Source organism: Drosophila persimilis, unplaced genomic scaffold, assembly GCF_003286085.1.
Source record: "Drosophila persimilis strain 14011-0111.01,24,50 unplaced genomic scaffold, DperRS2 tig00000880-arrow-arrow-pilon, whole genome shotgun sequence".
Taxonomy (NCBI): domain Eukaryota; kingdom Metazoa; phylum Arthropoda; class Insecta; order Diptera; family Drosophilidae; genus Drosophila; species Drosophila persimilis.
In genome coordinates this window covers 5,117-77,205 of record NW_020825366.1, presented here as the reverse complement: position 1 = coordinate 77,205, position 72,089 = coordinate 5,117, and the positions used below count along the sequence as shown (strand labels likewise).

The 72,089-nt window shown below is 44.8% G+C and overlaps 2 protein-coding genes and 1 long non-coding RNA gene across 4 annotated transcripts; 1 reads left to right on the top strand and 2 right to left on the bottom strand.

Moving 5' to 3' along the window:
- Positions 1 to 36,258: 36,258 nt before the first annotated feature.
- On the top strand, positions 36,259 to 39,742 carry LOC113566741. Its single transcript, XR_003409214.1, has 9 exons — positions 36,259 to 36,413; positions 36,540 to 36,811; positions 36,887 to 37,088; positions 38,007 to 38,193; positions 38,401 to 38,901; positions 38,969 to 39,163; positions 39,246 to 39,372; positions 39,454 to 39,636; positions 39,703 to 39,742. It is a non-coding gene; the product is annotated as an uncharacterized LOC113566741 (long non-coding RNA).
- Positions 39,743 to 42,331: 2,589 nt separating this feature from the next.
- LOC113566743 lies at positions 42,332 to 43,356 on the bottom strand. Of its 2 annotated transcripts, XM_026993723.1 has the most exons (5): positions 43,173 to 43,356; positions 42,911 to 43,105; positions 42,702 to 42,828; positions 42,438 to 42,620; positions 42,332 to 42,371 (listed from the first exon to the last, which is right to left on the bottom strand). In XM_026993723.1, coding segments are annotated over exons 2-5 (396 nt in total). In that variant the 5' UTR covers positions 42,996 to 43,105; positions 43,173 to 43,356; the 3' UTR covers positions 42,332 to 42,370. The 2 variants fall into 2 exon arrangements, with proteins under 2 accessions (XP_026849524.1, XP_026849523.1); XM_026993722.1 differs by lacking the exon at positions 42,332 to 42,371 and having other exon boundaries at positions 42,425 to 42,620.
- A 5,132-nt stretch (positions 43,357 to 48,488) lies between these two features.
- On the bottom strand, positions 48,489 to 57,860 carry LOC113566742. Its single transcript, XM_026993721.1, has 6 exons — positions 57,706 to 57,860; positions 57,389 to 57,579; positions 50,671 to 50,872; positions 49,535 to 49,721; positions 48,827 to 49,327; positions 48,489 to 48,759 (listed from the first exon to the last, which is right to left on the bottom strand). The coding sequence occupies exons 1-4, from the start codon at positions 57,823 to 57,825 to the stop codon at positions 49,668 to 49,670; spliced, it is 567 nt and encodes a 188-aa protein (XP_026849522.1). The 5' UTR covers positions 57,826 to 57,860; the 3' UTR covers positions 48,489 to 48,759; positions 48,827 to 49,327; positions 49,535 to 49,667.
- Positions 57,861 to 72,089: the final 14,229 nt, after the last annotated feature.

Here is a 72,089-nt window from a genome sequence, read left to right as displayed (position 1 = left end):
TAATCGTAGTCCTGCAGATACATTGCCCACCTAGCTACTCTTAATGGAACGTCTTTCTTTTTCATCGTCATGGCAAACGCGTTACAGTCCGTAATGATTTTAAATTTCAGTCCGAGAACATACACACGCCATTTAGTCAATGCGCCTATTACTGCTAGCACTTCAAGTTCGTATGAATGATAGTTTTCCTCACATGGCTTTGTTTTCTTACTCATATACGTCACTGGGTGCAGCTGACCATCTTCTGGATCCTTTTGTAACAAGACAGCCCCAAAACCTAACTTAGAAGCATCCGTGTGTATCTCCGTTGATAATTTTGGATTGTACAATCGTAAAACTGGTTTCCTAGTGAGAGCGGCCTTCAATTGCTCGAATGCTAATCGCTGCAACTCCTTGAACTCGAACTTAGAATCCTTTCTCAACAAATCCGACAATGGCCTGGCTATGACTGCGTATCCTTCAATGAATTGCCTGAAATAAGAAGTCAGCCCAATGAATCGTTGTATAGCTTTTTTATCTTTTGGGATCGGAAAGTTTGCTACACACTGTGTTTTCTCCTTACCGGGTGTTATGGTACCATTTTCTATAGCATACCCCAAGAAATCTACCTTACTTTGCAAAATTTGACCTTTACTCCAGTTTAACTTCAAACCATTCTTTCCTGCCACTTCTAGCACTCTTTTCAACTTCTGTAAGCCTTCCTTAACATCCTTACTTGGTATAATGATATCATCCATATATACTACAGCGTCACCCTTCTGAACCAATTCTCTCATTACCGCAACTATGAAACGTGTGAAGATTGCTGGCGAATTCGAAATCCCAAACGGTACAAATAGGAACTCATATTGTCCTTTCTGCGTTACAAATGATGTATACTTTTGTGACTGAACTTCAACTGGTACGTGGAAATAACCGTTAGTCAAATCTAATGTCGTAAAAATCAAAGCTCCTTGCAATTTCTCAATAACATCCTGCATCTGTACCATCGGAAAGTTATCTCTCACTATTTTCTCATTTAACTTGCGATAATCGCAGCATAGACGTTTCTGTCCATTCTTCTTTGGTACTAACTTCATCTCTATAGGGCAAATCACATTTCGACTCGGCTTGTATTCCTCAATTATCTTTCTTATTTGATCTCTCTCTGAATAGGGCAAATGTGACAAATCAATATTTATAGCTTCACTCTGCTCTAAGTTCACCATACACAAACTCTGAAACTCATTCAGCAACTCCGTACATGAATTAACATTTTCCCTTTCATCTCTATGTTCTGGAACATTGCGCCTAGTACTTACTTGACTTCCTGATCTGAGGTCTAGTGCTGTTCCATCCCTTGTTACCTTCATGTCCACACTCTCTAAAAGAGTTCTACCCAATATAGCATCAAATCCCATGTCCTCGTCCGCAATTACGTTAAATTCTACAATTAAGTCAATGTCATCAATCTGCACAGGTATTGTGATACTACCGAAAGTCATAATTTGGCTTTCACCAATTCCCGTTAAGCATTTACTACGTCCTGCCAGTTTTCCTCTACCAAGCTTCAAAAACACATTTCTGCTTAGAAGACACAAATCTGCACCTGTATCGACCAATCCTTTAAACACAACTTTTCCGTAGTTTACCGATTTCAACTCTAATCCTGACGAAGTGAACGTGCTTGATGGCTTTGTCCTACCATTCTCCAGAACTAGATTGGTTGCTTTCTCCTGTTTAATTGTCATGTCGACCTTGCATTGAGCAGCTCTATGTCCTAGTTGGTTGCATCTGAAACACCTGTTATCTCTTTTTGGACAATCCCGCTTAATATGCGACTCATCTCCGCAGTTAAAACACTTTTTAAACTTTTCCGCTGATTTCACTAACTCTTTTTCTCCTTTATTGAAGTGTGAATCAAACTTTCCTTGTGATCTCACCGACCCTTTCATTTTGTGGTATGCCTCAATTTGCACCTTCAATTGCCTCATATTCCTAGCTTGATACAGTAAAGCCTTGTTTGTACTAGAATCTGGAATCCCGCTGACAAAATATTCAATTAAACTTTCGTCATCCATCTCGATTGGCTTTGCCAACTCCATCAGAGCGTACAGATACTCGTGCAACGTTTCGTTCTTCCTCTTCTGCCGCTTCCCTAGCCTACGATGTATCTCAGCTGATGACACCTTCACCCCAAATTCGTCGATCAATGCACCCTTTAACACATTCCAATCACGAATATCCCGTTGACTTCGAATAAATAGCTTCGCTGCCCCACTGAGCAATTGTTTGGCATAAATGAACACCTGTAATTGGTTCCATTCCACCGTGAGTGCACACTCCTCGAGTTCTTCGATCCACTGATTAATGTCTGGTGAACTTGTACTCGAAAACTGTGACACACTGCCCTCTACATCTTTCAACGTAAATCATGACCTTCCTGAATTAGAACTGTCTGCTTGCCGCCTCTGATTAGATCCAATTGGATTTTCATCTCGCCTTTCATTTCCCCTTGCTTGTTCATTATTTGAGGCCACTGTTCTAAATGATACCTCTTCATTAATCTCATCTGCAGTCTCTCCCTCATCCCTAACTTCTTCATCGTTTTGATCGGTTTGAAAACCATAGTGAGCCAGCAGTCTGTTTTGCAATTCAACTTTTCTTCCGGTTCTATTTAAACCTATCTCGGCCAATTTATCGCGCAAATCTGCCACCAACAGTGCCAAAATCGCATCTCTATTCATTTTTACAAACTTGTATGAAATATAATAGAATAAGAAATGGATCTATGCCGCTCGCTCGACAAAATACAGTTTTAGAATCCAGTTCCTCTCAGACCTTACAATAATTAACAGTATTCTGCTCTTTAAACTTGATGTTATGTTATTGAAAATGTAAACTTAACACTAGTTAATTACCACTGCTACCGCCGTTCATGTCTGTCTGCTTCTTTGCAATATTTCGCTTGCACTCACCAACAACAACCAATTCCAAAATGTTTTTATTGTCGTCGCACCAACACAGCTCCAGAATTTTCTGTCGTCGTCACACCAATATAGCTTCAGAATTTTCTGTCGTCGTCACACCAACACAGCTCCAGAATTTTCTGTCGTCGTCACACCAACACAGCTCCAGAATTTTCTGTCGTCGTCACACCAATACAGCTCCAGAATTTTCTGTCGTCGTCACACCAGTACACCAGTCGCCGTACAGTACTTGCGAACCATTAGCTACCTTCTCTGCTCCACGCCTTTCTCCTTGTCCAGATGATGTCCACCGCCAACGATCCTGCCTATTGCACGTTGCTGACCATCTACCAAGTCTTACGTTGCCTTCAGATTGGGTACTGGGTCTCTTTATCGCCGTCTCTGCTGTTTACGCCGTTCCTCTCTATTCCTCTGCTTTTACAGTTACTGACTGCTGCGTCTCGTTTCCACGCACTCACTGCCTTGTCAATTTTCTCGTCGTCTTCTTGCTGCAGACTTTTTGCGTTGACCAGCTGCCTTTTTCGCCGTACAGTACTTGCGAACCACTAGCTACCTTCTCTGCTCCACGCCTTTCTCCTTGTCCAGATGATGTCCACCGCCAACGATCCTGCCTATTGCACGTTGCTGACCATCCACCAAGTCTTGCGTTGCCTTCAGATTGGGTACTGGGTCTCTTTATCGCCGTCTCTGCTGCTTACGCCGTTCCTCTTGATTCGGTTTGCTTCGGTTTCCCTTCTCCTTTTTACCGTAGCTGCTTGCTGCCGTCTTGCTCACTCTCGCGCTGCTTTGCCAATTACCTTTTGTTTGAATTTTCGCGCAGCAGAGTTTTTTCAGATTTCTTCCAGAATGTTCCAAACAACGCCACCACAATTCACCGAGTTCTCGCAATATTTGTAAAACACAACTTTAGTTGATGACTTTCCGTTTGTAATCGTTCAAATCTCGGTTGAGCCCCCAAAAATTGTGGCCCCGGATTTTCCGTAGTTGTACTTTAGTCCAGGACGCCAGGTTTTATTATACATAATTAGTCTTTATTTATGAATATTATTTAAGATTAGTTATGATTACAACGGTCGCTGTGCTTTAAGTATATTTTGATTAATACAGATATTTGCGCTCGTAATTTGCGTGTATGCGTAAATGGCGTCGATCGTTGAGGCTGTGTTCTCTCCTCTCTTTGTTCGACGGCCGCTTCTAGTCTCTCTCTCTGTTACTTCCTCTGTTATCTCTACAGATTCTGTTGCTCTCCCACCAAATCCCACATATATTCTTGATCAGCATCAATAGCCGAGTCGATTGAGCCATGTCTGTCTGTCCGTCTGTCCGTCCGTCCGTCTGTCCGTCCCCTTCAGCGCCTAGTGCTCAAAGACTATAAGAGCTAGAGCAACGATGTTTTGGATACAGACTTCTGTGATATGTCACTGCTACAAAAATATTTCAAAACTTTGCCCCGCCCACTTCCGCCCCCACAAAGGGCGAAAATCTGTGGAATTCACAATTTTAAAGATACGAGAAAACCAAAAACGCAGAATCGTAGAGAATGACCATATCTTTTAGACTGCGGAATGTGAATTAGATCGTATTATTATTATAGCCAGCATCAAGAAAACAATTTCATTTTTTCTCGCCCTGTCTCTCTCTAACACACACGTAGAATAGGCGGCTTTGCTTAGAGTAAAACATTAGCGCCTAATGTCACTAAGTTCAAGTCTTCAAGCAAGCAAGTCGTGTACAACATACAGAGGAACAAAATCGTGAAAAACTCATGTGATACACTATTATTTATTAAATAGAGTGTTTTGTTCACATCATAAACTGTGTACGCATTGAAAGACAACAATTGACGGTGGAAATAATTGAAGATAACGCTACAAAGCCAATTTTAATAAAATACAGTGGAAAAATATTTGTTATTGGTTGTGCTGTGGAAGAAGAATATTTGTTATTGTTCTGAACCACTCTCTGTAAACCAGCATTTGATCTTTCGGAGTCACTGAGAGAATAACGTAGCCATACCCAATAAAAGGTTGCAAGCAGTGCAGACAGCAAAGTGATTGTCAACGCATTGTAAAGAGTCGGCAAAGCAGTATTTCAAGCAGTTTAAAGCAGTATTTCAAGCAGCACCGTAACGGAAAAACGTTTTGAACATGGCTCCAGTTTCAAAACGTCTGCGAGAAAAATCTGGAACTGATCTCAAGGGCTCGAAGAGTTCTGAGGAAATACCAGAAAATATTCAGAAAGCCCTGGACAGAATGTTTGCTAAGCAGGCTGAACTAATCACGGCAAATACGTTAAAGTCTGAGGGTGTATTGCAGGCCATAGAGGAAAAGTTCACAGCTATGACCAATCAAATTCTTGGTATGGCAGTAGATGTGAAGAAACTCACTGAACGTGTCCTGCAATTGGAAAAGGCGGGTGAGGTAATCCACGAAATGGAGCAGCAAATTATCAAACTCAAAAATGAGGTACATGGTATGCAAGAAATACGTGCGCAAGTTAGAGATCTAAGCACACAATGTGTTGAGCGCGCCAAAGCGGACATTGCGTGTGATCTCCGTATTCATGGAATACCCTTTGAAGAAGGTGAAATGTTGAAGGTCCGATTCAACAAGATGTGCTTTGCCCTTAACCTAACACCCCTCCCAAGGGTGAAAGACATCTTTAGGATCCGACAGAGAACACACGGAACAGCTGTTGATCCAGTGATAATCCTGCGACTAGAGAGTGTGAGAGAGAAGGCGGCGTTGTTGCAAGCTGTTGGCAACTATCGCAGGGAATCGAAAAAACTGCTATCACTGGACCTAATGGAATTCGACTCACAGGCTGCGTTTTATATTAATGAGCACCTGTCTAAAGAGAATCTGGCTGTTTTCAAAGAGGCTATGAAAATGAAAAAAGGAAAAGCACTATCGGCTGTTTTCACTCGTCGGGCGATCGTGCATGTTAAGAAGCATCCAGCTGGAGAGATTTTTAGAGTGGATAACATGCATGACCTGCAAACATTGCGGGATACTTCCGAGGATGAGCTTGCAGCAGTTGATCCAGGTGCAATTAACAGGCCAGTTGAGACAGACCAGAATAACCTTTTTCGTTAGTAAAACTTCCCTTAGCCATAGTAATATAATGTTGAAGTTTAAGGTTTTATGTTTTTATATAGTTATAATTGATTTGTGTATATTGCGTGTGCTGCTAATATGCTATTAGTACTTTAATGGCTAATATGAATAGCCTTCCAACGAATAGTAGGATATTGATTCGTACGCTGGCTAAACAAAAAGATGGCATAAATATTTGTCATATAAATGCTCAGAGTCTGTATGGTAAGATTGATGAGTTCCGATATATGTTTGAACAATCGAATGTTGATGTAGTTTGTGTTTCGGAAACGTGGTTCATGCCGCATCTATGTGATAATGTTATTTTGTGTACCGGATTTGATCTATACCGATCTGATCGGGAAGGAAATGGTGGGGGTGTTGCTGTATACATAAACAAGAAACTCAAATCCAAATTAATATGCAAGCACCCTCCAGAAAGTGCAATAGAATACCTTTTTATAGAATTATCGGCCTCTAACAGTTCTCTTAAATTACTATTGGGCTGTCTGTACAGACCACACCGCAATACAATCTACCAACAAGTAATTGATGCAATTTCAGACCTATCTATAAGCTATACTGACGTAATTATAATCGGGGATCTAAACAGCAATATACTGAAGGAACGACATATGGAGTCAGCGATGGCATCGTTAGGCTTGCATCTAGTCAATAATAGTAGACCAACACATTTCTCAAACACTGCAAGTACATTATTGGACCTTTGTTTTGTCAATGATAAAGAAAAAATCGTTCTTTATGATCAGTTATCTGTCCCAACATTTTCCAGACACGACCTACTTTTCCTGACTTATGATTTTAATTGTAAAAAGATTGACGACGACATATGGTACCGAAATTTTAAGAGCATTGACATTACCAAACTTAATGACGAATTCAATACATATGACTGGAATATAATATTTGGCATGGATGATGTTAATTCTCAAGTAGAACAACTACGAGCTCACATAACATGTCTTTATGAAAAATTCGTACCACTGCGTAAATTAAAGATTGCACAAAAGAAAAATCCATGGTTCAATCAATGTATTGCACACAATATATCATTAAGGGACAAAGCATATAACAAATGGAAACGCTACAGAACGTCTGTTCAGTATCAAGAATTTAAAACTTTAAGGAAAAAAACCAACCTATTAATACTGACAGCTAAAAAATCTTTTTATTCTGTAAGGTTTCAAAGTGCAATATTAACAAGAAGGACATGGAGGGAGCTCAAAGACTTGGGAATAGGGAAGAGGACAAATAACACCAAAATTGATGTAGACATAGATGAATTAAATAGAAAATTTGTGATAAACGGGGTACCTGAAGTAGCATATAATCATTATCTTGACAATATACCGAATAGTTCCTGTGATAATAACTTTAGCTTCATGTGTGCCAGTCAGTGTGATGTCCTTGAATCTGTGCTTAAAATTAAGTCAAATGCAATCGGACTGGATGAAATACATCCAAAATTTCTAAAAATCTTACTTCCAAAAATATTACCACATGTGACTTATATTTGCAATACTGTCTTAACAAAATCAATATTTCCAAGTACATGGAAGCTTGCGAAAATAACACCGGTCCCTAAAGGAAAAAATGAATATAGACCTATATCAATTCTATCGTTTTTGTCAAAAGTCCTTGAACAATTAATGTCACAACAAATTCAAACTTTTCTAGATAACAATGCACTACTAAGTGACAAACAGTCAGGTTACAGAAGACAAAGAAGCTGTACTACGGCAATAGTAAATATAACGGAAGACATTAGATTAACACAAGATGAAGGAAATGTGACGCTATTAGTACTACTTGACTTCAGTAAAGCATTTGACACGGTTAACCACGAAATCTTATTAAGTAAATTAGTTAACTTTTTCAATTTTAGTAAGGTAGCTATAAAGCTATTAAAATCGTATTTAACGGATAGAAGACAGGTAGTGGTAAGTGGAAGTAGAATTTCTTCAATGATGAGCACTGCACGTGGTGTGCCTCAAGGTTCAGTTCTTGGGCCGCTTTTGTTCTCATTATATGTGAATGACCTGCCAGACGTCCTGTTAAATTGTAAAAGTCATATGTATGCGGATGACGTCCAAATGTATGTCAGTCGTCCATTGAGTAAAATTGATGAGTGTATAAGTGTGTGTAACAGTGATTTGCTCAATGTGAGTAGCTGGGCGAAGCGTAATGGTCTGGCACTTAATCCAGATAAATGTAAATGTGTAATTATATACAAGAAGCAACTAAATACGATGGCCTATCCAAAACTTGAAATTGAAGGAAAACAAATTAATTACGTAGATCAGGTGGAAAACTTAGGATTAACATTTAACAATACGCTTTCTTGGAGTAGCCAAGTAGTGAAAGCTACTGGTAGAACATATAGTCTACTAAGAAAACTCGCACCAACACAAAAATACCTGCCAGATAAACTCAAACTAATGATAGCTAAGACATATTTGACACCCACCTTATTCTATGGTATTGAAATATTTGGAAATTGTGACGCTGAATCTCAAAAAAAACTAAAAGTAACATTTAACAACATTGCCCGCTACATATATAATAAGAGACGAACCGATCATATCTCAATCTTAGCAAGACAAATATTCAAAATGGATTTAAAGACATGGATAGGGTACAGAACAATTATTTTTCTACATCGAATAATCTATACCAGACAGCCGAGCTACTTATATGATAAATTAACCTTTGCTTCATCAAATAGAACGTTGAATCTGGTAACCATAAGGTACAAACTTGCCAATTCAGGAAAACAATTTTTAACAAATGCTATTCGGTTATGGAATGAGTTACCTTTCAATATTAAAAATATTAGTAGAGCAACGCAATTTAGGGATAAACTAGAAAAACACTTGATAAACCCATAAAAAAAAAAAATAAATAAATAAATAAATAAATAAAAATAAATAAATAAGTAAATAAAAATAAATAATAAAAATAATAATAATAATAAAAAATAATAATAAAAAAAAAAATAAATAAATAAATAAAAAAAAAATAAAATAGGAAAAAAACAAAAAAAAAAAAAATTAGAATTAGTATTAGTATTAATAATACAAATATTAGTCATAATAATAAAAATATTAGTCATACCAAAAATGTTAGAATAAGAAAATCATTCTGCTTAAAGCATACAACTACATACATATGTGAACTCCATGTGACTAGCGCTTTAACATAAAGTAGGAATACTGTTGCGTTAGGAATATATATACAAATAAATACAAATACAGATCTCAGAGACTATAAAAGCTAGTGCAACCAAATTTGGTATCCACAATCCTAATATATCGGACCGAGACGAGTTTGTTTCAAAATTTCGCCACACCCCCTTCCGCCCCCGCAAAGGATGCAAATCTGGGGATATTCACAAATCTCAGAGACTATTAAAGCTAGAGTAACCAAATTTAGTATCCGCACTCCTGTTAGATCTCACTATATCTCCAAATTTCGCCCCACCTCCTTCCGCCCCCACAAAGAACGAAAATCTGTTGCATCCACAATATTGCAGATTTGAGAAAACTAAAAACGCAGAATCATAGATAATGACCATATCTATCAGATTGCTGAATCTGGATCAGATCAGATAAGTTTTATAGCCGAAAGGAACAAATCAATTTGCAGTGGCTACGCAGCGCCCGACGTCACGCACAGACTGATTTTCTGTCTCTCTCGCACGCACTCTTTGTCGTGTCGTTTAATATTAGCGGCGTACTGCCGGAGGAGAGCCATACTGACTTAGTATCGGGTATAACTGTAGAGTTGCGGTGTCCGCAGCAACTCACAACGTTCCCCCTCGTTATACCCGATACTCAAAATGAGTATTGGGGTATATTAGATTTGTGGTAAAAGTGGATGTGTGTAACGTCCAGAAGGAATCGTTTCCGACCCCATAAAGTATATATATTCTTGATCAGCATCAATAGCCGAGTCGATTGAGCCATGTCTGTCTGTCCGTCTGTCCGTCCGTCCGTCTGTCCGTCTGTCCGTCCCCTTCAGCGCCTAATGCTCAAAGACTATAAGAGATAGAGCAACGATGTTTTGGATCCAGACTTCTGTGATATGTCACTGCTACAAAAATATTTCAAAACTTTGCCCCGCCCACTTCCAACCCCACAAAGGGCGAAAATCTGTGGAATTCACAATTTTAAAGATACGAGAAAACCAAAAACGCAGAATCGTAGAGAATGCCCATATCTTTTAGACTGCGGAATATGAATTAGATCGTATTATTATTATAGCCAGCATCAAGAAAACAATTTCATTTTTTCTCGCCCTGTCTCTCTCTAACACACACGTAGAATAGGCGGCTTTGCTTAGAGTAAAACATTAGCGCCTAGATCTCAGAGACTATAAAAGCTAGTGGAACCAAATTTGGTATCCACAATCCTAATATATCGGACCGAGACGAGTTTGTTTCAAAATTTCGCCACACCCCCTTCCGCCCCCGCAAAGGATGCAAATCTGGGGATATTCACAAATCTCAGAGACTATTAAAGCTAGAGTAACCAAATTTAGTATCCGCACTCCTGTTAGATCTCACTATAAAACGTATATCTCAAAATTTCGCCCCACCTCCTTCCGCCCCCACAAAGATCGAAAATCTGTTGCATCCACAATATTGCAGATTTAAGTAAACTAAAAACGCACAATCATAGATAACTGATTTAGTTCGGATCATTTTTGTAGCCTAAATCAACAAATCAATTTGCAGTGGCTACGCAGCGCCCGACGTCACGTTCAGTCCAGTCACAACATGCCCCCTCGTTTTTATACCCGATACTCAAAATGAGTATTGGGGTATATTAGATTTGTGGTGAAAGTGGATGTGTGTAACGTCCAGAAGGAATCGTTTCCGACCCTATAAAGTATATATATTCTTGATCAGCATCAATAGCCGAGTCGATTGAGCCCTGTCTGTCTGTCCGTCCGTCCGTCTGTCCGTCTGTCCGTCCCCTTCAGCGCCTAATGCTCAAAGACTATAAGAGATAGAGCAACGATGTTTTGGATCCAGACTTCTGTGATATGTCACTGCTACAAAAATATTTCAAAACTTTGCCCCGCCCACTTCCAACCCCACAAAGGGCGAAAATCTGTGGAATTCACAATTTTAAAGATACGAGAAAACCAAAAACGCAGAATCGTAGAGAATGACCATATCTTTTAGACTGCGGAATATGAATTAGATCGTATTATTATTATAGCCAGCATCAAGAAAACAATTTCATTTTTTCTCGCCCTGTCTCTCTCTAACACACACGTAGAATAGGCGGCTTTGCTTAGAGTAAAACATTAGCGCCTAGATCTCAGAGACTATAAAAGCTAGTGGAACCAAATTTGGTATCCACAATCCTAATATATCGGACCGAGACGAGTTTGTTTCAAAATTTCGCCACACCCCCTTCCGCCCCCGCAAAGGATGCAAATCTGGGGATATTCACAAATCTCAGAGACTATTAAAGCTAGAGTAACCAAATTTAGTATCCGCACTCCTGTTAGATCTCACTATAAAACGTATATCTCAAAATTTCGCCCCACCTCCTTCCGCCCCCACAAAGATCGAAAATCTGTTGCATCCACAATATTGCAGATTTAAGTAAACTAAAAACGCACAATCATAGATAACTGATTTAGTTCGGATCATTTTGTAGCCTAAATCAACAAATCAATTTGCAGTGGCTACGCAGCGCCCGACGTCACGTTCAGTCCAGTCACAACATGCCCCCTCGTTTTTATACCCGATACTCAAAATGAGTATTGGGGTATATTAGATTTGTGGTGAAAGTGGATGTGTGTAACGTCCAGAAGGAATCGTTTCCGACCCTATAAAGTATATATATTCTTGATCAGCATCAATAGCCGAGTCGATTGAGCCCTGTCTGTCTGTCCGTCCGTCCGTCTGTCCGTCTGTCCGTCCCCTTCAGCGCCTAATGCTCAAAGACTATAAGAGCTAGAGCAACGATGTTTTGGATCCAGACTTCTGTGATATGTCACTGCCACAAAAATATTTCAAAACTTTGCCCCGCCCACTTCCGCCCCCACAAAGGGCGAAAATCTGTGGCATCCACAATTTCGACGATACGAGAAAACTAAAAACGCAGAATCGTAGAAGATGACTATATCTTCTAGAGTGCAAAATCTGAACCAGATCGTATAATTATTACAGCCAGAATCACGAAAACAATTTCACTCTTTCTCGCTCTGTCTCACTCTAACACACAGGTTTCATGGTCGGTTTTGCCAATTGCAAAATATGAGTTCAAGGATCTCAGAACCTATAAAAGCCAGAGCAACCAAATTTGGTATCCACACTCCTGTGATATCGGACCTTGACCGTTTCCTGTCCAAATTTCGCCACACCCCCTTCCGCCCCCGCAAAGGACGAAAATCTGAGGCAACCACAAATCTCAAAGACTATTAAGGCTAGAGTAACCAAATTTGGTACACACACTCCTTTAAGATGTCACTATAAAACGTATATCTCAGAATTTCGCCCCACCCCCATCCGCCCCCACAAAGGACGAAAATCTGTTGCATCCACAATATTGCAGATTTGAGAAAACTAAAAACGTTCCCCCTCGTTTTTTTTGGTTTCTCGTATCTTTGAAATTGTGGATGCCACAGATTGTCGTTCTTTGTGTGGGCGGAAGGGGGCGGGGCGAAGTTTTGAAATATACTTGTAACAGTGACATATTATAGAAGTCTGGATACAACATGACGTTGCTCTGGCTCTTATAGTCTCTGAGCACTAGGCGCTCATAGGGACGAACTGACGGACAGTCGAACAGAGTATCGGGTATAAAAATCCAGAATTCTCGCTTTCCACAATTCACAAATTTTTCCTGCATTTGGTCTTAAGAAAAAGGCAAAAAATGCGCAATCGGCAGCACTGGATGGAAGAGAGCAATACTGACTATGTTTCGGGGATAAATATAGATTTTCGGTCGCAGCAGCAACTCAGAACGCTCCCCCTAGTTTTTTTTTCTTGATCTAGAGTGCCTGGGGATTAAATGTCAAAGTTAACAATCTTTTGTGATCGGACTTTCGTCATTATTATCGTCAGACTTTTGTGTAAATGATCATACAGTACGGGTCTAAGAAATAAAAGTATTCGTCCAATATTTTACTCAAATCTGCGTAAGTGAGCGAAGCGAGTTAGCCGGCAATTGAAGTACGAGAAAAGTGGTTGTGCAAGGGTTAGTGCAAAAAAATAAGTATATTTAGATTAAAAAGAAGAAAAGCTAGATGGCTACATTAACAGTGAACACGATTGGACCTAAGGATCGATCATGTAGATCAATTAATCAAGAATCTACATGCAAACAAAATTTCGCGGTTGTACATGAGGTATAAGAAAATTCATATTCAGATGAAACGAGGGGGAACGTTGTGAGTTGCTGCGGACACCGCAACTCTAGAGTTATACCCGATACTAAGTCAGTATGGCTCTCCTCCGGCAGACGCCGCTAATATTTAACGACACGACAAAGAGTGCGTGCGAGAGAGACAGAAAATCAGTCTGAGCGTGACGTCGGGCGCTGCGTAGCCACTGCAAATTGATTTGTTCCTTTTGGCTATAAAAATTATCTGATCTGGTCCAGATTCAGCAATCTAATAGATATGGTCATTATCTATGATTCTGCGTTTTTAGTTTTCTCAAATCTGCAATATTGTGGATGCAACAGATTTTCGTCCTTTGTGGGGGCGGATGGGGGTGGGGCGAAATTCTGAGATATACGTTTTATAGTGACATCTTAAAGGAGTGTGTGTACCAAATTTGGTTACTCTAGCCTTAATAGTCTTTGAGATTTGTGGTTGCCTCAGATTTTCGTCCTTTGCGGGGGCGGAAGGGGGTGTGGCGAAATTTGGACAAGAAACGGTCAAGGTCCGATATCACAGGAGTGTGGATACCAAATTTGGTTGCTCTGGCTTTTATAGGTTCTGAGATCCTTGAACTCATATTTTGCAATTGGCAAAACCGACCATGAAACCTGTGTGTTAGAGTGAGACAGAGCGAGAAAGAGTGAAATTGTTTTCGTGATTCTGGCTGTAATAATTATACGATCTGGTTCAGATTTTGCACTCTGTAAGATATAGTCATCTTCTACGATTCTGCGTTTTTAGTTTTCTCGTATCGTCGAAATTGTGGATGCCACAGATTTTCGCCCTTTGTGGGGGCGGAAGTGGGCGGGGCAAAGTTTTGAAATATTTTTGGAGCAGTGACATATCACAGAAGTCTGGATCCAAAACATCGTTGTTCTAGCTCTTATAGTCTTTGAGCATTAGGCGCTGAAGGGGACGGACAGACGGACAGACGGACAGACGGACGGACGGACAGACAGACAGGGCTCAATCGACTCGGCTATTGATGCTGATCAAGAATATATATACTTTATAGGGTCGGAAACGATTCCTTCTGGACGTTACACACATCCACTTTTACCACAAATCTAATATACCCCAATACTCATTTTGAGTATCGGGTATAAAAATGAAATACTTTCAATAAGGTTGACTTTTGATTCAGGGAATTTAAAACTTTCTGAAATTCAATGAAAAAAAAAACCATATCCGACCGCCATATAATTTCTGCATATAAATTCTTGTTAAGTAAATAAAAAAAAAAATACCAAGCATTCAACTTTTTTAGCTTGCTCAAGAATGGCCAATTTTCAAGTACTGATGTCCAACTCCTTGACTGAGGATCGGGCCGGACCAAGTTTTGCTAAACAACAACAACAGCAGCAGCAAGAGGTCGAACAGGCGCTCCAGGCCCCAGCCCAAGTAGTCCCACAACAATAATGGTTACTGCCTGCCAGATGCCAATTCTTCTGTTAACAGTTTAAGCGCCGTTCACAGTAAGGCCAATCCCATGAAGATCGGGTGGAAATTTGGCTGCCTGGGTGCGGGCTTTTGCTTGGGCATCGACGAGGACATCGTTGTTGCCGATTCGAAAAATCACCGAATCGCTGTATACGCCAAAATGGGGGCCCTGAAGTTCCAGTTTGGCGATGCCGGCAAGCGGAACGGCCAGCTTTTTTATCCCCGCAAAGTGGCTGTCTTCCAACACAATGGAAATTTCGTTGCCTGCGATCGCGGCAATGGACGCTCTCGCATGCAGATCTTCTCTAAGTGCGTCACATATATGTTCAAGATTTCCATCAGGTTTATGGATATTGTGACCGGGTTGGCTGTCACCGCCAAGGGTCATATTGTGGCCGTCGATAGTGTCTCGCCGACTGTCTTTGTTATATCCGAGGAGGGTATGCTGTTGCACGGGTTCGACTGCAGTGTCTTTGTGCGTGAACCCTCGGACATAGCCATACGCCACAATGTTTTCTACCTTTGCGATATGAAGGCTCATGGCGTGGCCGTTTTCAAGGACAGTGGCGAATTCCTCTATCGCATTGGCAACGAGAGGGTATCCTGCTACCCCACGGGCATTGATATATTCAGTGCTGGGGATTTGCTCATTGGGGATACCCATGGATATCGCTTCCATGTGACCTACTACGGGAGCGACGGTGTTTTCAAGTCGGTCATCGAGTTTCCTCATCTGAATGTTTCACGTTGCTGCGGCTTGAAGATCACATCCGAAGGTTATGTGGTCACTCTGGCCAAGAATAACCATCAAGTTCTTGTGATGGATCTGCTGTATGTCTAGTGATTATAAGATAACACCCTGTTGTGTCCGGGATCGTGAGAATTGCGGATAAACACACAATCGCTTATCTTCATCGGTACTTAGGAGTTGGTTACGTTTTATTTCCTATTTGCAAAAGGAGTTTAATACATTTTATTCTTATATGTATCTACGCACGCTTCGTCTTTTATCCCCGCTCTTTTATCGACTGCTCAAACTAATGTTAATGTATTGTGACCATTTTTCTTCTTGTCTTTTCATAGTGTGATCATTTTTCTTCTCTTTTTTTCGTTATGTAGGGTATGTAAAACCAAAGACTATACAATACCAAGATGTTGCATGAGCGACCAAAAAGCTGTTCTATGGCGGGAATTTATCTAAAGCACTCATAAATTTTTTTTAATATTTCGGCTGAGTCCCCACTGTGCCGCGCCAAAGACATCAGCGACCACGCTGCCCTACGGTTTCGGCACGCAGACGATTCATATTTTGTTTTTGTATTCTTTCTCTTGAGACACACCGACTCGACGCTGACCGATTCATTTACGAAGCCGAGTAGCATTTCGGAGGCGAAGGTAGCGTAAAAGAGAATTGAAGTAATAGCCCCGCGCGCCCGTAAAATGAAGCGTGAAACGAAAATTGAAAAAGAATTTGTTCCTCATGCAACATCTTGGTATTGTATAGTCTTTGGTAAAACTAAGTATATATAAGCTAATTTTTCTCAACAACGTCTAGCTTTGCCAGCATAGAGGTTGGGCGGTGTAGAACTCCAGTCGTCGTCTTTACAGTGGCTGAGCGAACCTGTCCGTCGTCCAGGCCTGACTGCTAGAAGAACACACTTTTTCCTTTGAGATCGATGAAGATTCTTATTACAGATAAGAGCAATGTCCATTTCAGCGAGTGGTGGCACTGGGTGATGCCACTTTGTCCGTCTGCATAGGTCTGGTAGGTACTCATTGAGCCACTTGTTCCAAAATGAGTGTGAGTTCTGCTGAGCGATGCGCCATTCCTTTCGAGTTGGCTGGTACTTCTCCTCTTGTGGATGTGGTGTCTGGCTGGAATTGGGAGAACCTAAAAGAAAGTGATTTGGGGTTATCGGATCGTCTGTGGGGTTATCCAGAGCAATGTGTGTAAGCGGTCTGGAATTTACTATGTTACACAGGCTACACAGTATGTCTTCTGTCAGTTTTTTGTCATGCAGTGCGTGTCCTATGGCTCTCTTCACACTTCGTACCAATAATTCCCAGCCCCCACCTGCGGGCAATTAAACAGCCATTCGATCTGCTTGATTGACAAGTCGTTCGCTATTCTATGGTGATCGAGGTCCTGCAATTCTCTTTCCAATTCATGTTCAGCTCCCACCAAATTGGTACCACTGTCAGATTGGATTCTTACTGGTCTTTACGGCGCCGCGCCATGAAGCTATGCAATACTCGAAGACACGTATCTGTTGTCAGGTCCCTGGGAATTTCCAAATGAATTGCTCTTATTGTAAGGCATGTAAATATGCATATCCAGCGTTTCTCGGTACTCCTTGCTCTTACAACCAGAAACGGTCCCATGTAGTCGATTCCAACATATGAGAATGGGCATACGTGCGGAGAGAGTCGGTCCTTAGGAAGTTGTACCATTAATGGCGTTTTTGGTGAAGCTCTCTGGATTTTACAAGTCATACAATTTCTAGCTGCACGGCGAACCTCCAGTCTCCAACCTGTCCAGTCAATAGCAACATCCTGTACATTGCGGATCACTATGAGTACAGCTTCTTTAATTTCAGCTACATCAAGGTAGACTTTTCGTTTGGTCTTACGATCACACATCCTGTAGACCCAAGCGACAGCACGCATCAGCCTTGTAAATGAAGATAACCCTTCCAGCAACTCCCTGAATACGATATTGACAGATCCATCTGAAGACATCTCATTTATTGATAACGTAAACTTGCATCTTACTTCCAGTTCCGTGTCACCAACGTCTGAAGTTCCTAGATTCCATAGACTTGCGTCCTCTTGAAGGAATTGAGGGTCTCTCAACCCGGAGGTTTCTCGAGTTCCAGATCTGAGTTTGGTGCCAAAGTCTGCCGGGTTATCCTTAGTAGGCACCCAATGCCAATCTTCCAACCTTGTTGCCTCGAAGTATCTCGTCAATTATGTGTCCTACATATCGCTTATATTTTTTGTGATCTGATTTAATCCATGCTAAGACAGTCTTGGAGTCGGACCACATGTGGTCACATTTGGGTTTGACGTCGTGACCCTCAAGACCTCATATCTTTTAGACTGCAGAATCTGAATCGGATCGTATCATTATTATAGCCAGCATCACGAAAACGCCACACCCCATTCCACCCCCGCAAAGGACGTAAATCTGGGGCATCCACAAATCTCAGACTATTAAGGCTAGAGTATTCAAATTAGGTATCCACACTCCTTTTAGATCTCACTATAAAAAGTATATCTCAAAATTTCGCCCCACCCCCTTTCGCACCCACAAAGGACGAAAATCTGTTGCATCCACAATATTGCAGATTCGAGAAAACTAAAAACGCACAATCATAGATAACTGATTTAGTTCGGATCATTTTTGTAGCCTAAATCAACAAATCAATTTGCAGTGGCTACGCAGCGCCCGACGTCACGTTCAGTCCAGTCACAACATGCCCCCTCGTTTTTTTTTTTGGTTTCTCGTATCTTTGAAATTGTGGATGCCACAGATTGTCGTTCTTTGTGTGGGCGGAAGGGGGCGGGGCGAAGTTTTGAAATATACTTGTAACAGTGACATATTATAGAAGTCTGGATACAACATGACGTTGCTCTGGCTCTTATAGTCTCTGAGCACTAGGCGCTCATAGGGACGAACTGACGGACAGTCGAACAGAGTATCGGGTATAAAAATCCAGAATTCTCGCTTTCCACAATTCACAAATTTTTCCTGCATTTGGTCTTAAGAAAAAGGCAAAAAATTCGCAATCGGCAGCACTGGATGGAAGAGAGCAATACTGACTATGTTTCGGGGATAAATATAGATTTTCGGTCGCAGCAGCAACTCAGAACGCTCCCCCTAGTTTTTTTTTCTTGATCTAGAGTGCCTGGGGATTAAATGTCAAAGTTAACAATCTTTTGTGATCGGACTTTCGTCATTATTATCGTCAGACTTTTGTGTAAATGATCATACAGTACGGGTCTAAGAAATAAAAGTATTCGTCCAATATTTTACTCAAATCTGCGTAAGTGAGCGAAGCGAGTTAGCCGGCAATTGAAGTACGAGAAAAGTGGTTGTGCAAGGGTTAGTGCAAAAAAATAAGTATATTTAGATTAAAAAGAAGAAAAGCTAGATGGCTACATTAACAGTGAACACGATTGGACCTAAGGATCGATTATGTAGATCAATTAATCAAGAATCTACATGCAAACAAAATTTCGCGGTTGTACATGAGGTATAAGAAAATTCATATTCAGATGAAAAAATGAAATACTTTCAATAAGGTTGACTTTTGATTCAGGGAATTTAAAACTTTCTGAAATTCAATGAAAAAAAAAACCATATCCGACCGCCATATAATTTCTGCATATAAATTCTTGTTAAGTAAATAAAAAAAAAATACCAAGCATTCAACTTTTTTAGCTTGCTCAAGAATGGCCAATTTTCAAGTACTGATGTCCAACTCCTTGACTGAAGATCGGGCCGGACCAAGTTTTGCTAAACAACAACAACAGCAGCAGCAAGAGGTCGAACAGGCGCTCCAGGCCCCAGCCCAAGTAGTCCCACAACAATAATGGTTACTGCCTGCCAGATGCCAATTCTTCTGTTAACAGTTTAAGCGCCGTTCACAGTAAGGCCACTCTCATGAAGATCGGGTGGAAATTTGGCTGCCTGGGTGCGGGCTTTTGCTTGGGCATCGACGACGATATCGTTGTTGCCGATTCGAAAAATCACCGAATCGCTGTATACGCCAAAATGGAGGCCCTGAAGTTCCAGTTTGGCGATGCCGGCAAGCGGAACGGCCAGCTTTTTTATCCCCGCAAAGTGGCTGTCTTCCAACACAATGGAAATTTCGTTGCCTGCGATCGCGGCAATGGACGCTCTCGCATGCAGATCTTCTCTAAGTGCGGCACATATATGTTCAAGATTTCCATCAGGTTTATGGATATTGTGACCGGGTTGGCTGTCACCGCCAAGGGTCATATTGTGGCCGTCGATAGTGTCTCGCCGACTGTCTTTGTTATATCCGAGGAGGGTATGCTGTTGCACGGGTTCGACTGCAGTGTCTTTGTGCGTGAACCCTCGGACATAGCCATACGCGACAATGTTTTCTACCTTTGCGATATGAAGGCTCATGGCGTGGCCGTTTTCAAGGACAGTGGCGAATTCCTCTATAGCATTGGCAACGAGAGGGTATCCTGCTACCCCACGGGCATTGATATATTCAGTGCTGGGGATTTGCTCATTGGGGATACCCATGGATATCGCTTCCATGTGACCTACTACGGGAGCGACGGTGTTTTCAAGTCGGTCATCGAGTTTCCTCAACTGAATGTTTCACGTTGCTGCGGCTTGAAGATCACATCCGAAGGTTATGTGGTCACTCTGGCCAAGAATAACCATCAAGTTCTTGTGATGGATCTGCTGTATGTCTAGTGATTATAAGATAACACCCTGTTGTGTCCGGGATCGTGAGAATTGCGGATAAACACACAATCGCTTATCTTCATCGGTACTTAGGAGTTGGTTACGTTTTATTTCCTATTTGCAAAAGGAGTTTAATACATTTTATTCTTATATGTATCTACGCACGCTTCGTCTTTTATCCCCGCTCTTTTATCGACTGCTCAAACTAATGTTAATGTATTGTGACCATTTTTCTTCTTGTCTTTTCATAGTGTGATCATTTTTCTTCTCTTTTTTTCGTTATGTAGGGTATGTAAAACCAAAGACTATACAATACCAAGATGTTGCATGAGCGACCAAAAAGCTGTTCTATGGCGGGAATTTATCTAAAGCACTCATAAATTTTTTTTAATATTTCGGCTGAGTCCCCACTGTGCCGCGCCAAAGACATCAGCGACCACGCTGCCCTACGGTTTCGGCACGCAGACGATTCATATTTTGTTTTTGTATTCTTTCTCTTGAGACACACCGACTCGACGCTGACCGATTCATTTACGAAGCCGAGTAGCATTTCGGAGGCGAAGGTAGCGTAAAAGAGAATTGAAGTAATAGCCCCGCGCGCCCGTAAAACGAAGCGTGAAACGAAAATTCAAAAAGAATTTGTTCCTCATGCAACATCTTGGTATTGTATAGTCTTTGGTAAAACTAAGTATATATAAGCTAATTTTTCTCAACAACGTCTAGCTTTGCCAGCATAGAGGTTGGGCGGTGTAGAACTCCAGCCGTCGTCTTTACAGTGGCTGAGCGAACCTGTCCGTCGTCCAGGCCTGACTGCTAGAAGAACTCACTTTTTCCTTTGAGATCGATGAAGATTCTTATTACAGATAAGAGCAATGTCCATTTCAGCGAGTGGTGGCACTGGGTGATGCCACTTTGTCCGTCTGCATAGGTCTGGTAGGTACTCATTGAGCCACTTGTTCCAAAATGAGTGTGAGTTCTGCTGAGCGATGCGCCATTCCTTTCGAGTTGGCTGGTACTTCTCCTCTTGTGGATGTGGTGTCTGGCTGGAATTGGGAGAACCTAAAAGAAAGTGATTTGGGGTTATCGGATCGTCTGTGGGGTTATCCAGAGCAATGTGTGTAAGCGGTCTGGAATTTACTATGTTACACAGGCTACACAGTATGTCTTCTGTCAGTTTTTTGTCATGCAGTGCGTGTCCTATGGCTCTCTTCACACTTCGTACCAATAATTCCCAGCCCCCACCTGCGGGCAATTAAACAGCCATTCGAATTGCTTGGTTGACAAGACGTTCGCTATTCTAATGTGATCGAGGTCCTGCAATTCTCTTTCCAATTCATGTTCAGCTCCCACCAAATTGGTACCACTGTCAGATCGGATTCTTACTGGTCTTTACGGCGCCGCGCCATGAAGTTATGCAATACTCGAAGACACGTATCTGTTGTCAGGTCCCTGGGAATTTCCAAATGAATTGCTCTTATTGTAAGGCATGTAAATATGCATATCCAGCGTTTCTCGGTACTCCTTGCTCTTACAACCAGAAACGGTCCCATGTAGTCGATTCCAACATATGAGAATGGGCATACGTGCGGAGAGAGTCGGTCCTTAGGAAGTTGTACCATTAATGGCGTTTTTGGTGAAGCTCTCTGGATTTTACAAGTCATACAATTTCTAGCTGCACGGCGAACCTCCAGTCTCCAACCTGTCCAGTCCATAGCAACATCCTGTACATTGCGGATCACTATGAGTACAGCTTCTTTAATTTCAGCTACATCAAGGTAGACTTTTCGTTTGGTCTTACGATCACACATCCTGTAGACCCAAGCGACAGCACGCATCAGCCTTGTAAATGAAGATAACCCTTCCAGCAACTCCCTGAATACGATATTGACAGATCCATCTGAAGACATCTCATTTATTGATAACGTAAACTTGCATCTTACTTCCAGTTCCGTGTCACCAACGTCTGAAGTTCCTAGATTCCATAGACTTGCGTCCTCTTGAAGGAATTGAGGGTCTCTCAACCCGGAGGTTTCTCGAGTTCCAGATCTGAGTTTGGTGCCAAAGTCTGCCGGGTTATCCTTAGTAGGCACCCAATGCCAATCTTCCAACCTTGTTGCCTCGAAGTATCTCGTCAATTATGTGTCCTACATATCGCTTATATTTTTTGTGATCTGATTTAATCCATGCTAGGACAGTCTTGGAGTCGGACCACATGTGGTCACATTTGGGTTTGATGTCGTGACCCTCAAGACCTCATATCTTTTAGACTGCAGAATCTGAATCGGATCGTATCATTATTATAGCCAGCATCACGAAAACGCCACACCCCCTTCCACCCCCGCAAAGGACGTAAATCTGGGGCATCCACAAATCTCAGACTATTAAGGCTAGAGTATTCAAATTAGGTATCCACACTCCTTTTAGATCTCACTATAAAAAGTATATCTCAAAATTTCGCCCCACCCCCTTTCGCACCCACAAAGGACGAAAATCTGTTGCATCCACAATATTGCAGATTCGAGAAAACTAAAAACGCACAATCACAGATAACTGATTTAGTTCGGATCATTTTTGTAGCCTAAATCAACAAATCAATTTGCAGTGGCTACGCAGCGCCCGACGTCACGTTCAGTCCAGTCACAACATGCCCCCTCGTTTTTTTTTTTGGTTTCTCGTATCTTTGAAATTGTGGATGCCACAGATTGTCGTTCTTTGTGTGGGCGGAAGGGGGCGGGGCGAAGTTTTGAAATATACTTGTAACAGTGACATATTATAGAAGTCTGGATACAACATGACGTTGCTCTGGCTCTTATAGTCTCTGAGCACTAGGCGCTCATAGGGACGAACTGACGGACAGTCGAACAGAGTATCGGGTATAAAAATCCAGAATTCTCGCTTTCCACAATTCACAAATTTTTCCTGCATTTGGTCTTAAGAAAAAGGCAAAAAATGCGCAATCGGCAGCACTGGATGGAAGAGAGCAATACTGACTATGTTTCGGGGATAAATATAGATTTTCGGTCGCAGCAGCAACTCAGAACGCTCCCCCTAGTTTTTATACCCGATACTCAAAATGAGTATTGGGGTATATTAGATTTGTGGTAAAAGTGGATGTGTGTAACGTCCAGAAGGAATCGTTTCCGACCCCATAAAGTATATATATTCTTGATCAGCATCAATAGCCGAGTCGATTGAGCCATGTCTGTCTGTCCGTCTGTCCGTCTGTCCGTCCGTCCGTCTGTCCGTCTGTCCGTCCCCTTCAGCGCCTAATGCTCAAAGACTATAAGAGCTAGAGCAACGATGTTTTGGATCCAGACTTCTGTGATATGTCACTGCTACAAAAATATTTCAAAACTTTGCCCCGCCCACTTCCGCCCCCACAAAGGGCGAAAATCTGTGGCATCCACAATTTTAAAGATACGAGAAAACAAAAAACGCAGAATCGTAGAGAATGACCATATCTTTTAGACTGCAGAATCTGAATTGGATCGTATTACTATTATAGCCAGCATCAAGAAAACAATTTCATTTTTTCTCGCCCTGTCTCTCTCTAACACACAGGTAGCATAGGCGGCTTTGCTTAGAGTAAAACATTAGCGCCTAGATCTCAGAGACTATAAAAGCTAGAGCAACCAAATTTGGTATCCACACTCCTAATATATCAGACCGAGACGAGTTTGTTTCAAAATTTCGCCACACCCCCTTCCGCCCCCGCAAAGGATGCAAATCTGGGGATATTCACAAATCTCAAAGACTATTAACGCTAGAGTAACCAAATTTGGAATCCGCACTTCCCTTAGATCTCACTATAAAACGTGTATCTCAAAATTTCGCCCCACCCCCTTCCGCCCACACAAAGGACGAAAATCTGTTGCATGCACAATATTGCAGATTCGAGAAAACTAAAAACGGGGAATCATAGATAACGACCATATCTATCAGATTGCTGAATCTGGATCAGATCAGATAATTTTTGTAGCCAAAAGGAACAAATCAATTTGCAGTGGCTACGCAGCGCGTGACATCACGCTCAGACTGATTTTCTGTCTCTCTCGCACGCACTCTTTGTCGTGTCGTTTAATATTAGCGGCGTCGGCCGGAGGAAAGCCATACTGACTTAGTATCGGGTATAACTGTAGAGTTGCGGTGTCCGCAGCAACTCACAACGTTCCCCCTCGTTATACCCGATACTCAAAATGAGTATTGGGGTATATTAGATTTGTGGTAAAAGTGGATGTGTGTAACGTCCAGAAGGAATCGTTTCCGACCCTATAAAGTATATATATTCTTGATCAGCATCAATAGCCGAGTCGATTGAGCCCTGTCTGTCTGTCCGTCCGTCCGTCTGTCCGTCCCCTTCAGCGCCTAATGCTCAAAGACTATAAGAGCTAGAGCAACGATGTTTTGGATCCAGACTTCTGTGATATGTCACTGCTCCAAAAATATTTCAAAACTTTGCCCCGCCCACTTCCGCAGCCACAAAGGGCGAAAATCTGTGGCATCCACAATTTCGACGATACGAGAAAACTAAAAACGCAGAATCGTAGAAGATGACTATATCTTCTAGAGTGCAAAATCTGAACCAGATCGTATAATTATTACAGCCAGAATCACGAAAACAATTTCACTCTTTCTCGCTCTGTCTCACTCTAACACACAGGTTTCATGGTCGGTTTTGCCAATTGCAAAATATGAGTTCAAGGATCTCAGAACCTATAAAAGCCAGAGCAACCAAATTTGGTATCCACACTCCTGTGATATCGGACCTTGACCGTTTCCTGTCCAAATTTCGCCACACCCCCTTCCGCCCCCGCAAAGGACGAAAATCTGAGGCAACCACAAATCTCAGAGACTATTAAGGCTAGAGTAACCAAATTTGGTGCACACACTCCTTTAAGATGTCACTATAAAACGTATATCTCAGAATTTCGCCCCACCCCCATCCGCCCCCACAAAGGACGAAAATCTGTTGCATCCACAATATTGCAGATTTGAGAAAACTAAAAACGCAGAATCATAGATAATGACCATATCTATTAGATTGCTGAATCTGGATCAGATCAGACCATTTTTTTAGCCAAAAGAAACAAATCAATTTGCAGTGGCTACGAAGCGCCCGACGTCACGCTCAGACTGATTTTCTGTCTCTCTCGCACGCACTCTTTGTCGTGTCGTTAAATATTAGCGGCGTCTGCCGGAGGAGAGCCATACTGACTTAGTATCGGGTATAACCTTAGAGTTGCGGTGTCCGCAGCAACTCACAACGTTCCCCCTCGTTTTTTCTTGATCTAGAGTGCCTGGGGATTAAATGTCAAAGTTAACAATCTTTTGTGATCGGACTTTCGTCATTATTATCGTCAGACTTTTGTGTAAATGATCATACAGTACGGGTCTAAGAAATAAAAGTATTCGTCCAATATTTTACTCAAATCTGCGTAAGTGAGCGAAGCGAGTTAGCCGGCAATTGAAGTACGAGAAAAGTGGTTGTGCAAGGGTTAGTGCAAAAAAATAAGTATATTTAGATTAAAAAGAAGAAAAGCTAGATGGCTACATTAACAGTGAACACGATTGGACCTAAGGATCGATTATGTAGATCAATTAATCAAGAATCTACATGCAAACAAAATTTCGCGGTTGTACATGAGGTATAAGAAAATTCATATTCAGATGAAAAAATGAAATACTTTCAATAAGGTTGACTTTTGATTCAGGGAATTTAAAACTTTCTGAAATTCAATGAAAAAAAAAACCATATCCGACCGCCATATAATTTCTGCATATAAATTCTTGTTAAGTAAATAAAAAAAAAATACCAAGCATTCAACTTTTTTAGCTTGCTCAAGAATGGCCAATTTTCAAGTACTGATGTCCAACTCCTTGACTGAGGATCGGGCCGGACCAAGTTTTGCTAAACAACAACAACAGCAGCAGCAAGAGGTCGAACAGGCGCTCCAGGCCCCAGCCCAAGTAGTCCCACAACAATAATGGTTACTGCCTGCCAGATGCCAATTCTTCTGTTAACAGTTTAAGCGCCGTTCACAGTAAGGCCACTCCCATGAAGATCGGGTGGAAATTTGGCTGCCTGGGTGCGGGCTTTTGCTTGGGCATCGACGAGGACATCATTGTTGCCGATTCGAAAAATCACCGAATCGCTGTATACGCCAAAATGGGAGCCCTGAAGTTCCAGTTTGGCGATGCCGGCAAGCGGAACGGCCAGCTTTTTTATCTCCGCAAAGTGGCTGTCTTCCAACACAATGGAAATTTCGTTGTCTGCGATCGCGGCAATGGACGCTCTCGCATGCAGATCTTCTCTAGGTGCGGCACATATATGTTCAAGATTTCCATCAGGTTTATGGATATTGTGACCGGGTTGGCTGTCAGCACCAAGGGTCATATTGTGGCCGTCGATAGTGTCTCGCCGACTGTCTTTGTTATATCCGAGGAGGGTATGCTGTTGCACTGGTTCGACTGCAGTGTCTTTGTGCGTGAACCCTCGGACATAGCCATACGCGACAATGTTTTCTACCTTTGCGATATGAAGGCTCATGGCGTGACCGTTTTCAAGGACAGTGGCGAATTCCTCTATCGCATTGGCAACGAGAGGGTATCCTGCTACCCCACGGACATTGATATATCCAGTGCTGGGGATTTGCTCATTGGGGATACCCATGGATATAGCTTCCATGTGACCTGCTACGGGAGCGACGGTGTTTTCAAGTCGGTCTTCGAGTTTCCTCAACTGAATGTTTCACGTTGCTGCGGCTTGAAGATCACATCCGAAGGTTATGTGGTCACTCTGGCCAAGAATAACCATCAAGTTCTTGTGATGGATCTGCTGTATGTCTAGTGATTATAAGATAACACCCTGTTGTGTCCGGGATCGTGAGAATTGCGGATAAACACACAATCGCTTATCTTCATCGGTACTTAGGCGTTGGTTGCGTTTTATTTCCTATTTGCAAAAGGAGGTTAATACATTTTATTCTTATATGTATCTACGCACGCTTCGTCTTTTCTCCCCGCTCTGTTATCGACTGCTCAAACTAATGTTACCTTCTTGTCTTTTCATAGTGTGATAATTTTTCTTCTCTTTTTTCGTTATGTAGGGTATGTAAAACTATGTATATATAAGCTAATTTTTCTCAACAACGTCTAGCTTTGCCAGCATATAGGTTGGGCGGTGTAGAACTCCAGCCGTCGTGGCGTGCAGGCGTGACTGCTAGAATAACTCCCTTTTTCCATTGAGATCGATGAAGATTCTTATTACAGATAAGAGCAATGTCCATTTCAGCGAGTGGTTGCACTGGGTGATGCCACTTTGTCCGTTTGCATAGGTCTGGTAGGTACTCAGTGAGCCACTTGTTCCAAAATGAGTGTGAGTTCTGCTGAGCGATGCGCCATTCCTTTCGAGTTGGCTGGTACTTCTCCTCTTGTGGATGTGGTGTCTGGCTGGAATTGGGAGAACCTAAAAGAAAGTGATTAGGGGTTATCGGATCGTCTGTGGGGTTATCCAGAGCAATGTGTGTATGCGGTATGGAATTTACTTTGTTTTCAGCGTTACACATTAGGCTACACAGTATGTCTTCTGTCAGTTTTTTGTCATGCAGTGCGTGTCCTATGGCTCTCTTCACACTTCGTACCAATAATTCCCAGCCCCCACCTGCGGGCAATTAAACAGCCATTCGATCTGCTTGATTGACAAGTCGTTCGCTATTCTATGGTGATCGAGGTCCTGCAATTCTCTTTCCAATTCATGTTCAGCTCCCACCAAATTGGTACCACTGTCAGATTGGATTCTTACTGGTCTTTACGGCGCCGCGCCATGAAGCTATGCAATACTCGAAGACACGTATCTGTTGTCAGGTCCCTGGGAATTTCCAAATGAATTGCTCTTATTGTAAGGCATGTAAATATGCATATCCAGCGTTTCTCGGTACTCCTTGCTCTTACAACCAGAAACGGTCCCATGTAGTCGATTCCAACATATGAGAATGGGCATACGTGCGGAGAGAGTCGGTCCTTAGGAAGTTGTACCATTAATGGCGTTTTTGGTGAAGCTCTCTGGATTTTACAAGTCATACAATTTCTAGCTGCACGGCGAACCTCCAGTCTCCAACCTGTCCAGTCAATAGCAACATCCTGTACATTGCGGATCACTATGAGTACAGCTTCTTTAATTTCAGCTACATCAAGGTAGACTTTTCGTTTGGTCTTACGATCACACATCCTGTAGACCCAAGCGACAGCACGCATCAGCCTTGTAAATGAAGATAACCCTTCCAGCAACTCCCTGAATACGATATTGACAGATCCATCTGAAGACATCTCATTTATTGATAACGTAAACTTGCATCTTACTTCCAGTTCCGTGTCACCAACGTCTGAAGTTCCTAGATTCCATAGACTTGCGTCCTCTTGAAGGAATTGAGGGAGGTTTCTCGAGTTCTAGATCTGAGTTTGGTGCCAAAGTCTGCCGGGTTATCCTTAGTAGGCACCCAATGCCAATCTTCCAACCTTGTTGCCTCGAAGTATCTCGTCAATTATGTGTCCTACATATGGCTTATATTTTTTGTGATCTGATTTAATCAATGCTAAGACAGTCTTGGAGTCGGACCACATGTGGTCACATTTGGGTTTGACGTCGTGACCCTCAAGACCTCATATCTTTTAGACTGCAGAATCTGAATCGGATCGTATCATTATTATAGCCAGCATCACGAAAACGCCACACCCCCTTCCACCCTCGCAAAGGACGTAAATCTGGGGCATCCACAAATCTCAGACTATTAAGGCTAGAGTATTCAAATTAGGTATCCACACTCCTTTTAGATCTCAATATAAAACGTATAGATTCGAGAATCTGCAGATTCGAGAAAACTAAAAACGCACAATCATAGAGAATAACCATATCTATCCGGTTGCTGAATCTGGATCAGATCGGATCATTTTTATAGCCAAAAGGAACAAATCAATTTGCAGTGGCTACGCATCGCCCGACGTCACGCTCAGACTGATTTTCTGCCTTTCTCTCACGCACTCTTTGTCGTGTCGTTCAATTTAGCGGCGTCTGCCGGAGGAGATCCATACTGACTAAGTATCGGCTATAAATGTAGAGTTGCGGTGTCCGCAGAAACTCACAACGTTCCCCCTCGTTTTGTTTGTTTTGATTGACCTATTTCGATACTTGTTTTTTGTTTAACTTATTTCGCTAAAACTTCTTTTTACGCAAAATGCAATAAAAGCAAATATTAAGAATGCACCAGTTAAATAGAAAATTGATTCATTATTCGGATAAAATTATGTGGACATGACTGAGTGCTCTATTTAGCTAATAATATTCCACGGAATATTAAAAACGAGCAATATGTATAACAGAACTTGACTTCGTCAGTATATTTACGGTATATTTTGGTATATTTCTGAGCGTCGGTCACACTGCGCTACACTCAAACCACTAACCATACAGCATACGGTGTCCGCAGCAACTCACAACGTTCCCCCTCGTTTTTTTTTAATTATTTGCTATTCATTTATTCTTTTAAAAAAAAAAAATTTTTTTTTTCTCATGGACACACATATCTATATACCCTTCGTTTTTTTTTTTTTTTTTTTACTCTTTAAAATTTTATCAATATAAATTTTTTTTTTTTTTATATATATTTGATCAAAATGAAGGAAGAAAAAAAAAATGTTAAGGGACATGTGATCGATTTACAGGTTTTTCATTATATAATTCAACATCGATCACATGGTTTTAGTAATAGCCTAACAGAGGTTAGTATTTTCAAGTTGCACTTTAAGGGTGCTTCAACTCGAGATAGAAAATTATAATTATTGGCAATATGAGGCATGGCAGTTCTGCAGCTCAATTGCGTTACTTCGCTCTTTTATTGGCGAAGTTGTTTATTGATTTCCTTGATGCGCTCTTGGCAGCGTTGTCGGTCCTCTTCATTTGTATATGTTTTTTCCAGGTCCCGCTCCAGACGTCGTTGTTGAAGCAGCCGTTTGATCCGGCCGCCCCTCTTTGTTTTCTTCCTTGGGCGTTTTTCTTGTCTTGCCCTGTACTCAGCTATTGTGAGTGGGCGTGGTCCATCGTTTGGATACACTTCTAAGGCCTCTTGTAGGCTGAGTGCGTCCCTTTGCTCGGTAGGAGCAGCGTCGGCGAAGTCTGGTGCATTTTCTGCTGCTGGAGTGTTTGTGTTACTGTCCATCGACGGTGCAAGGGGCGGTCCTATGCCACTCGCACTTATATTATTGGTCCTTGCTGGGTCTGGTGGGACCGGTGCTGGTCTTCGCACAGGTTTTTATATTGCGTGTACGCTCTTTGTAGCGCGGGCTGTTAAATCTCCTTGGGTATTATATATTCCTGGCCGCATTGTAGTCCCCAAAGTTAAGGGTATAAATTATAATGCAACATGGGTTTGTGCATAATATCGTCGGCAGTCGTGCATGGGTCTGGCGAAACGGCTGGTTTGGCTTTCTGCTGGGTTTTTTCCTTGGCACTGGCACTGGGGACAACACTATTTCAATAGTTTTTCCAATTCATCAATTTTCTTTTGACTTGGTCCGATTTTTTAAAACAAAATCACATAGTATTATATTTTTTTTTTCGGGCTTGCTTTGCCGGGCTTTCTTTGTCTTTATTATTTTTGGCCTCGGCTATACAAGGGCCTGCGGGTGTTGGGCGTTGCTGCTGCTATTGGAGTTGGTGCTGGTGCTGCTTTGGCCCCTTGTACAACTCTTGCGCGCTGCTGCCGCTGATGCTGCTGCTGCTGTGGCCGCTTCCTTTGTGATGGCTGTTGCTGCTCAACAGTACGGACATATGGCTGCTGCTGTTGCTGTGGTCGGCGATGCTGCTGTTGATGATTGTCCGCTCGTGGCTGTTGCTGCTGCTGCTCTTGCTCAGTAATTCCGCTACGTACTACCCGGCTGTACGACGGCCTACCGCTGCCGCTGATTGTTGCTAGCTGCTGTTGTTGTTGTTGGCGGCCCTGTCGTTGCGTCTGCTGTGACTGCTGCTGATGCTGCTGCTGCTGCGTACGCTGATGTTTGTTGTGTTTCTGTTGTGGGCGTTGCTTCTCGGTTTGCTGCTGTGGCTGCTGGCGTTGCTGTTGATACTGCTGCTCACCGATGAGCCGGTTTGCCCTTAGATGGCTACGAGCCTTTTTGTAGGCGGCACATCCCTTGTAGCAGCTCACGTGCTTGCCGCTACAATTGGCGCATTTAGGATCCTCCTGCCTGGGTTTCCTGCATGCTGTTGTGGTGTGATCTCCTGCGCATTTCATGCACTTGAATGGCCGTCTGCAATAATTTTTAGTATGCCCAAACTCCTGGCACCGATGGCATTGGGCTGGATCGCGTGGCTTGGCTTGTCTCACTATCGAGACGCACTGGTTGGCCAGTTGTTTAACGTCAAGTATTGCCTCATGGCCGCCATCCGCCTTGGGCTGAATTTCAACCTCAACGAGGGGGAACGTTGTGAGTTGCTGCGGACACCGCAACTCTAAGGTTATACCCGATACTAAGTCAGTATGGCTCTCCTCCGGCAGACGCCGCTAATATTTAACGACACGACAAAGAGTGCGTGCGAGAGAGACAGAAAATCAGTCTGAGCGTGACGTCGGGCGCTGCGTAGCCACTGCAAATTGATTTGTTCCTTTTGGCTAAAAAAATGGTCTGATCTGATCCAGATTCAGCAATCTAATAGATATGGTCATTATCTATGATTCTGCGTTTTTAGTTTTCTCAAATCTGCAATATTGTGGATGCAACAGATTTTCGTCCTTTGTGGGGGCGGATGGAGGTGGGGCGAAATTCTGAGATATACGTTTTATAGTGACATCTTAAAGGAGTGTGTGCACCAAATTTGGTTACTATAGCCTTAATAGTCTCTGAGATTTGTGGTTGCCTCAGATTTTCGTCCTTTGCGGGGGCGGAAGGGGGTGTGGCGAAATTTGGACAGGAAACGGTCAAGGTCCGATATCACAGGAGTGTGGATACCAAATTTGGTTGCTCTGGCTTTTATAGGTTCTGAGATCCTTGAACTCATATTTTGCAATTGGCAAAACCGACCATGAAACCTGTGTGTTAGAGTGAGACAGAGCGAGAAAGAGTGAAATTGTTTTCGTGATTCTGGCTGTAATAATTATACGATCTGGTTCAGATTTTGCACTCTAGAAGATATAGTCATCTTCTACGATTCTGCGTTTTTAGTTTTCTCGTATCGTCGAAATTGTGGATGCCACAGATTTTCGCCCTTTGTGGCTGCGGAAGTGGGCGGGGCAAAGTTTTGAAATATTTTTGGAGCAGTGACATATCACAGAAGTCTGGATCCAAAACATCGTTGCTCTAGCTCTTATAGTCTTTGAGCATTAGGCGCTGAAGGGGACGGACAGACGGACAGACGGACGGACGGACGGACAGACAGACAGGGCTCAATCGACTCGGCTATTGATGCTGATCAAGAATATATATACTTTATAGGGTCGGAAACGATTCCTTCTGGACGTTACACACATCCACTTTTACCACAAATCTAATATACCCCAATACTCATTTTGAGTATCGGGTATAAAAATGTTTAGAGGCCTTCCATTAAAACGGTGTTTTAATCCTCGGATAAACCGGGCAGTGTATCCGAGTCGTTCCAGCTCCTCCGTTATCCAGCTGCTGGGCGTAGTGTGGTGTAAATGCCGCACTATTACACGGTAGCCCCTTTCACTGCGCGGCTGGTGTGTGTGCAGTTGAGTGCTATCTTCAGCAAGGGCGTTCTGTATGGCGTTGTATGTTGTCATGACGTCGCACTGGACTCTGAGTCCACTGTTGGCCATCGATTTCGTCGTGAATTTCCCCACGTTCGGATTTATTGTCAATTTATTGACAGGAAGATTGTAGGGACCTTGGTGCTGCGTAATGACGGTTGGACGGGCGTTATATTTATATTGATGTCTGGCTGGTGTTGAGGCTGATGGTTTTCCGTCTCCATCTGTTGACTTTCAGACCCCTTACTTTGTGGCTCCCTATGTTGAACCTCACTTGGTGGAACCGGAACCTCACTATTTAGCGGTGAGCATATTTGGCCAACATCTGACTCCATCTGCCGAGTCTCGTGATGCAATCTTTTCGCAAACTGACTCTTGAACATGGGCGTGTCAAGTGCCAGGCAGGCAAAGTGGTCGTCATCTGAATCCGTTTCGATCGCCGCGCATCTTCTTTTGAGCGGCGAGCGAAACGAATTTGTTGTCAGGATATCCTTTGCTATAGGGGTAAGGGGCAGGGGCGAGGGCATTTCATTGGCCAGTAGCGGGGGAACGCTATTAAGCCATTCCTTTACCAGCTGTGTTCTGGTACTAGGCCTTGTCTGAGTATTATGCTCGTCCGCCTGAGTCAGAGTAGGCAGCAAGCATTTTCTGCTTCTGCTAGTATTATTGCTTTCAGCTGTCGTCAAACGTTGTTGCTGTTGCTGGTCATTGTTTTTCTGTATGCCGTTTATGGTTTCGGCATATGTCAATGTGTTTGTTTTTGTTTTGTTATTGGCGTAGGTCAGGGGTTTATGGTTCGGCGGGAGAGAGCAAGCATCTCTCTTTTTGTCATAAGTGTGTGAGTGCAAGTTTGGCGGCAAACGCTTTGGGGCTTGATGTGACGCGCCTCCGTTTTGATTGTGCGCCAAGGGTTCGGACGCTGAGAGAGCGCAAGCGTCGCTCTCTCTGATGCTTGTGTGAGTTGTTTGCTTGTTTTTGTTTTCGCTAATGTTTTGGCGCGAAAACATATGGGCATAACATTTGTTCTTGTTTTGTTTATGTGCACTTAAATGCTCTTTTGTTAGTGCGAAAGCGCCGCTATTTTTGGAACCCGTTGCACTTTCGCTGGGAGCTATTTTTGTCTGCGTGTTTGTATGTGTATTTGATGGCGGTTTTTCTTGTATGTTGGCGTCTGTTTTTGGTGGGATTGGCGGGTATTTTCTAACATATAAACCCCTGTCCACGAAACGACGCTCGAACTCCAGCACCGTAGCTCCCAAGGAGCTCACAGTACTCTCTGGCGAGTCCGTCTCCAACTCAGCCAGATCCGCATACCCCTCTGAGTCGAACATTGGTTCGAAGAGGGAAGCATTTGCGGAGGGGTTCCCTCCCAGGGGCCTGGTCGATATGTAGGTAGCACTATTTTGAGTAACGCACTCACCACCCGCTTCGGCTCTTGCCGAGTTGTCCATAGCATCCATAACATCCATTTTGTTGGTCGTCTGTTTTGGAGCAAGTGCGTCCATTTGGTGGCCTGGTCCAGGTACTCAGTAGCTTGCTTTTCCTTCCTCTTTCCTCCAGTTGGGTTTATTGGCTTCACTATTACAGCGCGATCACAGATGATTATATTGCATTATTTGCAATTATTTGGCACATATTGTTTATTTAGTTCATTTTCCCGGTTTAAACATGTATTTAAAAACATTTAAAGTTCCACATAAAACAACAAAAAACACAAGTCACTTTTTTTTTCGATGTAATTAGATGCGCGTGCACGCCTACGATGCGCACACTCGCCCGCCAGCTTTGCTACTGGCGGAGTTTATTTCCAGCTTTTCCTATTACCATAACTTCGGCAATTTACATTTAAGCTTAACTAACAACAATAATGTGATTTTAAAATTGGCGGGCTGTTAACATTAACATTAACATTACATTGACATTACATTAACATTAACATTAAAACATGAAACTAATGGTCTGGCAGCCCTTATGTGTCAATCACAGGATTAACGTACATAAATCAGCAGGTGGTCACAAACAGATAAGTATTGACAATATTTGAACAATTGTTTACATTTTAATCTAATTTAATTATATTTTATTTCTATTTGCAGGTACTGGATCATCGTCGTCGTCTGGAGCAGAGTGTTTGGCACGGTGCGCAACCTTACGGCGCTGGGTGAGCGCGTGTGTAAGGTGCGGCAGGAGACGTGGACAATGCACAGCGCCGTGCAGAGTGGATGGAGCGATCGCCGTGGTCCTCCAGGTGGCCCGGGATTCGGCCAAATTTGTGTGGCGATGGTTGCCAGCAGCCATGAAGTGCAGGAAAACCACCCCTGCGTGGATTCGGATGCGCCATGTGTGTAGCGCAAGCGTGTCCAAATTGGCATTCATGGCCAACCAGCAGCCGTGATGACTCTCGTCCGCGGAGCCCTTCTGGAGGCCGGATGCCGTGGTGACGCCCATGAGAAAGGATCAGAGGAGCAACTAGGGGTGTCGCCCGGTGTCGCAAGCGTGTTTTCACGCGCTTCAGGTGAGTATTTTTGGTTCTCTGTGGATGGAATGAAGGTGTGCAAATTAAAACCATTTTTACACTCACCAGGAATACCGACAAAGACCAACACAAGAGTATTGGACTAGCTGCGGCCGGATTGCGGCATCCCAGTGAGCGGCGCCTTGCTGCACCAAAGTGCGGAGTGACTGTGGCGGTGTGCGCAATGTGCCGGCCGGCATCATCGTCGTTGTTGTGGTCATCGTCATCTGAGATGGATTGGACATCGGTGATGATTTGGACGTCGTCGTCGTCGTCATCTGAGATGATTTGGACGTCGTCGTCGTCGTCGTCGACCACCCGTTCAAGGCGCCGTCGGACTTGCTCCAGTCCGTGGTCCAGAAGTGCCTCTTGCGGATTGCGTCGATGGCTGTCGTCCAGGGTGCGTGAGCTGCTGCTTGCAGCCCGTGTCTGGCAACGATGATGTGACGTCTGCCGGTTGCTGCTCGCCAGAATTTGCTGTGTCTGCTGCTGAGTCCGCTGCTGCGTCTGCTGCTGCATCTGTTGTTGAGTCTGCTGCTGAGTCCGCTGCTGCGTCTGCTGCTGGGTCCGCTGCTGCGTCTGCTGCTGCATCTGCTGCTGAGTCTGCTGCTGCGTCTGCTGCTGAGTCTGCTGCTGGGTATGCTGCTGCGTCGCTGGATCGGGATCCCCCTCGTAATCTGGCAGGATTATCCTTTGGACAGAAAGTGGCTGGCCAAAGATAAGAGCCACTATTCTTTCTCGGGGAGTTTGGCCGCTGAGGTATCGTTTTCTGAAGCAATTTATCATCAATTCGTTGAACCTTTCGGGGTTCGGATTGATGATATTTTGTTGTTGGATTCTTCTTAATTGCCTGGCGTCTGATTCCTCCTGTCTCTTTCTTTTCAGCTCCTCCTCTTCAATACGGACCAGCGTTGGAAGCGATTCCTCGGAGATGGCCGGATCTGGATGTTGTTGTTGATGGCTGCTCCGATCCTGATTTCGAGGTTACAGCGGGCGGAAGTGTTGAAGCAGCTGTTGCAGATATCGTGGCCTCTGCAATCGCTGTGGCTCATACGGCTGCAGTAATAGTTTCCGAGCCTCCGGATTGACATGGCAAGCCAAGGAGTTGCGAAGCGCCCACTTGCCGCATGGAACACTTCGTCGATTGTGTCTAGATTGTGAGTCTGTCTTATGGCATCGTTCCTGGTGAACCTTGTCGCCTTCATTGCCCGTCTAATGATTTTATTTTGTAGGCTTTGCACCCGTCGCAGCTGGGAATCGGATGTAAGTGCGCCCCAAACCGGAAGACCATATTGCCAAATGGGCATGATGAGCTGCTTGATGACTATAGCCTTGGTTTCGCTTGGCAGCCGGCTTTTTGGGCCAGCAAGCCAGTCCAGTTTGGCCGCTCTTGATCGGAGTTTTGTGCAGATCCTCGTGATGTGTGAGCTTAGGGTGAGTTCTTTGTCCAATTTTATGCCCAGATATGTGTGTGATTTGTCAAGTGGCACAGCCTGTCCATTTATAGTCGGCGTTTGCCTTAAGTCCGTTGATCTAATTGTCCTCAGTGTGAATATTACATGTCCGGTTTTTTTCGCATTTATGTTAATGCACCACTTCTTGGCCCATATAGAGAAGTGAGTCAGGTATCTTTGGTTATATTTGACTGCCGCATTTGGGATTGCAGATGCGCTCATTATCACCGTGTCGTCGGCATACGTGGACAGCAGCATTGATTCCCGTTCTGGATGGAAGCCAGTGCTGTCCGGGATGAGGTGAGGCATTGGCATGTCTGAGGCATAGATTGTGTATAATATTGGTCCAAGAACACTGCCCTGTGGGACTCCAGCTGATATTTTCCCGATTCTTGAAAGTTCCTCGTCTCCGCAGCTCACACGAAAAGTGCGTTCAGCCAGGTAGCTCTCCAGAATGCAGTACAAATTTAAAGGCAGCAGCTTCATCAACTTGTACAGCAGCCCTTCATGCCATACTCGGTCAAAAGCTTCGGAAATGTCCAGAAAAATTGCCGAGCAAACTTGTTTTTTCTCATACGCCTTGAGGATATATTGAGTGACTCGAGCCAGCTGCTGCTCAGTGCCATGCTCCCGCCGAAATCCAAATTGGTAATTGGGTACGGCCTTGGCAAAATTCTCCACCTCAAACAGTCTCGCCATCAGCAATTTTTCAAAGATAGGTAGGAATTCATGTCTGCTGTGTTTTTGCCCGGCTTTAAAATCATTTTAATCTGGGCATGTTTCCACTGACTTGGAAAGTGGCCCAGTCTGAAAATGGAGTTATATATTAATATTAAATATAATAGCGCTTTTTTTGGCAAATTTTTAATCAGTTTGTTATTGATTTTGTCTCCCCCAGGTGATTTGGACAGCTCCAATGCATCCACAATCTGCATCAGCTCAGGCAGTGTGACTGGTCTGAAGGGAATCCTGGTTTCCTGGTCCGGTTGTAGCTGCTTCTGCCGTTTTGACTGCTCACGCTCTCTGTTGATTGCGGCCCGCTCTTCATCTGAATTGGACAGTATCGGGCTGAATCTCTCCTCCAGGTGAGTAGCAAAGGCATCGGCTGTCTCGGCTGTTGACTTTGTCCACGAGACACTTGCCTTGCCTCCGGTCATAGTTGGCAGCCTCTGTGGCCAGTTTGGCTGCGGCTGTCTTTTGATTGTGCTGGTCAGTTTCCAAAGTTTCTGCATTTGATACCGGTCTTTGTTGTCAATCCCTGTGAACAGTTTGTTGATGTTTTTGTTTTTCAGGATTGTGAGCCCCTTGTTAAGACGATTTTGCGCCGCCCTGTAGTTTCGTCTGGCTTCGATGGTGCGGGTCGCCAGCCAGATCCTCTTGCACTGCTGTTTGATGGAAAGCAGCTCGCTTGTAGCCTCGTCCAGCTTAAGGTGATGGTGCCGGTGATGTTGCTGTGACCGCTGCTGATGTTGATGCTGACGCTGCTGTGGCCATCTTCGATGTGTGCTTGGGTGCTGCTGTTGATGTTGTGTTGATGCTGCTGCTGCTGCTACCCGTATATTGTTCAAAAACAAGTCAACGACGTCATCAATGTCCTGCGCTATTCTAATCTCGGTGTTGAGATTGATCAACCGTTCCAGCGACTTTTGGAACAGGCTGATATTGGCACGTGCTGGGAGCAGATGTTTCCTGACTGTGGGCGTAGGATGTCTACGTCCACCGCTGCCGATCGTCAACTCCACCCTGAGCAGCAAGTGATCAGAGTCCAAATCCGAGCTTGAACGGATACTCAGGTGAGTGTCGTGGATTCCTTTGTAGATTCCAAAGTCAATCGCTGATGGTCTCTTTTTTTTGTCGTAGGGATAGTGTGTGGCACCACCGGTGGCCAGCAAATTGCAGCCGTTGTTGGTGTGTACAGCCTCCATCAGTGCTTTCCCTCTGGCGCATCCACGGACATTTCCCCACCACATATGCTTCGCGTTCCAGTCACCGCATACAAGGAAGCCGGATGCTGTTTCTTCGACGCAGAGTTCTTCAAAATGTCTTATCAATCCAGTAAAATGGGCAGGTGCCCACTTGAATACAGGCGGACAGTAGATCGGCGCAAAAATAATTCCCTTTTTATTTTCCTTTTCAGTGAAGACGATGACAGGTGCACTCTGGATGAATGGCTTTGAAATTGGCTGCAGTGCAGAGTGGGTGACATCGTCCCGGAACAGGATGGCTACTCCCCCTCTGCGATCGTTTGCCGGATTTTGTGCAGTGTAAGTGTGGAATCCGCTCACAGAGACGGCCCTTGTGCGTGTTTCGATGACCATCATTAATTGTATTTTTTCCCTTTTCAGGAAAACTTCGACCTCGTTCAACTTGTTTGTCACACCACACGCGTTCCAGAAGGCAATTTTAAAAGAGTTGTGGGTGGAAATAGTCTGTACTGGATTGACTTTTTGGTTTGACAGGCTATTCGGGACTGGACTAAACATAGAAGGCATCATTGGCGGAGGACAGGACCATGTCCAAAGAGTTTGGTGAACTGCTATTTGTTGTTTTGCTTGTTTTATTTGTATTGATATTTATTAATTTGACTATTGCAGAAAATAGACTATCGATTTTGGCCTCAAGTCTTGAGAGAAATTCTGCATTTTCTTTATGGGCATGGGACTGGAAATTTGCGGGGAGAGTTTTTTGCTGTTCTTGTTGCTGCTGGTGGTGGTGCTGCTGCTGCTCATCCCTCAACTTCTGTTGGAACTTGGCCAAATGATTTTCGGCCGGATTGGCTTGAGCTGTAAAACGATGTTCAATCCTTTTGTTGGATCGTTGGGGCTCAACCCTCCGATCTGTTTTATTGTGTTTTATGTTCACCGTAGGTACAGTGGGTATTCGAAATAATGAATACTTTACTTTACTTTAATATGAGCATACTACATCTCCCTCCTTTTGAAAAATAACGTAATCTAATGAAGTTATTTTATTTTTAGCTTTTACTATATATGTATACGAGTTATGTATTCTTAAAAAGACAATTTATATATATATATATTTTTTTTTTCTTTTTAGTCAATTATTAGAGTATTGAGCTTTAATTAATATTGATAAAATTTAAAAGTTATTTGAATATAAATGCAGAATAGTATATTTTTATGGTTTATATTTATGCATGGCCATACTAAAAAATGATTAATAATTGCAAATCTTTAACATATCCTTATGTACTTTCTGAGTTTTGTTTTTATTATCGGAGATTATGACGTTATCTCTTTCTCCGATACTTTCTACTCTATATGGTCCTATATATTTAAAATCTAGCTTATGTCCTGTTTCATTTTTCAATAAAACTTTATCTCCTACAGCTAAATTTAAATCTTTTAACTTTAAGTCATATAGCTGTTTATTTTTAATTTTATGCTCCTCGAGCATAATCCTTGCTCGTTTATATGCTATTTCTAATCTATATTTACTCTCTTTAGAGTAATCATCTATGTTATATAGAGGTGCTATTCTATCTATAGTATTAAATTGATCTGGTAAGTTTGAAGTCTTTCCGAAAACTAGCTCATATGGACAATAATCATGTGCCATAGAGGGGGTTGTATTAAAACAATATACGAAGTATTGCAGCCATACATCCCAGTCTGCTTTGTCAGCTGAGATGTATGAGCGTATGAACTCGTTAAATGTTCTGTGGCTTCGCTCCTCGGTTCCTACAGTCTGGTGATGATGTGCAGTAGAAGTTATGTTTTTGATGTTTAGATTTTTACATAAGTCTTCAATTATTGAATTTTTATATTCTGTTCCCATGTCCGTAATGAACGTCTTCATTGGACCGTATTGACTATTACAGAAACACCATACATGGCTTTTGATAGGGTAATAGTGGATACGATCCGTCCACTTCCTAAATCAGAACAAGGAAATGAATATGCAGTCACCTTAATATGTGACCTGACAAAATACCTTGTTGCCATACCCATTAGAAACAAAAGTGCAAATACAGTAGCTAAAGCTATTTTTGAAAATTTTATTCTAAAGTACGGTCCAATGAAGACGTTCATTACGGACATGGGAACAGAATATAAAAATTCAATAATTGAAGACTTATGTAAAAATCTAAACATCAAAAACATAACTTCTACTGCACATCATCACCAGACTGTAGGAACCGAGGAGCGAAGCCACAGAACATTTAACGAGTTCATACGCTCATACATCTCAGCTGACAAAGCAGACTGGGATGTATGGCTGCAATACTTCGTATATTGTTTTAATACAACCCCCTCTATGGCACATGATTATTGTCCATATGAGCTAGTTTTCGGAAAGACTTCAAACTTACCAGATCAATTTAATACTATAGATAGAATAGCACCTCTATATAACATAGATGATTACTCTAAAGAGAGTAAATATAGATTAGAAATAGCATATAAACGAGCAAGGATTATGCTCGAGGAGCATAAAATTAAAAATAAACAGCTATATGACTTAAAGTTAAAAGATTTAAATTTAGCTGTAGGAGATAAAGTTTTATTGAAAAATGAAACAGGACATAAGCTAGATTTTAAATATATAGGACCATATAGAGTAGAAAGTATCGGAGAAAGAGATAACGTCATAATCTCCGATAATAAAAACAAAACTCAGAAAGTACATAAGGATATGTTAAAGATTTGCAATTATTAATCATTTTTTAGTATGGCCATGCATAAATATAAACCATAAAAATATACTATTCTGCATTTATATTCAAATAACTTTTAAATTTTATCAATATTAATTAAAGCTCAATACTCTAATAATTGACTAAAAAGAAAAAAAAAATATATATATATATAAATTGTCTTTTTAAGAATACATAACTCGTATACATATATAGTAAAAGCTAAAAATAAAATAACTTCATTAGATTACGTTATTTTTCAAAAGGAGGGAGATGTAGTATGCTCATATTAAAGTAAAGTAAAGTATTCATTATTTCGAATACCCACTGTACCTACGGTGAACATAAAACACAATAAAACAGATCGGAGGGTTGAGCCCCAACGATCCAACAAAAGGATTGAACATCGTTTTACAGCTCAAGCCAATCCGGCCGAAAATCATTTGGCCAAGTTCCAACAGAAGTTGAGGGATGAGCAGCAGCAGCACCACCACCAGCAGCAACAAGAACAGCAAAAAACTCTCCCCGCAAATTTCCAGTCCCATGCCCATAAAGAAAATGCAGAATTTCTCTCAAGACTTGAGGCCAAAATCGATAGTCTATTTTCTGCAATAGTCAAATTAATAAATATCAATACAAATAAAACAAGCAAAACAACAAATAGCAGTTCACCAAACTCTTTGGACATGGTCCTGTCCTCCGCCAATGATGCCTTCTATGTTTAGTCCAGTCCCGAATAGCCTGTCAAACCAAAAAGTCAATCCAGTACAGACTATTTCCACCCACAACTCTTTTAAAATTGCCTTCTGGAACGCGTGTGGTGTGACAAACAAGTTGAACGAGGTCGAAGTTTTCCTGAAAAGGGAAAAAATACAATTAATGATGGTCATCGAAACACGCACAAGGGCCGTCTCTGTGAGCGGATTCCACACTTACACTGCACAAAATCCGGCAAACGATCGCAGAGGGGGAGTAGCCATCCTGTTCCGGGACGATGTCACCCACTCTGCACTGCAGCCAATTTCAAAGCCATTCATCCAGAGTGCACCTGTCATCGTCTTCACTGAAAAGGAAAATAAAAAGGGAATTATTTTTGCGCCGATCTACTGTCCGCCTGTATTCAAGTGGGCGCCTGCCCATTTTACTGGATTGATAAGACATTTTGAAGAACTCTGCGTCGAAGAAACAGCATCCGGCTTCCTTGTATGCGGTGACTGGAACGCGAAGCATATGTGGTGGGGAAATGTCCGTGGATGCGCCAGAGGGAAAGCACTGATGGAGGCTGTACACACCAACAACGGCTGCAATTTGCTGGCCACCGGTGGTGCCACACACTATCCCTACGACAAAAAAAAGAGACCATCAGCGATTGACTTTGGAATCTACAAAGGAATCCACGACACTCACCTGAGTATCCGTTCAAGCTCGGATTTGGACTCTGATCACTTGCTGCTCAGGGTGGAGTTGACGATCGGCAGCGGTGGACGTAGACATCCTACGCCCACAGTCAGGAAACATCTGCTCCCAGCACGTGCCAATATCAGCCTGTTCCAAAAGTCGCTAGAACGGTTGATCAATCTCAACACCGAGATTAGAATAGCGCAGGACATTGATGACGTCGTTGACTTGTTTTTGAACAATATACGGGTAGCAGCAGCAGCAGCATCAACACAACATCAACAGCAGCACCCAAGCACACATCGAAGATGGCCACAGCAGCGTCAGCATCAACATCAGCAGCGGTCACAGCAACATCACCGGCACCATCACCTTAAGCTGGACGAGGCTACAAGCGAGCTGCTTTCCATCAAACAGCAGTGCAAGAGGATCTGGCTGGCGACCCGCACCATCGAAGCCAGACGAAACTACAGGGCGGCGCAAAATCGTCTTAACAAGGGGCTCACAATCCTGAAAAACAAAAACATCAACAAACTGTTCACAGGGATTGACAACAAAGACCGGCATCAAATGCAGAAACTTTGGAAACTGACCAGCACAATCAAAAGACAGCCGCAGCCAAACTGGCCACAGAGGCTGCCAACTATGACCGGAGGCAAGGCAAGTGTCTCGTGGACAAAGTCAACAGCCGAGACAGCCGATGCCTTTGCTACTCACCTGGAGGAGAGATTCAGCCCGATACTGTCCAATTCAGATGAAGAGCGGGCCGCAATCAACAGAGAGCGTGAGCAGTCAAAACGGCAGAAGCAGCTACAACCGGACCAGGAAACCAGGATTCCCTTCAGACCAGTCACATTGCCTGAGCTGATGCAGATTGTGGATGCATTGGAGCTGTCCAAATCACCTGGGGAAGACAAAATCAATAACAAACTGATTAAAAATTTGCCAAAAAAAGCGCTATTATATTTAATATTAATATATAACTCCATTTTCAGACTGGGCCACTTTCCAAGTCAGTGGAAACATGCCCAGATTAAAATGATTTTAAAGCCGGGCAAAAACACAGCAGACATGAATTCCTACCGGCCAATCAGTCTATTATCTGGCCTTTCAAAGATCTTTGAAAAATTGCTGATGGCGAGACTGTTTGAGGTGGAGAATTTTGCCAAGGCCGTACCCAATTACCAATTTGGATTTCGGCGGGAGCATGGCACTGAGCAGCAGCTGGCTCGAGTCACTCAATATATCCTCAAGGCGTATGAGAAAAAACAAGTTTGCTCGGCAATTTTTCTGGACATTTCCGAAGCTTTTGACCGAGTATGGCATGAAGGGCTGCTGTACAAGTTGATGAAGCTGCTGCCTTTAAATTTGTACTGCATTCTGGAGAGCTACCTGGCTGAACGCACTTTTCGTGTGAGCTGCGGAGACGAGGAACTTTCAAGAATCGGGAAAATATCAGCTGGAGTCCCACAGGGCAGTGTTCTTGGACCAATATTATACACAATCTATGCCTCAGACATGCCAATGCCTCACCTCATCCCGGACAGCACTGGCTTCCATCCAGAACGGGAATCAATGCTGCTGTCCACGTATGCCGACGACACGGTGATAATGAGCGCATCTGCAATCCCAAATGCGGCAGTCAAATATAACCAAAGATACCTGACTCACTTCTCTATATGGGCCAAGAAGTGGTGCATTAACATAAATGCGAAAAAAACCGGACATGTAATATTCACACTGAGGACAATTAGATCAACGGACTTAAGGCAAACGCCGACTATAAATGGACAGGCTGTGCCACTTGACAAATCACACACATATCTGGGCATAAAATTGGACAAAGAACTCACCCTAAGCTCACACATCACGAGGATCTGCACAAAACTCCGATCAAGAGCGGCCAAACTGGACTGGCTTGCTGGCCCAAAAAGCCGGCTGCCAAGCGAAACCAAGGCTATAGTCATCAAGCAGCTCATCATGCCCATTTGGCAATATGGTCTTCCGGTTTGGGGCGCACTTACATCCGATTCCCAGCTGCGACGGGTGCAAAGCCTACAAAATAAAATCATTAGACGGGCAATGAAGGCGACAAGGTTCACCAGGAACGATGCCATAAGACAGACTCACAATCTAGACACAATCGACGAAGTGTTCCATGCGGCAAGTGGGCGCTTCGCAACTCCTTGGCTTGCCATGTCAATCCGGAGGCTCGGAAACTATTACTGCAGCCGTATGAGCCACAGCGATTGCAGAGGCCACGATATCTGCAACAGCTGCTTCAACACTTCCGCCCGCTGTAACCTCGAAATCAGGATCGGAGCAGCCATCAACAACAACATCCAGATCCGGCCATCTCCGAGGAATCGCTTCCAACGCTGGTCCGTATTGAAGAGGAGGAGCTGAAAAGAAAGAGACAGGAGGAATCAGACGCCAGGCAATTAAGAAGAATCCAACAACAAAATATCATCAATCCGAACCCCGAAAGGTTCAACGAATTGATGATAAATTGCTTCAGAAAACGATACCTCAGCGGCCAAACTCCCCGAGAAAGAATAGTGGCTCTTATCTTTGGCCAGCCACTTTCTGTCCAAAGGATAATCCTGCCAGATTACGAGGGGGATCCCGATCCAGCGACGCAGCAGCATACCCAGCAGCAGACTCAGCAGCAGACGCAGCAGCAGACTCAGCAGCAGATGCAGCAGCAGACGCAGCAGCGGACCCAGCAGCAGACGCAGCAGCGGACTCAGCAGCAGACTCAACAACAGATGCAGCAGCAGACGCAGCAGCGGACTCAGCAGCAGACACAGCAAATTCTGGCGAGCAGCAACCGGCAGACGTCACATCATCGTTGCCAGACACGGGCTGCAAGCAGCAGCTCACGCACCCTGGACGACAGCCATCGACGCAATCCGCAAGAGGCACTTCTGGACCACGGACTGGAGCAAGTCCGACGGCGCCTTGAACGGGTGGTCGACGACGACGACGACGACGTCCAAATCATCTCAGATGACGACGACGACGACGTCCAAATCATCACCGATGTCCAATCCATCTCAGATGACGATGACCACAACAACGACGATGATGCCGGCCGGCACATTGCGCACACCGCCACAGTCACTCCGCACTTTGGTGCAGCAAGGCGCCGCTCACTGGGATGCCGCAATCCGGCCGCAGCTAGTCCAATACTCTTGTGTTGGTCTTTGTCGGTATTCCTGGTGAGTGTAAAAATGGTTTTAATTTGCACACCTTCATTCCATCCACAGAGAACCAAAAATACTCACCTGAAGCGCGTGAAAACACGCTTGCGACACCGGGCGACACCCCTAGTTGCTCCTCTGATCCTTTCTCATGGGCGTCACCACGGCATCCGGCCTCCAGAAGGGCTCCGCGGACGAGAGTCATCACGGCTGCTGGTTGGCCATGAATGCTTTGGACACGCTTGCGCTACACACATGGCGCATCCGAATCCACGCAGGGGTGGTTTTCCTGCACTTCATGGCTGCTGGCAACCATCGCCACACAAATTTGGCCGAATCCCGGGCCACCTGGAGGACCACGGCGATCGCTCCATCCACTCTGCACGGCGCTGTGCATTGTCCACGTCTCCTGCCGCACCTTACACACGCGCTCACCCAGCGCCGTACGGTTGCGCACCGTGCCAAACACTCTGCTCCAGACGACGACGATGATCCAGTACCTGCAAATAGAAATAAAATATAATTAAATTAGATTAAAATGTAAACAATTGTTCAAATATTGTCAATACTTATCTGTTTGTGACCACCTGCTGATTTATGTACGTTAATCCTGTGATTGACACATAAGGGCTGCCAGACCATTAGTTTCATGTTTTAATGTTAATGTTAATGTAATGTCAATGTAATGTTAATGTTAATGTTAACAGCCCGCCAATTTTAAAATCACATTATTGTTGTTAGTTAAGCTTAAATGTAAATTGCCGAAGTTATGGTAATAAGAAAAGCTGGAAATAAACTCCGCCAGTAGCAAAGCTGGCGGGCGAGTGTGCGCATCGTAGGCGTGCACGCGCATCTAATTACATCGAAAAAAAAATAGTGACATCTTAAAGGAGTGTGTGTACCAAATTTGGTTACTCTAGCCTTAATAGTCTCTGAGATTTGTGGTTGCCCCAGATTTTCGTCCTTTGCGGGGCGGAAGGGGGTGTGGCGAAATTTGGACACGAAACGGTCAAGGTCCGATATCTCAGGAGTGTGGATACCAAATTTGGTTGCTCTAGCTCTTATGGGTTCTGAGATCCTTGAACTCATATTTTGCAATTGGCAAAACCTGTGTGTTAGAGTGAGACAGAGCGAGAAAGAGTGAAATTGTTTTCGTGATTCTGGCTGTAATAATTATACGATCTGGTTCAGATTTTGCACTCTAGAAGATATAGTCATCTTCTACGATTCTGCGTTTTTAGTTTTCTCGTATCTTTAAAATTGTGGATGCCACAGATTTTCGCCCTTTGTGGAGGCGGAAGTGGGCGGGGCAAAGTTTTGAAATATTTTTGTAGCAGTGACATATCACAGAAGTCTGGATCCAAAACATCGTTGCTCTAGCTCTTATAGTCTTTGAGCATTAGGCGCTGAAGGGGACGGACAGACGGACGGACGGACAGACAGACAGGGTTCAATCGACTCGGCTATTGATGCTGATCAAGAATATATATACTTTATAGGGTCGGAAACGATTCCTTCTGGACGTTACACACATCCACTTTTACCACAAATCTAATATACCCCAATACTCATTTTGAGTATCGGGTATAAAAAATGCAGAATTTCTCTCAAGACTTGAGGCCAAAATCTATAGTCTATTTTCTGCAATAGTCAAATTAATAAATATCAATACAAATAAAACAAGCAAAACAACAAATAGCAGTTCACCAAACTCTTTGGACATGGTCCTGTCCTCCGCCAATGATGCCTTCTATGTTTAGTCCAGTCCCGAATAGCCTGTCAAACCAAAAAGTCAATCCAGTACAGACTATTTCCACCCACAGCGTCAGCCAGAACGGCAACTCTTTTAAAATTGCCTTCTGGAACGCGTGTGGTGTGACAAACAAGTTGAACGAGGTCGAAGTTTTCCTGAAAAGGGAAAAAATACAATTAATGATGGTCATCGAAACACGCACAAGGGCCGTCTCTGTGAGCGGATTCCACACTTACACTGCACAAAATCCGGCAAACGATCGCAGAGGGGGAGTAGCCATCCTGTTCCGGGACGATGTCACCCACTCTGCACTGCAGCCAATTTCAAAGCCATTCATCCAGAGTGCACCTGTCATCGTCTTCACTGAAAAGGAAAATAAAAAGGGAATTATTTTTGCGCCGATCTACTGTCCGCCTGTATTCAAGTGGGCGCCTGCCCATTTTACTGGATTGATAAGACATTTTGAAGAACTCTGCGTCGAAGAAACAGCATCCGGCTTCCTTGTATGCGGTGACTGGAACGCGAAGCATATGTGGTGGGGAAATGTCCGTGGATGCGCCAGAGGGAAAGCACTGATGGAGGCTGTACACACCAACAACGGCTGCAATTTGCTGGCCACCGGTGGTGCCACACACTATCCCTACGACAAAAAAAAGAGACCATCAGCGATTGACTTTGGAATCTACAAAGGAATCCACGACACTCACCTGAGTATCCGTTCAAGCTCGGATTTGGACTCTGATCACTTGCTGCTCAGGGTGGAGTTGACGATCGGCAGCGGTGGACGTAGACATCCTACGCCCACAGTCAGGAAACATCTGCTCCCAGCACGTGCCAATATCAGCCTGTTCCAAAAGTCGCTGGAACGGTTGATCAATCTCAACACCGAGATTAGAATAGCGCAGGACATTGATGACGTCGTTGACTTGTTTTTGAACAATATACGGGTAGCAGCAGCAGCAGCATCAACACAACATCAACAGCAGCACCCAAGCACACATCGAAGATGGCCACAGCAGCGTCAGCATCAACATCAGCAGCGGTCACAGCAACATCACCGGCACCATCACCTTAAGCTGGACGAGGCTACAAGCGAGCTGCTTTCCATCAAACAGCAGTGCAAGAGGATCTGGCTGGCGACCCGCACCATCGAAGCCAGACGAAACTACAGGGCGGCGCAAAATCGTCTTAACAAGGGGCTCACAATCCTGAAAAACAAAAACATCAACAAACTGTTCACAGGGATTGACAACAAAGACCGGTATCAAATGCAGAAACTTTGGAAACTGACCAGCACAATCAAAAGACAGCCGCAGCCAAACTGGCCACAGAGGCTGCCAACTATGACCGGAGGCAAGGCAAGTGTCTCGTGGACAAAGTCAACAGCCGAGACAGCCGATGCCTTTGCTACTCACCTGGAGGAGAGATTCAGCCCGATACTGTCCAATTCAGATGAAGAGCGGGCCGCAATCAACAGAGAGCGTGAGCAGTCAAAACGGCAGAAGCAGCTACAACCGGACCAGGAAACCAGGATTCCCTTCAGACCAGTCACACTGCCTGAGCTGATGCAGATTGTGGATGCATTGGAGCTGTCCAAATCACCTGGGGGAGACAAAATCAATAACAAACTGATTAAAAATTTGCCAAAAAAAGCGCTATTATATTTAATATTAATATATAACTCCATTTTCAGACTGGGCCACTTTCCAAGTCAGTGGAAACATGCCCAGATTAAAATGATTTTAAAGCCGGGCAAAAACACAGCAGACATGAATTCCTACCGGCCAATCAGTCTATTATCTGGCCTTTCAAAGATCTTTGAAAAATTGCTGATGGCGAGACTGTTTGAGGTGGAGAATTTTGCCAAGGCCGTACCCAATTACCAATTTGGATTTCGGCGGGAGCATGGCACTGAGCAGCAGCTGGCTCGAGTCACTCAATATATCCTCAAGGCGTATGAGAAAAAACAAGTTTGCTCGGCAATTTTTCTGGACATTTCCGAAGCTTTTGACCGAGTATGGCATGAAGGGCTGCTGTACAAGTTGATGAAGCTGCTGCCTTTAAATTTGTACTGCATTCTGGAGAGCTACCTGGCTGAACGCACTTTTCGTGTGAGCTGCGGAGACGAGGAACTTTCAAGAATCGGGAAAATATCAGCTGGAGTCCCACAGGGCAGTGTTCTTGGACCAATATTATACACAATCTATGCCTCAGACATGCCAATGCCTCACCTCATCCCGGACAGCACTGGCTTCCATCCAGAACGGGAATCAATGCTGCTGTCCACGTATGCCGACGACACGGTGATAATGAGCGCATCTGCAATCCCAAATGCGGCAGTCAAATATAACCAAAGATACCTGACTCACTTCTCTATATGGGCCAAGAAGTGGTGCATTAACATAAATGCGAAAAAAACCGGACATGTAATATTCACACTGAGGACAATTAGATCAACGGACTTAAGGCAAACGCCGACTATAAATGGACAGGCTGTGCCACTTGACAAATCACACACATATCTGGGCATAAAATTGGACAAAGAACTCACCCTAAGCTCACACATCACGAGGATCTGCACAAAACTCCGATCAAGAGCGGCCAAACTGGACTGGCTTGCTGGCCCAAAAAGCCGGCTGCCAAGCGAAACCAAGGCTATAGTCATCAAGCAGCTCATCATGCCCATTTGGCAATATGGTCTTCCGGTTTGGGGCGCACTTACATCCGATTCCCAGCTGCGACGGGTGCAAAGCCTACTGTTGAGACAACGAGCTTTTTCGCTGACTATGATTGTTCAATAATTTCACAAATTATTAATTTCCGAAAACGTTATAAATTTTATTATAGGTATTTTGTGTGTTGAGGGTGGCCGAAGATGCCAGAGCCTTTTACAATAGTATTAGAGTGACACACTTGGATGAGGCAAGCGAGCCGATCTCGAGCCAAAGTAATAGATTGGGGACAAAAGGGTCTGTTCTCCAACTATATCAAGCGGTAACTGCTAGAGCAGGCGCAGCTGCTGACGGCTTAGCGACGGCATAGGAAAGAAAAGATAACAAGAGCGAGCATAGATAAGAATAGATGATTAAATGAGAGCATGTTGCTGAGCGAGCATAGATAAAGCTACGCTTACGTTACGTTAGTTTAGTATAATGACCAAAATAGAAAAGAAAGTGAATTGATAGGCAATAAAACAATGGTATAAAATTTACACTCGGGCTTCGCCCGAACATACTCCCCCCGTGGAAGGATCCATGCCTTTCACCTCATCTCGTAGAGGCAATAGACATAGTTTTGCAAGTGCTCTTCGGCTAACACCTGTAGCCATCCTGATCAAGGCGACTCGAGATACGCCATCAGCTCCTGGGATGAGCTCGAGGATTCTCGCTAGAGGCCACTTCAGAGGAGGGAAGTTCTCGTCCTTAACAAGAACGACATCATTGACGTGAAGCTCAGGATTCCGGGTGCGCCACTTCGTTCTTTCTTGAAGACTGGTTAAATACGATTGGCGCCAGCGAGACCAAAAGATTTGCTGAAGCTGTGTGACCTTCTGCCAACGGTCCAAGCGATCGACGTTTAAATGAACCAAGTCAGGCTCCAAGAAGGTTGTGATAGGGGCGCCAACTAGAAAATGGCTGGGCGTGAGTACATCGAGATCTGCAGGGTTCTCTGAAAGAGGAAACAATGGCCTTGAATTAATGATTGCACAGATATTGCACGCGAGAGTGCGCAGCTCATCAAATCCAAGAAGCGAGGATCCGAGGGCACGTCGAAGATAATGCTTAGCAAGCTTGACTGACGCCTCCCACAATCCTCCAAAATGTGGCGATCTAGGAGGAATGAAACGCCAATCGATGCAATCGTTGAGACAAGCTTGATGCACGGCTTCTTGATGACTGTCGCTTAGGAATAGCGACTTAAGTTCCGCCAGTTCGTTCCGCGCTCCAACAAAATTTGTGGCATTATCTGACCAAATACGAATCGGTCTTCCACGGGTGCAAATGAAACGGCGAAGAGCAGAGAGGAACGCAGATGTTGTAAGATCCTTCACAAGCTCGATGTGAACCGCCTTGGTGGAGAAGCATATAAAAATGCTCATGTAGCACTTTAGTGGCGGCCGGTTTCGAACTTCTGATTTATACAGGAACGGACCGCAATAGTCCACGCCGGTAACTAAAAATGCACGAGATTCGCTGACTCTGTCCACCGGAAGATCTGCCATTATTTGCTCGAGAGTTCGAGGCTTCACTCTAAAGCATCTGACACACTTTTGGATTACGTGTGCTACGGTCTTTCGGCCACCGATTGGCCAGTACGTTTGACGAATGATGGCTAATAGCGACTGGGGTCCAGCGTGAAGGTGCTTTTCGTGTAAGTGCCGTATCAGAGCAGAAGTGATGGAATGATTCTTGGGCAATATTATGGGATGCCGTGCTTCAAAGTCCAAGGTAGAGTTTTTAAGACGCCCTCCAACTCGAAGCAAACCGCAATCATCTAAAAATGGCGAAAGAGAGGCGATCGAGCTTGAAGCCTTGATGTCCTTTCGCGTTTCCAGGGCTCTTATTTCAGTGGATAGACGAGATTGTTGAGTAAGACGAATAAGCAGTTCGGTTCCCAAACGCAAGTCCTCCACAGTTATTCCAGACTTTCGTCGATGAATGAATTTGCATACATACGCAAAAATTCGTTGCATTTTGGGGAAGGAATTTACAAACTTTGATTCTTCCACCAAATATCTTTACGCGCAGTTTGTAATTAGTATGGTTTTTCGTGCCTCCAAAACCGGCTCTGGAAGAGCAGGTGTACTTGGCCATTGATCCTTACTGGCTGTCAAGTATGTAGGTCCATACTTCCAAAGATGAGAATTGATGAGCTCAGCTGGTAATGATCCTCGAGAAAGCATATCGGCAGGGTTTTGATCAGTTGGCACGTGCAGCCAAGACATTCCAGATGTGAGTTCCTGAATAACAGAAAGTCTATTAGCGACAAATACATTGAAGTTGGATGGTTGATTCTTGATCCAAGCCAAAACGACTGTGGAGTCACACCAGCAATAATAAGAGCACTTGAAGTTCATCAAAGACACTTCATGCATAAGCTGAGCGAGTAGCGCTGCACCACATAATTCCAACTTGGGTATTGTGATAGTCTTCAGTGGCGCTACACGAGATCTGGAAGATAGAAGATTTGCCTTGACTCCATTGTCGCCTTGCGAAACAGCGTAGATGCAAGCTCCATAAGCACTCATGCTGGCATCACAAAATCCATGCATTTCAAGGTTGCTGCTTCGAAGGAAAGATAGGCGCGGGAAAGAAATTTGTTGCATAGAGTCAAACTGCTGAATAAAGTTGATCCAAGTTGTGCGTAAGGAGACTGGCAGACTTTCATCCCAATGAAGCTTTTCTTTCCACAGCTGCTGTAGAAATATTTTTGCTTTAGTAATAACTGGCCCTATAAGTCCGAGTGGATCATAAAATCGTGCAATAGTTGACAATACAACTCGCTTAGTTGGTTTCGAAGGGACTTGATTGGGACAGAATGAAAATAATAGCTCATCCGAAGTGGGATTCCATGCTAAACCTAGCGTCTTGGTTACATCGCTGCCATCAGTAAATTTAACAAATGTTTCCCTATCTTCATGGGGTGTTTGATCGAGTACATATGTATCGTTGGAACACCATTTTCTGATCTTGAAATTTCCTTTGGCTAATAGTCCTGACACCTGGCGAATTATTTCCAGCACCTCATTTGTAGTATCTCCCCCCGTTAGCAAATCATCCACGTAAAAGTCCCGCAGCACAACTTCAGAGCCAATTGGATATGACGAACTCTCGTCTGCCGCTAGTTGGTGCATAGAACGGACGGCCAGAAATGCTGCTGGTTTCGTTCCATAGGTCACGGTATCCAGCTTGAATGTCCTTAGCTCCTCGAGGGGTGAGTCACGCCACAGTATGCACTGCAGAAAACTATCTTGGGGCGAGACACGGACGCATCTATACATTTTACAAATGTCACCAGTCAATGCTATACGAAAGGTACGAAATCGAAGAAGAGTCGTAACTAACTTTGGCTGAATTGTTGGGCCTGACATCAATATATCGTTGAGGGAATATCCTGTAGATGTACAAGCGGATCCGTCGAAAACTACTCGGAGTTTTGTGGTGGTTTTGTCTTCTCTTAAGACGCAGTGATGAGGAAGAAAAAATTTGCATTGTTTAAGTGCGTCACTTTTGACAGGGGACATGTGATTCAAATCGACGTATTCCTTTATAAATGCGGCGTATTGGGCCTTGAGAAGCGGTTTGCGAACCAACTTGCGCTCTAGATTGAGAAATCTGCGATAGGCTTGTTGATAAGAATCTCCAAGAAGACTGTCACTCAGCTTTAAAGGCAATTGAACGCAATATTCGCCACTTGGAAGCCGACCGCAATGTTTTTTGAAATGTTCCTCGCAAGCAATTTCCTCCTTTGTTGCTTCTGTAGCGGGACCGTGGCAGTTTTCCACTTCCCAGAACCTTCGCACTAGCTCATCCAAACCAACGGTAGGCGTTTGACTCAATTCCGTCGAACTAGAGGCAGCTAGGAGCACTGAGCTGCGGGAGTACTGACCTCCACCTGTGACAACCCAGCCGAGACGGGTTTTTTGTATTATAGGAAGTCCCCTCTCCAATTTGATCTGTCCAACGCATAAAATGTCGTAAAATAAGCTGGCTCCAATAAGTACATCGATGCGCTGAGATTTGTTAAAGTGTGGGTCAGCAAGGCTGATATTGGATGGCATTTCCCATTTGGATACATCAAATGAAGAAGCAGGCTGGTTTCCTGTAATACGTGGAGCAACGAGAGCTGTGAGACTCGTGAAGTAATCGGAAGTCCTGGATTGAATGACCAAATTAACTGAACCTTCCGTGTGAAATGCAGAATCAGCGCCGATACCCGATACTGATACCGACCCTTTGGCTCGTTTCAGCTGAAGCCTCTGAGCAAAGCGAGAGGTTATTAAATTAATCTGAGAGCCTGAATCCAGAAGAGCCCGGCAAGGAAGAAGATCACCAACTCGACTCTTTATCATAATGACTGACGTGGCTAGAAGCACTACGTCTGAGCTAAGATTCTGAGCAGGAGGCGAGCATGGTGATGAAGCGGCAACAAGAGAACTTGAAAGATTGGGGCCTGGGCATAAGTCTGTCTGAATAGGAGACGTAGTAGCGTTTGCAGGTTCCGTGTTAACTGACGTAGGCAGCGGATTGTTGATATGTAAAAGGGTATGATGCTTTTCACCGCATGTGCGACAAGAGCCTGAACTGCAGGAGGTATTCCGATGTCCCTTCTTCAAACAGTTGAAGCAAACTCTAAGCTTCCTTGCCTCTCTAAGACGCAAAGATGGCGAAAGGTTTCCAAAGCGAGTGCAGCTGTAAATGTTATGCCCTTTATTATCACAGAACACGCATTCCAATACGATTGTATTTGTAGCAACAAGACTGTGTTTTGAATGAGTGATTCGTTTATGTTTTCCAACCTGACTGCTATGGATTTGAATCAACATAGCTTGATCCATGCTCTCAATGGCTTGACATCTCCTCTCCAAAAAAGCCGAAAAATGGTCCCATGTTGGTATGACGTTAGGGGGCGACAGCTCCTCCCATTTGGTCCTGGTATCAGAGTCGAGATACTTGTATGTGGAGTGAACGATGATGCATCCAGCTATTTCCTCCATGGTACCCATCGATCTAAGCGCTCTCATGTGAGAATGAAGCTTGTCCGATAAAGTACGTAGCTTTGTAGTTGACCCATCTTCAACCTTCTCATGCCTCAGAATCTCAGCGACGTGTGCCTGAAAGATTAAACGTTTATTATTGAAACGATTGTTTAAAATGTCCAATGCAATATCATAATTGCTCTCCGATACTTCCAAAGAGCGAACAGCCTCCAGGGCAGGTCCATCCAAACATGAGCGCAGGTGCTGGAACTTCTCAATCTTTGATAGAAAGGGCTCCTGATCTATTACTGTGCTAAACATCGAGTAAAAGTCTGCCCACTCAGTATAACCTCCACGGAAAGTGGGAAGTTTAATGTCAGGAATATGATATCGTGACCGTACATTTCCGGAGGCAGTAACGTTGAGCTCGGGTCGTATCGTTGAGTGATGCGGCATGTTCTGGGTAGTCCTGCGGAGTGCTGAGCGAATACGAACTTCGATTTCCATCGCCAAATCCTCAAAATTGTTGCTTAAGTCGCTGCCAATTTCGCTTACATCAAGCTCTTCTAAATTAGAATGAGTAACATTAAATGAGTCGGATATTTTTTCCAAGAATTTTAAATGAACACTTAGCGCATCTTCACTGATTGGGTTGTTTTCATCATTCAATATCGTCTCTCGAAGTGAAACGGCTTTGTTGTATATTGAGAGTGCCTTTAGTTTGTAAAAAGACACCCTGTTTTCCGGCACGTCATTAGACTCATCCATTTTCGACAGGCAGCAGCGAGCAAAGCACAAAGAAGAATCGAAGAACCAACCGTTTGATTTTTTTTGGTATGCAAGCGCAAGTGCAGCGAACCCGAAGCCGCTAATGCACGTAGCTGTATTAGTTCTTGTAAGCAAGCGCGCGACGAAATGGGAACTAACCGCTTCGCGTTCGAACAGTTATGTTTAGCGGATAATTTTCACTGTTTATAATTGTTTATTTCCAAATTGTTACTGACGATCACGTCGGGGTCACCAAATGTTGAGACATCGAGCTTTTTCGCTGACTATGATTGTTCAATAATTTCACAAATTATTAATTTCCGAAAACGTTATAAATTTTATTATAGGTATTTTGTGTGTTGAGGGTGGCCGAAGATGCCAGAGCCTTTTACAATAGAGTGACACACTTGGATGAGGCAAGCGAGCCGATCTCGAGCCAAAGTAATAGATTGGGGACAAAAGGGTCTGTTCTCCAACTATATCAAGCGGTAACTGCTAGAGCAGGCGCAGCTGCTGACGGCTTAGCGACGGCATAGGAAAGAAAAGATAACAAGAGCGAGCATAGATAAGAATAGATCATTAAATGAGAGCATGTTGCTGAGCGAGCATAGATAAAGCTACGCTTACGTTACGTTAGTTTAGTATAATGACCAAAATAGAAAAGAAAGTGAATTGATAGGCAATAAAACAATGGTATAAAATTTACACTCGGGCTTCGCCCGAACACCTACAAAATAAAATCATTAGACGGGCAATGAAGGCGACAAGGTTCACCAGGAACGATGCGATAAGACAGACTCACAATCTAGACACAATCGACGAAGTGTTCCATGCCAACTCCTTGGCTTGCCACGATATCTGCAACAGCTGCTTCAACACTTCCGCCCGCTGCAACCTCGAAATCAGGATCGGAGCAGCCATCAACAACAACATCCAGATCCGGCCATCTCCGAGGAATCGCTTCCAACGCTGGTCCGTATCGAAGAGGAGGAGCTGAAAAGAAAGAGACAGGAGGAATCAGACGCCAGGCAATTAAGAAGAATCCAACAACAAAATATCATCAATCCGAACCCCGAAAGGTTCAACGAATTGATGATAAATTGCTTCAGAAAACGATACCTCAGCGGCCAAACTCCCCGAGAAAGAATAGTGGCTCTTATCTTTGGCCAGCCACTTTCTGTCCAAAGGATAATCCTGCCAGATTACGAGGGGGATCCCGATCCAGCGACGCAGCAGCATACCCAGCAGCAGACTCAGCAGCAGACGCAGCAGCAGACTCAGCAGCAGATGCAGCAGCAGACGCAGCAGCGGACCCAGCAGCAGACGCAGCAGCGGACTCAGCAGCAGACTCAACAACAGATGCAGCAGCAGACGCAGCAGCGGACTCAGCAGCAGACACAGCAAATTCTGGCGAGCAGCAACCGGCAGACGTCACATCATCGTTGCCAGACACGGGCTGCAAGCAGCAGCTCACGCACCCTGGACGACAGCCATCGACGCAATCCGCAAGAGGCACTTCTGGACCACGGACTGGAGCAAGTCCGACGGCGCCTTGAACGGGTGGTCGACGACGACGACGACGACGTCCAAATCATCTCAGATGACGACGACGACGACGTCCAAATCATCACCGATGTCCAATCCATCTCAGATGACGATGACCACAACAACGACGATGATGCCGGCCGGCACATTGCGCACACCGCCACAGTCACTCCGCACTTTGGTGCAGCAAGGCGCCGCTCACTGGGATGCCGCAATCCGGCCGCAGCTAGTCCAATACTCTTGTGTTGGTCTTTGTCGGTATTCCTGGTGAGTGTAAAAATGGTTTTAATTTGCACACCTTCATTCCATCCACAGAGAACCAAAAATACTCACCTGAAGCGCGTGAAAACACGCTTGCGACACCGGGCGACACCCCTAGTTGCTCCTCTGATCCTTTCTCATGGGCGTCACCACGGCATCCGGCCTCCAGAAGGGCTCCGCGGACGAGAGTCATCACGGCTGCTGGTTGGCCATGAATGCCAATTTGGACACGCTTGCGCTACACACATGGCGCATCCGAATCCACGCAGGGGTGGTTTTCCTGCACTTCATGGCTGCTGGCAACCATCGCCACACAAATTTGGCCGAATCCCGGGCCACCTGGAGGACCACGGCGATCGCTCCATCCACTCTGCACGGCGCTGTGCATTGTCCACGTCTCCTGCCGCACCTTACACACGCGCTCACCCAGCGCCGTACGGTTGCGCACCGTGCCAAACACTCTGCTCCAGACGACGACGATGATCCAGTACCTGCAAATAGAAATAAAATATAATTAAATTAGATTAAAATGTAAACAATTGTTCAAATATTGTCAATACTTATCTGTTTGTGACCACCTGCTGATTTATGTACGTTAATCCTGTGATTGACACATAAGGGCTGCCAGACCATTAGTTTCATGTTTTAATGTTAATGTTAATGTAATGTCAATGTAATGTTAATGTTAATGTTAACAGCCCGCCAATTTTAAAATCACATTATTGTTGTTAGTTAAGCTTAAATGTAAATTGCCGAAGTTATGGTAATAGGAAAAGCTGGAAATAAACTCCGCCAGTAGCAAAGCTGGCGGGCGAGTGTGCGCATCGTAGGCGTGCACGCGCATCTAATTACATCGAAAAAAAAAGTGACTTGTGTTTTTTGTTGTTTTATGTGGAACTTTAAATGTTTTTAAATACATGTTTAAACCGGGAAAATGAACTAAATAAACAATATGTGCCAAATAATTGCAAATAATGCAATATAATCATCTGTGATCGCGCTGTAATAGTGAAGCCAATAAACCCAACTGGAGGAAAGAGGAAGGAAAAGCAAGCTACTGAGTACCTGGACCAGGCCACCAAATGGACGCACTTGCTCCAAAACAGACGACCAACAAAATGGATGTTATGGATGCTATGGACAACTCGGCAAGAGCCGAAGCGGGTGGTGAGTGCGTTACTCAAAATAGTGCTACCTACATATCGACCAGGCCCCTGGGAGGGAACCCCTCCGCAAATGCTTCCCTCTTCGAACCAATGTTCGACTCAGAGGGGGATGCGGATCTGGCTGAGTTGGAGACGGACTCGCCAGAGAGTACTGTGAGCTCCTTGGGAGCTACGGTGCTGGAGTTCGAGCGTCGTTTCGTGGACAGGGGTTTATATGTTAGAAAATACCCGCCAATCCCACCAAAAACAGACGCCAACATACAAGAAAAACCGCCATCAAATACACATACAAACACGCAGACAAAAATAGCTCCCAGCGAAAGTGCAACGGGTTCCAAAAATAGCGGCGCTTTCGCACTAACAAAAGAGCATTTAAGTGCACATAAACAAAACAAGAACAAATGTTATGCCCATATGTTTTCGCGCCAAAACATTAGCGAAAACAAAAACAAGCAAACAACTCACACAAGCATCAGAGAGAGCGACGCTTGCGCTCTCTCAGCGTCCGAACCCTTGGCGCACAATCAAAACGGAGGCGCGTCACATCAAGCCCCAAAGCGTTTGCCGCCAAACTTGCACTCACACACTTATGACAAAAAGAGAGATGCTTGCTCTCTCCCGCCGAACCATAAACCCCTGACCTACGCCAATAACAAAACAAAAACAAACACATTGACATATGCCGAAACCATAAACGGCATACAGAAAAACAATGACCAGCAACAGCAACAACGTTTGACGACAGCTGAAAGCAATAATACTAGCAGAAGCAGAAAATGCTTGCTGCCTACTCTGACTCAGGCGGACGAGCATAATACTCAGACAAGGCCTAGTACCAGAACACAGCTGGTAAAGGAATGGCTTAATAGCGTTCCCCCGCTACTGGCCAATGAAATGCCCTCGCCCCTGCCCCTTACCCCTATAGCAAAGGATATCCTGACAACAAATTCGTTTCGCTCGCCGCTCAAAAGAAGATGCGCGGCGATCGAAACGGATTCAGATGACGACCACTTTGCCTGCCTGGCACTTGACACGCCCATGTTCAAGAGTCAGTTTGCGAAAAGATTGCATCACGAGACTCGGCAGATGGAGTCAGATGTTGACCAAATATGCTCACCGCTAAATAGTGAGGTTCCGGTTCCACCAAGTGAGGTTCAACATAGGGAGCCACAAAGTAAGGGGTCTGAAAGTCAACACCAGCCAGACATCAATATAAATATAACGCCCGTCCAACCGTCATTACGCAGCACCAAGGTCCCTACAATCTTCCTGCCCCTGGTGCCTGCAATTGTACCCCTAATCAATAAATTGACAATAAATCCGAACGTGGGGAAATTCACGACGAAATCGATGGCCAACAGTGGACTCAGAGTCCAGTGCGACGACATGACAACATACAACGCCATACAGAACGCCCTTGCTGAAGATAGCACTCAACTGCATACACACCAGCCGCGCAGCGAAAGGGGCTATCGTGTAATAGTGCGGCATTTACACCACACTACGCCCAGCAGCTGGATAACGGAGGAGCTGGAACGACTCGGATACACTGCCCGGTTTATCCGAGGACTCAAACATCGCTTTAATGGAAGGCCTCTAAACATATTTGAGGTTGAAATTCAGCCCAAGGCGGATGGCGGCTATGAGGCAATACTCGCAATTAAACAACTGGCCAGCCAATGCGTCTCCATAGTGAGACAAGCCAAGCCACGCGACCCAGCGCAGTGCCATCGGTGCCAGGAGTTTGGCCACACAAAAAACTATTGCAGACGGCCATACAAGTGTATGAAATGCGCAGGAGATCACCCCACAACAGCATGCAGGAAACCCAGGCAGGAGGATCCCAAATGCGCCAATTGTAGCGGCAAGCACGTGAGCTGCTACAAGGGTTGTCCCGCCTACAAAAAGGCCCGCAGCCATTTAAGGGCAAACAGGCTCATCGGTGAGCAGCAGAGGCAGCAGTATCAACAGCAACGCCAGCAGCCTCAGCAGCCAACTGACCAACAACGCCCACAAACTCAGCAGCCGAGTCGCCAATCCCAATCCCAGCAACAACAACAGCAGACAGCAAACACAGGCACCAGAGGCAATGGCAGGCCTTCCTACAGCAGTGTGTTGCGGTCTGGGAATGCTGAGCAGCAGCAGCAGCCACGCGCGGCAGAACGGCAACAGCCGACGAGCAGTCGTCGTCCTTCCCAGCAACAGCAGCCCCATATCCCCGCCCCCAAGCAGCAGCAGCCATCACAAAAGAAGCGGCCACAACACCAACAGCAACAGCAGCATTCAAGCGGCAGACAGGCGGCCAAACCAGCAGCACAAACACCAGCTGCAGCAGCAGCAGCAACGCCCAACACCCGCAGGCCCTTGTATAGCCGAGGTGCTCAAGCCAATCCGGCCGAAAACCATTTGGCCAAGTTCCAGCAAAATCTAAGGGATGAGCAGCAGCAGCAACATAAACAAAAACAGCAGCAGCGCGGACACAATTTGGGTCGGCAGCACCAGCAGCAGCACCAGCATCGCGGCCATCATTCCCAGCCACAGGCCAAGGGGCGCCAATGCCAGCGCGATCAACGGGTGCAGCCAACTCCAAAAAGTTTCCAGACGCCGAGAAATCCCCAGCATCAGCAGCAGCCAGCCATCCAATGCGATGGCAAGTGTGTGGGACTCCTAAAAGAGTACGCCGTTAAAATTGAAAACTTGGAAAAAAAACTGCAAGAACTTACCACATTAATTGCAAGCCTGACGGAAGCAAAGGGCAGTGGCTCAGCAGCGGCCAATCCTCCAACACAGCCACCAGCAGCAGCACCAACACCAACACCTACAAGACCCGCCGCCAATACACAACCTGACGCCGCAGCCGTATCGGAGGACTCTGATATGGACTGCGAAGCACTCAGCGACGATGGCGACGACCAGTGGACGGACGACGAGATAGCGGATATCATAGACGACTACGATAGCTACTACTCTGACTACTTTTGATGAGCCCAAAAGTCGGTCCTGAGGCAGCCACTAAATACAGATGGAAAACGTTAACTCACATAACCAATACGTACTCACCTGACACGCCATCGACAGAGCTGCCCCACCAGCAGATGCCACGACAAATAGACCAAACTTTTGCTGCTAATTTGACGACATTCTTGGAATATATTGACGACGCTCCTGACAATTCACCGCACAGGTCCAGAGCAGCCACTGAAACAAACCAAAAATGACGTCAATTCGCATACCAACAAAATATGGACAAAACTCAAAATAATCACACGTACCTGCCACGCCTCCGACAGATCTGCCCCTCCAGCAGCTGCCCCGTCATCAACACCACACATTTGATGCCAATTGGACGACATTTTGGGATTTATTGACGACGCTCCTGACAATCCACCGCACAGGTCCAGAGCAGCCACTGTAAACAAATTAAAAATGACGTCAATTCACACATCAACACAAAATGGTCCAAACACACATAAAACATACGTACCTGCCACGCCTCCGATAGAACTGCCTCTCCAGCAGTTGCCTCACTAAATTCACCATCCACTTTCTTACAAATGGGCGAAATTTGAAGGCCCTATCGCCGTCGCCAACAACATCCAGTCCACAGGCTGCCGCTAAAAGGAGAAAAAACATCAATACACACATCAACACAAAATGGTCCAAACATACACAAAACATACGTACCTGCCATGCCTCCGATAGAGCTGCCTCTCCAGCAGGTGCCACACCAATTTCGCCACCCAATTCCTGCCAAATGGGCGAAATTCGAAGGCCCTATCGCCGTCGCCATCAACATCCAGGCTGCCGCTAAAAGAAGAAAAACATCAATTCACGCATCAACACAAAATAGCCATTACTTCTACTAATCACACTTACCTGTCAATACACTCACAGATCTGCCTCTCCAGTACCTGCCTCGCCACCAACCGCAACATTGTGTTCCAAGTTGGGCCCAATTTGGACGCCCCTCCGACAACGCTGCCATCAACCGATGGCCGTGACGTCACGCCATCATCACAAAACAGCAGCAGCAATCCAACGACGAGGCCAGCCAATACAGTCGACTCTGGCCAGCACGCCATCTCCATCTCCATCCACATCGAAAGTGCATCCTGGGTGGCCGGACCAGCAGCCACTCGGATGCAGCCAATCCGCACTCATTTGCGGCCTTTTCCACTGCGGCCATTTCCACTGGTCAACGCATCCCGATTGGCCGGACCAGTGCCAATCCCCAGATCTCCAGGTAGAAGCAACGTGGGCGTCCGGACCAGAGTCGCTCTCCAAACACCATCACCATTCACGCCAACTCCTGGATCCTGCCTCTGCCAATTCCGATGCCGCAGATGCGCGATCTGCTGCATCACACACACGTGCACATCCAGCGCTGAGGCGGATGCGCCCTGTGCCATCCACACTGCTCCAGACGACGACGATGATCCTCCAGTACCTGAAATAGAAAATAAATAGAATTAAATTAGCCTATAAATATCAGTAATGTTGCAATTTGTTCAATACTTATCTCTTTGTTTGTATAAATGTACGTCAATTATTGCGAATGTCAAAATAGGGCTACCAGACTGTAATACTAATAGAATTTAAACATGTCTCTAGATGTTAATGTAATGTTAATGTTAACAGCCCGCCAATTTTAAAAATCACATTATTGTTGTTAGTTAAGCTTAAATGTAAATTGCCGAAGTTATGGTAATAGGAAAAGCTGGAAATAAAATCCGCCAGTAGCAAAGCTGGCGGGCGAGTGTGCGCATCGTAGGCGAGCACGCGCATCTAATTACATCGAAAAAAAAAGTGACTTGTGTTTTGTTTTTGTTTTATGTGGAACTTTAAATGTTTTTAAATACATGTTTAAACCGGGAAAATGAACTAAATAAACAATATGTGCCAAATAATTGCAAATAATGCAATATAATCATCTGTGATCGCGCTGTAATAGTGAAGCCAATAAACCCAACTGGAGGAAAGAGGAAGGAAAAGCAAGCTACTGAGTACCTGGACCAATCCACCAAATGGACGCATTTGCTCCAAAACAGACGACCAACAAAATGGATGTTATGGATGCTATGGACAACTCGGCAAGAGCCGAAGCGGGTGGTGAGTGCGTTACTCAAAATAGTGCTACCTACATATCGACCAGGCCCCTGGGAGGGAACCCCTCCGCAAATGCTTCCCTCTTCGAACCAATGTTCGACTCAGAGGGGGATGCGGATCTGGCTGAGTTGGAGACGGACTCGCCAGAGAGTACTGTGAGCTCCTTGGGAGCTACGGTGCTGGAGTTCGAGCGTCGTTTCGTGGACAGGGGTTTATATGTTAGAAAATACCCGCCAATCCCACCAAAAACAGACGCCAACATACAAGAAAAACCGCCATCAAATACACGTACAAACACGCAGACAAAAATAGCTCCCAGCGAAAGTGCAACGGGTTCCAAAAATAGCGGCGCTTTCGCACTAACAAAAGAGCATTTAAGTGCACATAAACAAAACAAGAACAAATGTTATGCCCATATGTTTTCGCGCCAAAACATTAGCGAAAACAAAAACAAGCAAACAACTCACACAAGCATCAGAGAGAGCGACGCTTGCGCTCTCTCAGCGTCCGAGCCCTTGGCGCACAATCAAAACGGAGGCGCGTCACATCAAGCCCCAAAGCGTTTGCCGCCAAACTTGCACTCACACACTTATGACAAAAAGAGAGATGCTTGCTCTCTCCCGCCGAACCAATACTCAAACACAAACACGAACAATAAACCCCTGACCTACGCCAATAACAAAACAAAAACAAACACATTGACATATGCCGAAACCATAAACGGCATACAGAAAAACAATGACCAGCAACAGCAACAACGTTTGACGACAGCTGAAAGCAATAATACTAGCAGAAGCAGAAAATGCTTGCTGCCTACTCTGACTCAGGCGGACGAGCATAATACTCAGACAAGGCCTAGTACCAGAACACAGCTGGTAAAGGAATGGCTTAATAGCGTTCCCCCGCTACTGGCCAATGAAATGCCCTCGCCCCTGCCCCTTACCCCTATAGCAAAGGATATCCTGACAACAAATTCGTTTCGCTCGCCGCTCAAAAGAAGATGCGCGGCGATCGAAACGGATTCAGATGACGACCACTTTGCCTGCCTGGCACTTGACACGCCCATGTTCAAGAGTCAGTTTGCGAAAAGATTGCATCACGAGACTCGGCAGATGGAGTCAGATGTTGGCCAAATATGCTCACCGCTAAATAGTGAGGTTCCGGTTCCACCAAGTGAGGTTCAACATAGGGAGCCACAAAGTAAGGGGTCTGAAAGTCAACAGATGGAGACGGACAACCATCAGCCTCAACACCAGCCAGACATCAATATAAATATAACGCCCGTCCAACCGTCATTACGCAGCACCAAGGTCCCTACAATCTTCCTGCCCCTGGTGCCTGCAATTGTACCCCTAATCAATAAATTGACAATAAATCCGAACGTGGGGAAATTCACGACGAAATCGATGGCCAACAGTGGACTCAGAGTCCAGTGCGACGACATGACAACATACAACGCCATACAGAACGCCCTTGCTGAAGATAGCACTCAACTGCATACACACCAGCCGCGCAGCGAAAGGGGCTATCGTGTAATAGTGCGGCATTTACACCACACTACGCCCAGCAGCTGGATAACGGAGGAGCTGGAACGACTCGGATACACTGCCCGGTTTATCCGAGGACTCAAACATCGCTTTAATGGAAGGCCTCTAAACATATTTGAGGTTGAAATTCAGCCCAAGGCGGATGGCGGCTATGAGGCAATACTCGCAATTAAACAACTGGCCAGCCAATGCGTCTCCATAGTGAGACAAGCCAAGCCACGCGACCCAGCGCAGTGCCATCGGTGCCAGGAGTTTGGCCACACAAAAAACTATTGCAGACGGCCATACAAGTGTATGAAATGCGCAGGAGATCACCCCACAACAGCATGCAGGAAACCCAGGCAGGAGGATCCCAAATGCGCCAATTGTAGCGGCAAGCACGTGAGCTGCTACAAGGGTTGTCCCGCCTACAAAAAGGCCCGCAGCCATTTAAGGGCAAACAGGCTCATCGGTGAGCAGCAGAGGCAGCAGTATCAACAGCAACGCCAGCAGCCTCAGCAGCCAACTGACCAACAACGCCCACAAACTCAGCAGCCGAGTCGCCAATCCCAATCCCAGCAACAACAACAGCAGACAGCAAACACAGGCACCAGAGGCAATGGCAGGCCTTCCTACAGCAGTGTGTTGCGGTCTGGGAATGCTGAGCAGCAGCAGCAGCCACGCGCGGCAGAACGGCAACAGCCGACGAGCAGTCGTCGTCCTTCCCAGCAACAGCAGCCCCATATCCCCGCCCCCAAGCAGCAGCAGCCATCACAAAAGAAGCGGCCACAACACCAACAGCAACAGCAGCATTCAAGCGGCAGACAGGCGGCCAAACCAGCAGCACAAACACCAGCTGCAGCAGCAGCAGCAACGCCCAACACCCGCAGGCCCTTGTATAGCCGAGGTGCTCAAGCCAATCCGGCCGAAAACCATTTGGCCAAGTTCCAGCAAAATCTAAGGGATGAGCAGCAGCAGCAACATAAACAAAAACAGCAGCAGCGCGGACACAATTTGGGTCGGCAGCACCAGCAGCAGCACCAGCATCGCGGCCATCATTCCCAGCCACAGGCCAAGGGGCGCCAATGCCAGCGCGATCAACGGGTGCAGCCAACTCCAAAAAGTTTCCAGACGCCGAGAAATCCCCAGCATCAGCAGCAGCCAGCCATCCAATGCGATGGCAAGTGTGTGGGACTCCTAAAAGAGTACGCCGTTAAAATTGAAAACTTGGAAAAAAAACTGCAAGAACTTACCACATTAATTGCAAGCCTGACGGAAGCAAAGGGCAGTGGCTCAGCAGCGGCCAATCCTCCAACACAGCCACCAGCAGCAGCACCAACACCAACACCTACAAGACCCGCCGCCAATACACAACCTGACGCCGCAGCCGTATCGGAGGACTCTGATATGGACTGCGAAGCACTCAGCGACGATGGCGACGACCAGTGGACGGACGACGATTCAGTTGACGACGAGATAGCGGATATCATAGACGACTACGATAGCTACTACTCTGACTACTTTTGATGAGCCCAAAAGTCGGTCCTGAGGCAGCCACTAAAAACAGATGGAAAACGTTAACTCACATAACCAATACGTACTCACCTGACACGCCATCGACAGAGCTGCCCCACCAGCAGATGCCACGACAAATAGACCAAACTTTTGCTGCTAATTTGACGACATTCTTGGAATATATTGACGACGCTCCTGACAATTCACCGCACAGGTCCAGAGCAGCCACTGAAACAAACCAAAAATGACGTCAATTCGCATACCAACAAAATATGGACAAAACTCAAAATAATCACACGTACCTGCCACGCCTCCGACAGATCTGCCCCTCCAGCAGCTGCCCCGTCATCAACACCACACATTTGATGCCAATTGGACGACATTTTGGGATTTATTGACGACGCTCCTGACAATCCACCGCACAGGTCCAGAGCAGCCACTGTAAACAAATTAAAAATGACGTCAATTCACACATCAACACAAAATGGTCCAAACACACATAAAACATACGTACCTGCCACGCCTCCGATAGAACTGCCTCTCCAGCAGTTGCCTCACTAAATTCACCATCCACTTTCTTACAAATGGGCGAAATTTGAAGGCCCTATCGCCGTCGCCAACAACATCCAGTCCACAGGCTGCCGCTAAAAGGAGAAAAAACATCAATACACACATCAACACAAAATGGTCCAAACATACACAAAACATACGTACCTGCCATGCCTCCGATAGAGCTGCCTCTCCAGCAGGTGCCACACCAATTTCGCCACCCAATTCCTGCCAAATGGGCGAAATTCGAAGGCCCTATCGCCGTCGCCATCAACATCCAGGCTGCCGCTAAAAGAAGAAAAACATCAATTCACGCATCAACACAAAATAGCCATTACTTCTACTAATCACACTTACCTGTCAATACACTCACAGATCTGCCTCTCCAGTACCTGCCTCGCCACCAACCGCAACATTGTGTTCCAAGTTGGGCCCAATTTGGACGCCCCTCCGACAACGCTGCCATCAACCGATGGCCGTGACGTCACGCCATCATCACAAAACAGCAGCAGCAATCCAACGACGAGGCCAGCCAATACAGTCGACTCTGGCCAGCACGCCATCTCCATCTCCATCCACATCGAAAGTGCATCCTGGGTGGCCGGACCAGCAGCCACTCGGATGCAGCCAATCCGCACTCATTTGCGGCCTTTTCCACTGCGGCCATTTCCACTGGTCAACGCATCCCGATTGGCCGGACCAGTGCCAATCCCCAGATCTCCAGGTAGAAGCAACGTGGGCGTCCGGACCAGAGTCGCTCGCCAAACACCATCACCATTCACGCCAACTCCTGGATCCTGCCTCTGCCAATTCCGATGCCGCAGATGCGCGATCTGCTGCATCACACACACGTGCACATCCAGCGCTGAGGCGGATGCGCCCTGTGCCATCCACACTGCTCCAGACGACGACGATGATCCTCCAGTACCTGAAATAGAAAATAAATAGAATTAAATTAGCCTATAAATATCAGTAATGTTGCAATTTGTTCAATACTTATCTCTTTGTTTGTATAAATGTACGTCAATTATTGCGAATGTCAAAATAGGGCTACCAGACTGTAATACTAATAGAATGTAAACATGTCTCTAGATGTTAATGTAATGTTAATGTTAACAGCCCGCCAATTTTAAAAATCACATTATTGTTGTTAGTTAAGCTTAAATGTAAATTGCCGAAGTTATGGTAATAGGAAAAGCTGGAAATAAAATCCGCCAGTAGCAAAGCTGGCGGGCGAGTGTGCGCATCGTAGGCGAGCACGCGCATCTAATTACATCGAAAAAAAAAGTGACTTGTGTTTTGTTGTTGTTTTATGTGGAACTTTAAATGTTTTTAAATACATGTTTAAACCGGGAAAATGAACTAAATAAACAATATGTGCCAAATAATTGCAAATAATGCAATATAATCATCTGTGATCGCGCTGTAATAGTGAAGCCAATAAACCCAACTGGAGGAAAGAGGAAGGAAAAGCAAGCTACTGAGTACCTGGACCAGGCCACCAAATGGACGCATTTGCTCCAAAACAGACGACCAACAAAATGGATGTTATGGATGCTATGGACAACTCGGCAAGAGCCGAAGCGGGTGGTGAGTGCGTTACTCAAAATAGTGCTACCTACATATCGACCAGGCCCCTGGGAGGGAACCCCTCCGCAAATGCTTCCATCTTCGAACCAATGTTCGACTCAGAGGGGGATGCGGATCTGGCTGAGTTGGAGACGGACTCGCCAGAGAGTACTGTGAGCTCCTTGGGAGCTACGGTGCTGGAGTTCGAGCGTCGTTTCGTGGACAGGGGTTTATATGTTAGAAAATACTCGCCAATCCCACCAAAAACAGACGCCAACATACAAGAAAAACCGCCATCAAATACACGTACAAACACGCAGACAAAAATAGCTCCCAGCGAAAGTGCAACGGGTTCCAAAATAGCGGCGCTTTCGCACTAACAAAAGAGCATTTAAGTGCACATAAACAAAACAAGAACAAATGTTATGCCCATATGTTTTCGCGCCAAAACATTAGCGAAAACAAAAACAAGCAAACAACTCACACAAGCATCAGAGAGAGCGACGCTTGCGCTCTCTCAGCGTCCGAGCCCTTGGCGCACAATCAAAACGGAGGCGCGTCACATCAAGCCCCAAAGCGTTTGCCGCCAAACTTGCACTCACACACTTATGACAAAAAGAGAGATGCTTGCTCTCTCCCGCCGAACCATAAACCCCTGACCTACGCCAATAACAAAACAAAAACAAACACATTGACATATGCCGAAACCATAAACGGCATACAGAAAAACAATGACCAGCAACAGCAACAACGTTTGACGACAACTGAAAGCAATAATACTAGCAGAAGCAGAAAATGCTTGCTGCCTACTCTGACTCAGGCGGACGAGCATAATACTCAGACAAGGCCTAGTACCAGAACACAGCTGGTAAAGGAATGCCTTAATAGCGTTCCCCCGCTACTGGCCAATGAAATGCCCTCGCCCAGGGGCAGTTACCCCTATAGCAAAGGATATCCTGACAACAAATTCGTTTCGCTCGCCGCTCAAAAGAAGATGCGCGGCGATCGAAACGGATTTGTTGTCAGGATATCCTTTGCTATAGGGGTAACTGCCCCTGGGCGAGGGCATTTCATTGGCCAGTAGCGGGGGAACGCTATTAAGGCATTCCTTTACCAGCTGTGTTCTGGTACTAGGCCTTGTCTGAGTATTATGCTCGTCCGCCTGAGTCAGAGTAGGCAGCAAGCATTTTCTGCTTCTGCTAGTATTATTGCTTTCAGTTGTCGTCAAACGTTGTTGCTGTTGCTGGTCATTGTGTTTCTGTATGCCGTTTATGGTTTCGGCATATGTCAATGTGTTTGTTTTTGTTTTGTTATTGGCGTAGGTCAGGGGTTTATGGTTCGGCGGGAGAGAGCAAGCATCTCTCTTTTTGTCATAAGTGTGTGAGTGCAAGTTTGGCGGCAAACGCTTTGGGGCTTGATGTGACGCGCCTCCGTTTTGATTGTGCGCCAAGGGCTCGGACGCTGAGAGAGCGCAAGCGTCGCTCTCTCTGATGCTTGTGTGAGTTGTTTGCTTGTTTTTGTTTTCGCTAATGTTTTGGCGCGAAAACATATGGGCATAACATTTGTTCTTGTTTTGTTTATGTGCACTTAAATGCTCTTTTGTTAGTGCGAAAGCGCCGCTATTTTTGGAACCCGTTGCACTTTCGCTGGGAGCTATTTTTGTCTGCGTGTTTGTACGTGTATTTGATGGCGGTTTTTCTTGTATGTTGGCGTCTGTTTTTGGTGGGATTGGCGAGTATTTTCTAACATATAAACCCCTGTCCACGAAACGACGCTCGAACTCCAGCACCGTAGCTCCCAAGGAGCTCACAGTACTCTCTGGCGAGTCCGTCTCCAACTCAGCCAGATCCGCATCCCCCTCTGAGTCGAACATTGGTTCGAAGATGGAAGCATTTGCGGAGGGGTTCCCTCCCAGGGGCCTGGTCGATATGTAGGTAGCACTATTTTGAGTAACGCACTCACCACCCGCTTCGGCTCTTGCCGAGTTGTCCATAGCATCCATAACATCCATTTTGTTGGTCGTCTGTTTTGGAGCAAATGCGTCCATTTGGTGGCCTGGTCCAGGTACTCAGTAGCTTGCTTTTCCTTCCTCTTTCCTCCAGTTGGGTTTATTGGCTTCACTATTACAGCGCGATCACAGATGATTATATTGCATTATTTGCAATTATTTGGCACATATTGTTTATTTAGTTCATTTTCCCGGTTTAAACATGTATTTAAAAACATTTAAAGTTCCACATAAAACAACAACAAAACACAAGTCACT

Coding starts and splice junctions, on each gene's coding strand:
- LOC113566742 (XM_026993721.1), bottom strand. CDS start 57,825: ATGCTGCTGCGTCGCTGGATCGGGATCCCCCTCGTAATCTGGCAGGAT. Junction 57,580..57,705: donor CGGGGAGTTTGGCCGCTGAG/GTATCGTTTTCT, acceptor CTTTCTTTTCAG/CTCCTCCTCTTCGATACGGA. Junction 49,722..50,670: donor TCGTGATGTGTGAGCTTAGG/GTGAGTTCTTTG, acceptor TGTCTCCCCCAG/GTGATTTGGACAGCTCCAAT.
- LOC113566743 (XM_026993722.1), bottom strand. CDS start 42,995: ATGCTTCGCGTTCCAGTCACCGCATACAAGGAAGCCGGATGCTGTTTC. Junction 42,829..42,910: donor CAAAATGTCTTATCAATCCA/GTAAAATGGGCA, acceptor TTTCCTTTTCAG/TGAAGACGATGACAGGTGCA. Junction 42,621..42,701: donor TTTGCCGGATTTTGTGCAGT/GTAAGTGTGGAA, acceptor TTCCCTTTTCAG/GAAAACTTCGACCTCGTTCA.